This window comes from Cibotium barometz, chromosome 22, assembly GCF_041138505.1.
Source record: "Cibotium barometz isolate CiBa-2024 chromosome 22, ASM4113850v1, whole genome shotgun sequence".
NCBI lineage: Eukaryota > Viridiplantae > Streptophyta > Polypodiopsida > Cyatheales > Cibotiaceae > Cibotium > Cibotium barometz.
Genome location: NC_141067.1, coordinates 11,458,614 through 11,513,613, shown reverse-complemented (window position 1 = coordinate 11,513,613; position 55,000 = coordinate 11,458,614). Strand labels below are relative to the sequence as shown.

Sequence of the window (55,000 nt, the reverse complement as noted above, 5' to 3'; positions counted from 1 at the left end):
ATAGCTTTGAATGCTATCACCCGCAGGCTACAAGCCCAAAACCAACATGTTCTTGAGCAAAGACATGTGGCCTTGGTAGCAGAATCTAAAAAGAAGAAGATAAATAGGAGAAAAAAGTCAGTTAAAATTAGAAAAATGAAGGAAACCAAAAAGACAAATCTTGGGATGCCTCAAGAGTTAGTCTTCATTAGGGACCTAGATGAGGACTAGGACTCCTTGGACACAAGGTCTGAATAGGGTAGGGAAATACCCTCCAAAACCAAGACCACGAGGAAGGAGAACCCACAGGAACATGTGATTCCTGAAACTAGATCACACATAAAAAAACTTGGCTCTTATCCTGACCCTCAGAAGGAGATTGAGCAACTCCAAGCATTTGGTGATTTAGTTTTGCCAAAAGACAAGAGGAGCTTGAACCCAAGAAAGTGAGTGTCTTAGATATTGTACACCCTAATACCGTAACACCTACTATTGAGATTCGTAAACCTCTAGATGTGCCAAGTGTCATCATGGAAGAAACTGAGGCCTCCACCTCTCATAGTTTGATCCCTGATTAGTTCAAGGGACAACTATCATATGGAAACCCTAAGCCCATCTCAAAAATGGATTTTCCAGTCTCACCGGCACCTATTTATGGGAAGAAGGTCATGAATGCACCACTAAATATCCCCAAATTGTTAGGCTTTATGGCCTCACAAACTAGCACAAATATAATCGCCCAATTGAGTGGAGATCCTAAATTGTTTGAAGCGATGAGAGCTCTCCTTAATGGGGAGCTCAATGTGATTTACCACCATTTGCTAACATGCATAAGGCGTGTCCCCAATATACAATGGAGACACCTCGAGTTGTACCCAAATCAATAGTCCCAGTGGAAGAAGAAAAATGCCAAATCTATAGTTAAAATTCCACTTAACAAATTGGGACAACACTTTGAAGGTGATATGTCTAGCGCACTACTACCAGTCACCGCCAAGGGCATTATAGTAATGGGAGTCCTAGATGGTGGTGTGGGAGTGAGTATAATCACCAAGAAATGCTAGGAAAAGATGGCCAAGCCACATCTAGAAGTCTCAGATATCAACGTCAAGATGGCTAACGGGGCTGTCGCTAAACCTAATGGGATGCTATGAGATTTAAAGATCAAGGTTCTCAAACATCGGGTTAAACATACCTTTATTATTATGGACTTTTCCAAACAACAAGAATCATATGAAATGATCTTAGGATGCATGTTTATGAGAGAAGCAAAGATGGTACATGACTAGTTGAAGAACCATGTCTACCTCCAATTCGATGATTCCATCATCAGGGTTGATCTAGCCGCGTACATCCTATGGGTAGTGGAGGACTTTTTGAAAACCGTTTAGACACCACAACTTATTCATCCCCATTACAATACTGCTATACTAGTAGAGAAGAGACTGATGTAAGGAAGGATCCAACCCATAAGGACGCTGACAAATAAGCTATTAAGCCCGAGGATGATCTAAATTGGATACATATGATGGCCACAATCAATAGCTAGGGAACTAGAGGATCTACATCAGTTACACCAGATGGTCCCCCTAACGTTGTGCCCCCTACGAATGATCCATACCAAGGAAAGGTCCCAAGCCTAAAAGGAGGCAAGGGAAAGATGAGCCAAACTTTAACAACGTCAAGAAAAAAACCTTTTAGACTTGCTACACAAGCCTTTGTTTTGGAGAGCTTGTAGGAGACACAGAGGAGCACATAGCATCTTTACGAACATCCATTCAATTTCCTATTCCTTATGGTAAAGTGCTTTATAATGCGTTACTTGGATCACAATCTAATTTCCTTCAATGCGTGGAACCAGATACCTAGTTTAAGGTATCCATGGTAGGAATACCAAGGTTCTTGGACTACTGCAAATAGAGACATAGTATGATGGCAATAAGTACCTAGTGGCAAGACTTTCTAGTTATGACTGCAAGAACATTACCCAAACCAGTAATACTTGGTCGCACATGGATGAAAGTTGTAGGATGTATGATTGACTGGTTGACAAGATGTGTCTCTATGATGGGTGAAACTATAGCTGAAAAACCTACTCATAAACCCCTGCCACCTCTCACTATTATCGAGGGACGCAATAAGGAGGAAGCTTCAACATCCACAAAACCTATGGAAACACCCTCCACTATTCAAAAAACTCTTGATTCTTTTACGTCCGCACAACAAACACCTGCATATCAAAAGAACGAGCAGATACCATGAGCTATAAAGTGGCAACCCAAATCTGCCTTGAAATGGGTTCCCAAGATGTCTCGATCAATACCACCTCAACTGACCAAGCAAGGAGGACCTTAACATAAGAATTGATGCAAGAAGTCCGAGTTACAAGTTACTCCAAAATGGATACCCAAATGCTTATTGAAAGCTCAAGGCTACTAGGAGGGTAACCATTGTATTTGGATACCAAAACATAAATGTATATCACTAATCTCATTGCTTCCACTTACAAATTCCCAATTCTTCTCAGTGATGGGATAAAAGCTTCAATAGCTCGAATGCCATCAAAGGAAAAGTTATTATTGGGTGAGGTTGGGATAGGTGGGACAAAACCGTTCAGGTTTCCATTTAAGAAGTGACAAATAGAGTATAACTGTTCTCCATTGTTGTGGTGTGATTGAAATTCTCTATCAAAACAACTTAACACTCTAAGAGATGTGAATCATTATGGTTTCTATGAATAAGCAATATAAAATTCTTGAACATAATTCGTGAGAAACTTAACATCATAACAATGAAAGATAAATTGATTATGGATACAAGATATTAGATACTAACCTTGAGTGTTTAATCTCTCTCTCTCTCTCTCCCTCTCTCTCTCTCTCTCTATCTCATAAAATAATTAAACCATATAAGGAAAACAATAAGAGAATTAATACTCCCTGTAGACGTTTGCCTGTCAGCCTCCTGTCTTAACTCCTTGTATATAAGTACAGGCCTATAACTTGCAGCCATTGTATCTCTCTGGTTTTTTGTTAAAATATAGTCGAGTTGGTACTTCAAATTACGGGAAGGCCTGGTCTACAACTTAGCGTGGGCCGTTTCGCTAAATTCAACCGCTAAATTCAACCGTATGCAAAAACTAACCTACTTTTTGGGGATCTTTATCATAAATTTATTTTCTTTATATTTCTCTAATTGTTTAGAGATATTCATGTACTCTCGTCTCTAACTATAATTTTTATTGAATAAATATAATTAAATTCTTAAGAAAGTTCACTCACATAACATTCCTCCCGATTAAATTGTCCTCAGTTGCGTAGCTTACAAAACATGGCCTAGAAATTTGACAAAAGAAAAGTCCAACAAACTAGTAGGGTTGTACACATGGTACATTTAGATCATACATTACCAATAAAATGTGTTTGGCAAGTCCTACCAAAACCATCAATAACAAAGTATGCATGTTGTTAAATATATTTATTTTTTTCCTCAAAAAAATAATAAGAGTTGATAAGAAGCATACCCGTCATACCAAAAGCCCGATATTGTTGTTAAGATATTAACCATCTTGATCCATTGTCTTATATTCATGCCATATTCACCCTGGCTAAGCAACACATGCTCACACGCTCTCCATCTATAATGTTGTCCACCATCACACAATGTTAGCAGCTCACAACTACTAACACTGACAGTAATCATGAGTACTAACCCGTACTCAAGTCCAGTTTTCTCTAAGCCATGGGTATCCCCACAATGACCCAAAAGGGTGATCAAACACATCAGATCAGTGCCTCTTTCCCGAGAAAACAAGTGTCGTCTACTGTGTGGCTTTGAAAACCCTTCTCGTCTAAAATTACTCACACCATATCACCACCATCATGTCCTAGCCAATCCGGCTTACGAGCACAAAGCCCGTCATTGTCCATTCAAACACAATACAAGTTAGCAACACATGCTAAAAGTCCACGATAGCACATAAGTAATAAATCCAATACTTAGTTCTAGCTATCCCTAATTTCATATGTACTACACATGGAATATTCGAAATCACCCAAGTGCCATGCTACGAGCATAGTGGTAATTAGGCATCCCGAATTAACCACAGAAAGATGGACGGACAAACCGTGACATCTCTCCTGTGCCCGGGATAACAACTCTCCTCATTTGCATCATATCAACTGGCCCGTGTTTGAAAGTAAGATTAGGTGAGGTTGGGATAGGTGGGACAAATCCGTTCAGGTATCCATTTAAGAATTGACAAATAGAGTATAACTGTTCTCCATTGTTGTGGTGTGATCAAAATTATCTGTCAAAACAACTTAACACTCCAAGAGATGTGAATCGTTATGGTTTCTATGAATAAGCAATATAAAAAATTCTTGAATATAATTCGTGAGAAACTTAACATCATAATAATGAAAGATAAATTGATTATGGATAAAAGATAATAGATACTAACCTTGAGTGTTGAAAAATTATCTAAGAGGATGTGAGATTATAAATAAATAATAGATAGAAATGATTTTTCAATACATTGAAAGTTTAAATACAAATATAAATATGAATGACTACTAGCAACAATTCTAACAATCTTAATTAATAAAATAAAAACTTGAATTTAACTATTTAATAATAACTCTCTTATGAATGAAAAATAACAAAGTTTAAGACATAAAAGAAAGATAGGTCAAATTAAGCCGAACAAAATAAACTTGTACAAAATGTAAGGCATAATGTCAATGAGGTTTGTATAAATACCTTTATAAGATATTTATAGCAAGAATCTCTCAAATTTGAGGAAAGCAATCCTTAGGTTTGAAATGGCTCAAATCAACAAGTCTAAATATATGTGCTTACCTTAATGTCAAAGGAGATAATGATGAAAAGTTTATTTCCTATTTAAAGTTGAAATAAACTTGAATAATAAATATGAAACTTGGTAATCATAAGATTGAGTTAAGAGTAGGAAGGTAGCACCTTACATAGATTCGATTGCAACAACATTTGATGTTCTGCAAAATAGCAAAAGCACTATAGTCCAATTATTAATAGGTTAGTCTATAACCCACATCTTTGATTTTCGTTCTCTTAGCGTGTGAAAAGATCTTGTACTTGGCCCGTAGCTCTGATACCACTATTATAGGACCTTTTCTCCAAGTACAAGATTTTAACAAATTTTACAACTTACTTTAAATAAGTTAAACACAAGTTAATACATCAACCTTAGAAGAAGAATTAAACCAAAAAATACATCAACCAAAAAAAAAGGTTGATGTATTAACTACAAGTTAATACATCAACCTTAGAAGAAGAATTAAACCAAACAAAATTTTTGAATACAAGACAAAAGCATTGGGTCCCATCTGCCCCCCCACATGTAAGACCCGCAGTCTCACATATGAGTATTCCAATCTCTCTCTCTCTCTCTCTCTCTCTCTCTCTCTCTCTCTCTCTCTCTCTCTCTCTCTCTCTCTCTCAATAATTAAACCATATAAGGAAAACAATAAGAGATTTAATACTCCATGTAGACGTTTGCCTGTCTCTGCCTGTCTTCATTCCTTGTATACAATTACAGACCTATAACTTACAGCCATTGTATCTCTCTATGTTTTCGTCAGAATATAGTTGAGTTGGTACTTCAAATTACGGGAATAGTCCTGGTCTATAACTTAGCGTGAATCGTTTTGCCAAATTCAACCGTATGTAAAAACTGACCTAATTTTGGGTATCTTTATAATAAATATGCTATTTTTATCATAAATTTATTTTCTTTATATTTCTCTAATTGTTTAGAGATTTTCATGTACTCTCATCTCTAACTATAATTTTTATTGAATAAATATAATTAAATTCTCAAGAAAGTTCACTCACATAATAGTCCTCCCGGTCAGTTGCGTAGCTTGCAAAACCTAGCCTAGAAATTTGACAAAAGAAGAGTTCAACAAACTAGCAAAGTTGTACACATGGTACATTCGATCATACATTATCAATAAAATGTGTTTGGCAAGTCCTACCAAAACCATCAATAACAAAGTATGCATGTTGTGAAATATATTTAGTTTTTTCTTCAAAAAAATAATAACAGTTGATAAGAAGCATACCTGTCATACCAAAAGCCCGATATTGTTGTTAAGATATCAACCATCTTGATCCATGATCTTATATTCATGCCATATTCACCCTGGTTACCAATGAGCAACACATGCTCACACTCTCTCCAACTATACTAGTTGTCCACCATCACACAATGTTAGCAGCTCACAACTACTAACACGGAGACTGGAATCATGAGTACTAAGCTGTACTCAAATCCAGTTTTCTCTAAGCCATGGGGATCCCCACAATGACCCCATAGGGTGATCAAACACATCAGATCAGTGCCTCTTTCTCCCGAGAAAACAACTGTCGTCCAAAGTGTGGTTGAGAAAACCCTTCTCGTCGGAAATTACTCACACCATATCACCACCATCATGTCCCAGCCATTCCGGCTTACGAGCACAAAGCCCGTCAATCTCACCGACCTACACAAGGTTGTCCATTCAAACACACTATTCAAACACACTATAAGTTAGCAACACATGCTAAAAGTCCACGACAGCACATAAGTAATAAATCCAATACTTAGTTCCAGCTATCCCTAATTTCATATATCCTACACATGGAATATTCGAAATCACCCAAGTGCCACGCTACGAACATAGTGGTAATTAGGCTTCCCCAATTAACCACAGAAAGATGGACGAACAAAGCGTGACATCCCTCCTGCACCCAAGATAGCAACTGTCCTCAGCTACATCATATCAACTGGCCCGTGTTTGAAAGTAAGATTGGGTGAGGTTGGGATAGGTGGGACAAAACCGTTCAAGTATCCATTTAAGAATTGACAAATAGAGTATAACGGTTCTCCATTGTTGTGGTGTGATTGAAATTATCTGTCAAAACAACTTAACACTCCAAGAGATGTGAATCGTTATGGTTTCTATGAATAAGCAATATAAAATTCTTGAACATAATTCGTTAGAAACTTAACATCATATCAATTAAATATAAATTGATTATGGATACAAGATAATAGATACTAACCTTGAGTGTTGAAAAATTATCTGTTGAGAGGATGTGAGATTATAAATAAATAATAGATAGAAATGACTTTTCAATACATTTAAAGTTTAAATACAAATATAAATATGAATGATTAGCAACATCTCTTACAATCTTGATTAATAAAATAAAAACTAGAATTTAACTATTTAATAATAACTCACTCTTATGAATGAAAAATAACAAAGTTCAAGACATAAAAGAAAGATAGGTCAAATTAAGCCGAACAAAATCAACTTGTACAAAATGTAAGGCATAATTTCAACGAGGCTTGTATAAATACCTTTATAAGATATTTATAGCAAGAACCTCTCAAATTTGAGGAAAGCAATCCTTAGGTTTGAAATGGCTCAAAGCAACACGTCTAAATATATGTGCTTACCTTAATTTCAAAGGAGATAATGATGAAAAGATTAATTCCTATTTGAAGTTGAAGTAAACTTGAATAATAAATATGAAACTTGGCAATCATAAGATTGAGTTAAGAGTAGGAAGGTAGCACCTTACATAGATTCGATTGCAACAATGATGTTCTGCAAAATAGCAAAAGCACTATAGTCCAATTATTAATAGGTTAGTCTATAACCCACATCTTTGATTTTCTTTCTCTAAGCATGTGAAAAGATCTTGTACTTGGCCTGTAGCTCTGATACCACTATTATCGGACCTTTTCTCCAAGTACAAGATTTCAACAAATTTTACAACTTACTTTAAATAAGTTAACTACAAGTTAATACATCAACCTTAGAAGAAGAATTAAACAAAAAAATATTTATGAACATAAGACAAAAGCATTAGGTCCAATCTGCCCCACCATATGTAAGACCTGCAGTCTCACATATGAGTATTTCAATGATTTATTGAGGTATAAAGTAATTTGATACAATTATACATCTTCTCATCAGAGGAGAAAAGAGAAGATAGAAAGAAAAGAGAGCTTCATCCAAGGAACGTGCAATTCTTACAAACCATGTTTAATCTCTCTCTCTCTCTCTCTCTCTCTCTCTCTCTCTCTCTCATGAAGTAATTAAACCATATAAGAAAAACAAAAAGAGAATTAATACTCCCTGTAGACGTTTGCCTGTCTCAGCCTGTCTTGACTCCTTGTATACAAGTACAGGCCTATAACTTGCAGCCATTGTATCTCTCTTGGTTTTTGTTAGAATATAGTTGATTTGGTACTTCAAATTATGGGAATAAGCCTGGTCTACAACTTAACGTGGGCCGTTTTGCTAAATTCAACCGTATGCAAAAATTGACCTAATTTTTGGGGATCTTTATCATAAATATGCTATTTTTATCATAAATTTAATTTCTTTATATTTCTCTAATTGTTTAGAGATTTTCATGTACTCTCTAATTTTTATTGAATAAATATAATTAAATTCTCAAGAAAGTTCACTCACATAACAGTCCTCCCGAGATTAAGAAAGCAACTGTCCTCAGTTGCGTAGCTTGCAAAACCTCGCCTAGAAATTTGACAAAATAAGAGTCTAACAAACTAGCAGGGTTGTACACATGGTACATTAGATCATACAATACCAATAAAATGTGTTTGGCAAGTCCTACTAAAACCAACAATAACAAAGTATGCATGTTGTGAAATATATTTAGTTTTTTCTTCAAAAAAATAATAACAATTGATAAGAAGCATACCCGCCATACCAAAAGCCCGATATTGTTGTTAAGATATCAACCATCTCGATCCATTGTCTTATATTCATGCCATATTCACCCTGGCTACCAAAATCAACAACACATGCTCACACTCTCTCCAACTATACTAGTTGTCCACCATCACACAATGTTAGCAGCTCACAACTACTAACACCGACTGTAATCATGAGTACTAACCCGTTCTCTCAAGTCCAGTTTTCTCTAAGCCATGGGTATCCCGACAATGATCCCAGAGGATGATAAAACACATCAGATCAGTGCCTCTTTCTTGAGAAAACAACTGTCGTCCAGCGTGTGGCTAAGAAAACCCTTCTCATCGAAAATTACTCACACCATATCACCACCATCATGTCCCAACCATTCCGGCTTACAAGCACAAGGCCCGTCAATCTCACCGACCTACACAAGGTTGTCCATTCAAACACACTACAAGTAGCAACACATGCTAAAAGTCCACGACAGCACATAAGAATTATATGTCCTACACATGGAATAATTAGAATCACCCAAGTGCCATGCTACGAACATAGTGGTAATTAGGCGTCTCGAATTAACCATAGAAAGATGGACGGACAAACCGTCACATCCCTTCTGCGCCTGGGATAGCAATTGTCCTCAGTTGCATCATATCAACTGGCCCTCGTTTGAAAGTAAGATTGGGTGAGGTTGGGATAGGTGGGACAAAACCGTTCAGGTATCCATTTAAGAATTGACAAATAGAGTATAACTGTTCTCCATTGTTGTGGTGTGATCGAAATTATCTGTCAAAACAACTTAACACTCCAAGAGATGTGAATCGTTATGGTTTCTATGAATAAGCAATATAAAATTCTTGAACATAATTCGTCAGAAACTTAACATCATATCAATTAAAGATAAATTGATTATAGATACAAGATAATAGATACTAACCTTGAGTGTTGAAAAGTTATCTGAGAGGATGTGAGATTATAAATAAATAATAGATAGAAATGACTTTTCAATACATTGAAAGTTTAAATACAAATATAAATATGAATGTCTAGCAACAATTCTAACAATCTTGATTAATAAAATAAAAACTTGAATTAAACAATTTAATAATAACTCACTCTTATGAATGAAAAATAACAAAGTTCAAGACATACAAGAAAGATAGGTCAAATTAAGCCGAACAAAATGAACTTGTACAAAATGTAAGGCATAATTTCAACGAGGCTTGTATAAATACCTTCATAAGATATAAAGAATCTCTCAAATTTGAGGAAAGCAATCCTTAGGTTTGAAATGGCTCAAAGCAACAGGTCTAAATATATGTGCTTACCTTAATGCCAAAGGAGATAATGATGAAAAAATTAATTCCTATTTGAAGTTGAAATAGACTTGAATGATAAATATGAAACTTGGCAATCATAAGATTGAGTTAAGAGTAGGAAGGTAGCACCTTACATAGATTCGATTGCAACAATGATGTTCTGCAAAATAGCAAAAGCACTATAGTCCAATTATTAATAGGACCTTAGTCTATAATCCACATCTTTGATTTTGTTTCTCTAAGCATGTGAAAAGATCTTGAACTTGGCCCGTAGCTCTGATACCACTATTATAGGACCTTTTCTCCAAGTACATCAACCTTAGAAGAAGAATTAAACGAAAAAATATTTACGTACACAAGACAAAAGCATTGGGTCCAATCTGCCCCCCCATATGTAAGACCCGCAGTCTCACATATGTGTATTTCAATGATTTATTAAGGTATGAAGTAATTTGATACAATCATACATCTTCATCAGAGGAGAAAAGAGAAGATAGAAAGAAAAGAGAGCTTCATCCAAGGAACCTGCAATTATTACAAGCCATGCTTAATCTCTCTCTCTCTCTCTCTCTCTCATAAAATAATTAAACCATATAAGGAAAACAATAAGAGAATTAATACTCCCTGTAGACGTTTTTCTGTCTTAGCCTGTCTTAACTCCCTGTATACAAGTACAGGCCTATAACTTGCAGCCATTGTATCTCTCTGGTTTTTTGTCAGAATATAGTTGAGTTAGTACTTCAAATTACGAGAATAGGCATGGTCTACAACTTTGCATGGGCCGTTTCGCTAAATTTAACCATATGCAAAAATTGACATAATTTTTGGGGATCTTTATCATAAATATGTTATTTTTATCATAAATTTATTTTCTTTATATTTCTCTAATTGTTTAGAGATATTCATGTACTCTCATCTCCAACTATAATTTTTATTGAATAAATATAATTAAATTCTCAAGAAAGTTCACTCACATAACAGTCCTCCCGGTTAAGAAAGCAACTGTTCTCAGTTGTGTAGCTTGCAAAACATGGCCTAGAAATTTGCAAGCTACGCAACTGTCCTCAGTTACGTAGCTTGCAAAACATGGCCTAGAAATTTGCAAGCTACGCAACTGTCCTCAGTTGCGTAGCTTGCAAACATGGCCTAGAAATTTGACAAAAGAAAAGTCCAACAAACTAGTAGGGTTATACACATGGTACATTACATCATACATTACCAATAAAATGTGTTTAGCAAGTCCTACCAAAACCATCAATAACAAAGTATGCATGTTGTTAAATATATTTATTTTTTTCTTCAAAAAAATAATAAGAGTTGATAAGAAGCATACCCATCATACCAAAAGCCCGATATTGTTGTTAAGATATCAACCATCTTGATCCATTGTCTTATATTCATGCCATATTCACCATGGCTACTAATGAGCAACACATGCTCACACGCTCTCCATCTATACTAGTTGTCCACCATCACACAATGTTAGCAGCTCACAACTACTAACACTGACAGTAATCATGAGTACTAACCCGTACTCAAGTCCAGTTTTCTCTAAGCCATGGGTATCCCCACAATGACTCCAGAGGGTGATCAAACACATTAGATCAGTGCCTCTTTCCCGAGAAAACAACTGTCGTCTAGTGTGTGGCTTTGAAAACCCTTCTCGTCTAAAATTACTCACACCATATCACCACCATCATGTCCCAGCCAATCCGGCTTACGAGCACAAAGCTCGTCATTGTCCATTCAAACACACTAGAAGTTAGCAACACATGCTAAAAGTCCACGATAGCACATAAGTAATAAATCCAATACTTAGTTCTAGCTATCCCTAATTTCATATGTACTACACATGGAATATTCGGAATCACCCAAGTGCTATGCTACGAACATAGTGGTAATTAGGTGTCCTGAATTAACCACAGAAAGATGGACGGACAAACCGTCACATCTCTCCTGCGCCCGGGATAACAACTCTCCTGAGTTGCATCATATCAACTGGCCCGTCTTTGAAAGTAAGATTAGGTGAGGTTGGGATAGGTGGGACAAAACCATTCAGGTATCCATTTAAGAATTGACAAATAGAGTATAACTGTTCTCCATAGTTGTGGTGTGATCGAAATTATCTATCAAAACAACTTAACACTCCAAGAGATGTGAATCGTTATGGTTTCTATGAATAAGAAATATAAAAAATTCTTGAATATAATTCGTGAGAAACTTAATATCATAACAATGAAAGATAAATTGATTATGGATAAAAGATAATAGATACTAACCTTGAGTGTTGAAAAGTTATCTGAGAGGATGTAAGATTAAAAATAAATAATAGATAATAAATATGAAACTTGGCAATCATAAGATTGAGTTAAGAGTAGGAAGGTAGCACCTTACATAGATTCAATTGCAACAATGATGTTCTGCAAAATAGCAAAAGCACTATAGTCCAACTATTAATAGGTTAGTCTATAACCCACATCTTTGATTTTGTTTCTCTAAGCATGTGAAAAGATCTTGTACTTAGCCTATAGCTCTGATACCACTATTATAGGACCTTTTCTCTAAGTACAAGATTTCAACAAATTTTACAACTTACTTTAAATAAGTTAACTACAAGTTAATACATCAACCTTAGAAGTAGAATTAAACGAAAAAAATATTTATGAATACAAGATAAAAGCATTGGGTCGAATCTGCCCCCCACGTGTAAGACCCGAAGTCTCACATATAAGTATTTCAATGATTTATTAAGGTATGAAGTAATTTGATACAATCATACATCTTCTCATCAGAGGAGAAAAGAGAAGATAGAAAGAAAAGAGAGCTTCATCCAAGGAACCTGTAATTCTACGAGCCATGTTTAATCTCTCTCTCTCTCTCTCTCTCTCTCTCATGAAATAATTAAACCATATAAGGAAAACAATAAGAGAATTAATACCCCCTGTAGATGTTTGCCTATCTCAGCCTGTCTTGACTCTGTGTATACAAGTACAGACCTATAAATTGCAGCCATTGTATCTCTCTGGGTTTTCGTCAGAATATAGTTGAGTTGGTACTTAAAATTACAGGAATAGGCCTCGTCTATAACTTTGCGTGGGCCGTTTTGCCAAATTCAACCGTATGTAAAAATTGACCTAATTTTTGGGGATCTTTATAATAATAAATATGCTATTTTTATCATAAATTTATTAATAGCTCTCACAACTACAAACACCGACTGTAATCATGAGTACTAACCCGTACTCAAGTCCACTTTTCTCTAAGCCATGGGTATCCCCACAAAGACCCCATAGGGTGATCAAACACATTAGATCAGTGCCTCTTCCCGAGAAAACAACTGTCGTCCAGTGTGTGGCTGAGAAAACCCTTCTCGTCAAAAATTACTCACACCATATCACCACCATCATGTCCCAGCCATTCCGGCTTACGAGCACAAAGCCCGTCAATCTCACCGACCTACACAAGGTTGTCCATTCAAACACACTACAAGTTAGCAACACATGCTAAAAGTCCACGACAGCACATAAGTAATAAATCCAATACTTAGTTCCAGCTATCCCTAATTTCATATGTCCTACACATGGAATATTCGGAATCACCTAAGTGCCACGCTATGAACATAGTGGTAATTAGGCGTCCCCAATTAACCAGAGAAAGATGGACGAACAAACCGTGACATCCCTTGTGCACCTGAGATATCAACTGTTCTCAGTTCTCAGTTCTTAGTTGCATCATATCAATTGGCCCGTGTTTGAAAGTAAGATTGGGTGAGATTTGGATAGGTGGGACAAAACCGTTCAAGTATTCATTTATCAACTGGCCCGTGTTTGAAAGTAAGATTGGGTGAGGTTTGGATAGGTGGGACAAATAGAGTATAACGGTTCTCCATTGTTGTGGTGTAATTGAAATCATCTGTCAAAACAACTTAACACTCCAAGAGATGTGAATCGTTATGGTTTCAATGAATAAGCAATATAAAATTCTTGAACATAATTTGTTAAAAACATAACATCATATCAATACAAGATAAATTGATTATGGATACAAGATAATAGATACTAACCTTGAGTGTTGAAAAATTATCTGAGAGGATGTGAGATTATAAATAAATAATAGATAGAAATGACTTTTCAATGCATTGAAAGTTTAAATACAAATATAAATATGAATGACTAGCAACAATTCTAACAATCTTTGTTAATAAAATAAAAACTTGAATTTAACTATTTAATAATAACTCACTCTTATGAATGAAAAATAACAAAGTTCAAGACATAAAAGAAAGATAGGTCAAATTAAGCCGAACAAAATGAACTTGTATAAAATGTAAGGCATAATTTAAATGAGGCTTGTATAAATACCTTTATAAGATATTTATAGCAAGAACCTCTCAAATTTGAGGAAAGCAATCCTTAGGTTTGAAATGGCTCAAAGCAACAGGTCTAAATATATGTGCTTACCTTAATGTCAAAGGAGATAATGATGAAAAGATTAATTCCTATTTGAAGTTGAAATAAACTTGAATAATAAATATGAAACTTGGCAATCATAAGATTGAGTTAAGAGAGTAGGAAGGTAGCACCTTACATAGATTCGATTGCAACAATGATGTTCTGCAAAATAGCAAAAGCACTATAGTCCAATTATTAATAGGTTAGTCTATAACCCACATCTTTGATTTTCTTTCTCCAAGCATGTGAAAAGATCTTGTACTTGGCCTGTAGCTCTGATACCACTATTATAGGACCTTTTCTCCAAGTACAAGATTTCAACAAATTTTACAACTTACTTTAAATAAGTTAACTACAAGTTAATACATCAACCTTAGAAGAAGAATAAATTAAAAAAATATTTATGAATACAAAACAAAAGCATTCGGTCCAATCTGCCCCCCCATATGTAAGACCCGCAGTCTCACATATGAGTATTTCAATGATTTACTAAGGTATGAAGTAATTTGATACAATTATACATCTTCTCATCAGATGAGAAAAGAGAAGATAGAAAGAAAAGAGAGCTTCATCCAAGGAACCTGCAATTCTTACAAACCATGTTTAATCTCTCTCTCTCTCTCTCTCTCTCTCTCTCTCTCTCTCTCTCTCTCTCATAAAATAATTAAACCATATAAGGAAAACAATAAGAGAATTAATACTCCCTGTAGACGTTTGCGTGTCTCAGCCTGTCTTGACTCCTTGTATACAAGTACAGGCCTATAACTTGCAGCCATTGTATCTCTCTGGTTTTTCGTCAGAATATAGTCGATTTGGTACTTCAAATTACGGGAATAAGCGTGGTCTACAACTTAGCGTGGGCCGTTTCGCTAAATTTAACCGTATGCAAAAACTGACCTAATTTTTGGGGATCTTTATCATAAATATGCTATTTTATCATAAATTTATTTTCTTTATATTTCTCTAATTGTTTAGAGATATTTATGTACTCTCTCATCTCTAACTATAATTTTTATTGAATAAATATAATTAAATTCTCAAGAAAGTTCACTCACATAACAGTCCTCTCGATTAAGAAAGTTCACTCACATAACATTCCTCTCGATTAAGAAAGTAATTGTCCTCAGTTGCATAGCTTGCAAAACATGGCCTAGAAATTTGACAAAAGAAGAGTCCAACAAACTAGCAGGGTTGTACACATGGTACATTAGATCATACATTACCAATAAAATGTGTTTGGCAAGGTTGAATTGTTTACGTAAGGTTTTGGTCTTCAATTTTTACAAAGTCTATGTTCTATTAATTTTGGTGTTTGAGTTTGAGTAATTCTTCTCCAAGGTGTCATAAGATCCTGACACAAATCAACATATCTTGAACGTGGGCTTCGCTTTTAGAGCTCCTTCATGTTACACCACATTTACTAGGTGTGTGTGCTTAATGTCACTACATGGAGAAATGACCACAGGCAAAGAGCATGCATACAATCATTCTCACTTTTTCTGAGGTCCTAAACCTTTATGAATAAGGACTTCAAAGCTTTGTAAAGACTTTACCCTTTAATATGAAGAAGCTTACAATTGTGTTTTTTTTCTCTTTGAGCTTATACATCCCTCCCCCTCCCCCCCCACAAACGAGAGAGAGATCACAAAAAGCAATGTGTAACCAAAAGAAAATCAGCCACCCATTCTCCGTTGTCGACAAAGCACATTGTGAGGAAAGAATCAACATTTTTGTTGGTTAAACGCAACTTTAAACAACCCCTCACCTCAATGAGTCTTACATGTGTACAATAAATGTTGTAATGCTATCCTTGATTTTGAATTGCTTATATAAGCATAAAAGCACCCCTAGTATTATGATAGGTCCTTACACACACACACACACACACACACACACACACACACACACACACACACACACACACACACACACACACACACAAAATAATTCCTTTTGGAGGATAAATGGTCGATCAAGGTTGCTTACATAAATTGGCCTGCATGTTTGTCGGGGGGCCCATTGAGGTCACATCTCAAAGATCGATGGGGCCCATCGAGGCCACCTCTCTAATGACATAGAGGCCACCTCTCTAATGACATAGATGAGTAATCTTGCCCGTCCAACTCCCCACTCGGATATCATGTTTGGGGGCCATCGCGGTAGTCTCTCAAAGATAGATGTGGCCCATCGAGGTCGCATGTCAAAGATAGATGGGGCCCATTGAGGCCACCACTCTAAAGACATAGACGAGTAATCTTGCCCGTCCAACTCCCCACCCGGATATCGTGTTTGGGGGCCATCGAGGTAGTCTCTCATCGAGGAGTTGGATGGCAATCTTGACTGTCCAACTCCACAGGTGTGAAAGTTTTATTCACCCTTTTGAAAGGTTCACTCTTTTAAGGGTTGATCCACCCTTCGAAAGGTTCACTCTTTTTTATATCCTCAAACAATAAATGTGAAAAGAAGCTTACCCACTTGCTTTCTCTTGCTTGTTGCCCTCTTTTCTGTGGTGACTCTCTCGTAAGGATCCAAAACACAATGAGCTCTCAGCAAGACACAACCTCTGAAATCGAGCAGTGCGACTCGGAGTCCTCCGAAGGTATCACTTTTAACCTGTTTTTTCCATTAGTTTGCTCTGCAAAAAATGCCCCTTTGATTATTTCGGAGCTTTTAATCGTCTTATTTTTTTTGCCCGTAGCTGTGATTGGCTGTAAATAACTCTAAATCACTGCTTATTTCTTAGAATTGTTATTTGCTAAGCTGAATTGGGTTGTAAACATTATTTATTTTTAAAAATTTTAACTGTTTATATAGTTAAAAGGGCTACAAACAATTTTTTTTTGGGGAGAAAATGTTGACAAATACCCATTTTTCAACTGATTGCACGTGAAGCTGAAATGGTCTGCTAAAATTTTGCTCTGGATTAATTGCTGGAATGGGTAATTTGGGCTGATTAAGTTGCTAATCACAGTTTAGCTGGTGCTTTTCAGTCAATGATGACAATTCAATCAAGGTGGAGGGATCTGTTTTCAAAAGTGCTGCAGCTGATAGGGATGAAACATTACCTCCCAAAGTTACCTCTGAAGTGGAGACTCTTGAAAATGGGGTGACAAAGCAGATCATTAAGGAGGGTCATGGAAACTCCCCTTTGAAGAGTTCTACTTGCTTCAGTAAGATTACTATTTTTCTCTTTCGTTATACATTACATGCATAAGATGCTGATGCTCACTACACCCTAAACAAAAAGGGAAATCTGAAGTGCAGGTGCACTTCAAAACACGTGCGCACACACACCACCATATATATTTCTCATTTATGACGTACGGGCAATGGGATTCGAACCTGAGACACCATGCTAGGTTACTGAACACCCTATCCAACAGAGATAATGATCACTATACCCTTTAGTTACTGTCCGTTTAATTAATTATATTTGTGTTAATAAGCTCACTAATTACTGCTTCTATCTCAAGATAATTGCACTCTAGATAGCCATCAAACATATGGGAATGAGCCTAATCCTCACCTGTACTAAGTATCCCACAATTGAGAGTACATCAGCATTTCTAGTCATGGTTTTTTAGGAGATTATGATTGGTGCAGCTTTTGATCCCGTTTGCATTAGTCTAACATCACCAACATTTCCAGTCTAGTTATGTCTTTTGGGGACAAAATGATTGGTGCAGCATACCCCTGCTCAAGTTCATGTCCCATGGTGAAAGCGTTGATCCAAATGTGTAGCCACTACCTGACCTTCACAGAGTGCTCTCAATTGTCCTTGGCCAATCTCCAAAGTAGTTTTTGAGCATCCGAGCTGCCCAAGCATGGCTTCTTGTCAGAAAGAGGGCCTTAGAAGCATGAGCTAGCAAGAACTTGGGTACACAATACTGAGGGCTGAGCTTTGATTTTAAACAAGTTTACAGGTTGCCAGTGCATTAGGATATGCTCAATTTTGGGCAAAATTTGTACAATGCACACATGGTTGAGAACCATGGCATGGGCAGTAGTGGCACCCCTTATATTATTGGCTGCATGCTAGCCATACTGCCACATTTAAGCTTTTTTCTTTTTTTGTTCATGTAAAACTTTCTAGTAGATAGACAAGTGCAACAACCATCTTCAAGACTTGAGGGAGTTCTCTTCTTGACTGGCAGCTTGAGTTTGCCTTCTTGATAGGCAGCAGCCTGGCAGTAGGTGATAAAAATTAAATCGTGATGCCTAGTGACAGTAAGGTGGCCATCAGCGGGCATAACTGCTGGATTGCTGGGTGGTCTAAAATACAACAACATTGTGTCTCCTTAAGGGGCCTAGAATCATGGGCAGGTGCCTGAAAGGAAAGATGCTCGTGGTCATGCCTTGTGCCTTGAGGTGGGTGGTGTATGAAGGGATGTGTGCTTTATCTTGACTCTTCACCTTTTCATTAAGGGTGGGTAGTGCTTGTGGTCATGCCCTGTGCCTTGTAATGGGTGGCAAGCGAAGAGATGTGAGCCGTATGTTGACTCTGCACCTATGTAAGAAGGGTAGATGGCTTTGGGTGTCTTTCTTTATTTTTCCTTGAAGAACACACAGCTGACTTTGAGCGAGGGGATAGTCTCTTATTCATGTTCTTCAGTGCCCCCCCCTTTTCTTGTGGTCCCCAAAACCACCATCATTATTGCATGGTTTGAGATTGTAAAGCCTTTAAGTTCAGCTTAAGCTTATATTTTTTTTGTAAACCTTGACAGTACATTATAGAGCTTGGACAGAGATGACTATGCACAAATTTGAGGACACCTTCCAAGAGCAGCGACCAATGGAGTTGGTATTGGGGCAGGGTAAGGCTTATGCTTTTTTTTTTTCCATGTCTCTTGTTCTGATATTAGTAGCTGTTACATGCCCCATATATATGGGATTCTCCCAAGGGCAATTGTGTAATCAAGGAATCTAGAGGATCTAAGGCCAGTGCATGAGGTGGCCAATGTGAAAAGCAAATGTGAAGGAGACACCAAATGCATACTTGCATGTGTGCTTGCATTCGTTTCTCTGCAATAGGCTATGTTTTTTTCCGGGAAGCAATAGGCTATGTTTAAAAGTAGAAGCATCATCAAATTGTGCTTATCTTGTATTTCTTACACCAGAGAAGGTGGTACATAAAGGACTTGCCATAAGTGTTGCAAGCATGAAAGCAGGAGAAAGTGCTCTCTTTCATGTGGGTTGGCAGCTGGGTTATGGCGAAGAAGGGAATTTTTCTTTCCCTAATGTGCCCCCAAAAGCTGACCTTATCTACGAAATTGATCTTATTGGCTTTGAGGATGCAAAAGAAGTAAGTTTATTTTGTAAGTAAATTTGCAAATTGAGGCAGTTATTTACCTTGTTGACGATTGCTAATCTTGAGTTGTGAACTGGGTGCAGGGCAAGCCTCGTTCACAAATGACTGTTGAGGAGCGTATTGAAGCGGCAGATAGGAGAAAAGTAGAAGGCAACCAGCTGTTCAAAGTTGACAAGATTGAGGAAGCTATTCAGCAATATGAAATGGTAAACTTCTTTTTGTCCGTCCAATGTCCCCGTTCCTCCCTAAAAAGCAGAGAAAAACAAGCCCAACTGTCAATAGCCCCAAGAATAATCCAGCCCCAACCCTCTGCACACAGACTCTACAGAATGAAGATCAACCTAGACTTCATCAAATTTCTTCACACCCACCTCCCCTTTTGGGTTATGCCACAATATGATCTTCCTCCCTTCAAAGTGAAAGGGGAACAGCCTGCACAAAAAGAAGAAAACCTCCACATGAGAACTGATATCTTCCATTTACAACAGCAGTAATGTTAAAATCTTTCCAGCAAAGTACAAAAATTCCTAGTGGACCAGTCATTGACTTTAGCTACCATTTGTAAATTATAATTTCAATAAGGTAAGATCAGCTCCCTGAGATTGAGAACCCTCAAAACAGATGTCATTCCTCGAGCACCAAACTTCCCAAAGGCATGTGAACCTCACCACCCCAAAGATTTCATTACACTCACTGGCACGGCTTATGTCTTTGCCCAACACCCAGTGTGTCTAAGAGATCTTTTGCTCAAGTGTCTCAAGAATCTATGTATTCAGTTGAGTCCAAAAGGGTCAATGGCAGGGCATCCCCAAAAGAAATGCCAGGCATCCTCAAGTTTGGATCTGCACCTCATATGCTTTCCAGAGTCCATATTCCTATGCAGAACCTTGGTGCCCAAGGGGAGACTTCCCATAAGAATCAGAAAAACTTTTATCCTCAGTGGGACTTTCGTGTCTCAGATTCATGCATCTGGCACTCCACACTTCTTGGGGCCATTTGAGGTTCATAATTTGTTTAGGTGTTGTAACTTCCGGTGTCCGGTGGACTATTGCCTTTGACACACTTGTTGATACCATCAATGCATATTAAAACATTTAAACATGGCCATAGCCTCAACATGCCACTTAATCCACAAAACTGTAAAAGAGAGATGTGCACAGCTGACACCGCATAGAGGCCGGAATGGGCTGACCCCCCATTTGCTCAATTCTAGACGTAGTGACACAAATGGAATTTCGATCTAAGTCGGGCCAAAAATAGAGATTTTAGGAGTGTGATCCTTTGTATTCTAGGATAATCCCCTATTCCCAAAGCTTGTACTTTCCAAGCATTTAGTCTTCCTGGAGTCCACCAAACCCCTTTCATATTGGGAATGTCCATGCTGGTGACAGGTGTTCTTCAATCTCTTGTTTCCATGAGTAAAGAATATGTGTTCACAGTTTTAGCTTTGACCAGAGGCTAGGCCCCCTTCCACACCCAATCCTTGTACCAACTCTCTCTCTTTTGTTAGTATTGACCAGCAGCCGATCAACTTTTTCCAAGACCAATGACAATGGCTCTAGATCTCTTCTTTGAATGTTAAACATGAGTTTAAGCTATTCTACCTCCCTCCATACCAGAAGGGGGCCGTCCCAGAGGTCTTCCATGTGCACTAGTGCTTGCTGTTAAGACTTTTAGCACCCTTGACACCCAAGAAGGCTAGAGGAGGGGAGCAAATCATAACCACCATATATGAAAGCTAAAAAGTGATTTGCCAGTAACCCTATAATCACCTCTCCATTCAATCAAATGGTAGCTCTCTTTTTTGTTAGACATCATCCCCTTCTTGTTGCCTTCCTATTTGGTGTCCTATTTCAGCCTCTAGGGCTGACCATGTTAGCTTGAGGGGCTGGTCACCCCTCACATATATTTTACCCATATTTATTCCCCATTTTATGGTCTTGGGTATTCTCCGAGTCGTGGAGGTTCTTAATCACCAGTCGGCTGCCTTCATATGGGCATATATATAGCTAGCATGCCTCCCTCATTCCTCACTGCTTGCTTAGCATTGTTTGCTGCAGTCCCTCACATACAAGGTTTTCTCTCCTCTTGCACGGGACATGTATTCCTTTTGGTGATGATATTGAGAGCAGGTTCTCACCTGTGTTTCCTCTCTCACTCTCTCTCCTGTGTTTCCACTTTCCCTTCTTCCGCTGCACATTCTATCATTTTCAAGAGTTCACACAAGAGGGGGTATTTTTGCATTTGATAGGAGCCAGAGAGAAGATCTTGTCAACTCAAGTTAGCCCTTGCCAAAATACCCATACATTCCACTTGCCCAGAACTTAGCCAATTCCTTTATCATAAAAGCCCAAGGGTGCTCCATAGCCACAATTTGGGAAACAATCGTAGCTTTGGCATGTCTCTTTAGATTCAGTATGCCCAGACCCCCATACTCCTAAAAGTTGCATACCTTGTCCCAAGATAGCCAATGAGAAGGTTTTCTTGTGGCATCCACATTCCTCCACAGAAAGGCTCTCATGTGTTCTCGTGGGCGGTCCATAGGTGACTTGTCCATGGACAAGGCTCAACATGAATATGCTGGGTGTCCGGCCTTAGGGCCTTGCACATGTTGGCGATGTGTGTCCACGTGGCATCCAAGTGCTGTGATGCACGTGACAGCTAGGCCAGAAGTCCAAGATTGAGATGCACTCCCCTTGAATTGAATCCAATAAATGACTTATATAGTCCCTTCTATAAACTAGCAGCTATATTCAGCATTGCCTCTAATTCACACCAGACCTCCTATAAACTAGTAGCTAGGCCAGAAGTCCAAGATTGGGATGCACTCCCCTTGAATTGAATCCAGTAATTGACTTATATAGTCCCTTCTATAAACTAGTAGCTAGACCAGAAGTCCAAGATTGGGATGCACTCCCCTTGAGTTGAATCCAATAATTGACTTATATAGTCCCTTGTATAAACTAGCAGCTATATTTAGCATTGCCTCTAATTCACACCAGACCTCCCCTTTAAAGTTTAGATGCCCTACCTTGCGTCTACGTTAACCTAACCAAGGGTTAGACATGCTAAGCCTAGGGCTTTGGAATGTGACATACTTCTACTCTTAAAAACCATTGATGTCCTTAGCAATGAATCCGGGGAAACAACTCTTTAGATTTCGCACACTTTCCCATGTAGCCTCGACCTCAGACCCTCCCTTTCACTTTATCATATACTCGTAATAAACAATATTCGTGGACCCTCTAGTATGTTGATCTAGACCCTAAGTTCCAAAGGAACATATTTGGTTTGGGTATCTCCTCCATTGGAAGAATTTCATCACCCTCACTCAAATATTCTCTCAAACTACTATCGTGAATCATTTGAAGAATCTTGAGTGTAACACGCGGAAGCTATGGGGGTCTTCTTTCAGCCCTAAACACTCTTGGAAACCATCTGATGCAAAACGCAGATATAGAGAGAGAGTAGAGAGAGAGAGAAGTGCTGGAAATTCAGTATATTGATATGGTACAAAAAGGTACTTATACTACAGCCATAGGCTGCCTTGTACAAAAGGTGGTAACACACCAAAATCCTGTCCTAATCTAGGACCCTAATGATCCACTCCCTAGTGGAATGAATGACTCCATCTATGAGCACTTGATTCCTTTTATATGTCCCTTGGACAAATGGTAGACTGGCCGACTGCTGGTCGGCCAGTCCTAAATGCATTTAATGCTCCTTTTAACGCTGCCGACTGGTCTTTTCCTTGTTCATGATGCGCATGCTGCTGCCCCTGTCCTCTGGTTCGGCTGACCACGTCCATGAGCAGCCGACAGCCTTGTGTGCAGCCAGCACCACCTGCCCTGCAGAGCCGACAGCCGACAGCCATCTGATCCACGCCTGTCTCCAGTCTACACTGCCAAAGGTGCTCTGTGCTCTATCATCGTGGTTCTACTCTTTATCTGGCTGCCTCTTCTAGATTTCGCCCTGAAAATGTCCATGACATGACATCCCCCTCTGCTAAACTTGATGACGGGATTCCAACCTGCTCTTGGATGACTGTCATCATCCCAATCTTTTCCCGAAGTCCCTCTGTCATCATGCATCCCTGGCAACCCTTTTTCTCTGAAAACCCGGCCTGTTCTCCAAACCACTGTGTCTCTGACGAAGATCTATGTATCTGTTTTCCTCTAGTCCACAATCCGTTCCTGCCCTGACTCTGAACACCGTCTTGGTCTTCATTCCTGAGAAATGAGTCTGGCACTCTCACATCACCCTTTGGAGGATAAACCTCCCTTAGGACCGTTCGGCGTTGCCCGAGAAACTATCTGGCTCACAGGACTGCCATCCCCTTTGGCACTGTGGAACAACCAACTAACCTCCTGGGAGTTCTTCCCGATTTGTGTTTTGCTTGGGCTTTGAATCCGTGTACTTTCCTGTACCTTGGACTTGTACACCATCATATGGGACTGAATCAGTGTCTAGCTTTGCTAAGCCTGATGCTCTGATACCAATGTAACACGTGGAAGCTCTGGGGGTCTTCTTTCAGCCCTAAACACTCTTGGAAACCATCTGATGCAAAATGCAGATATAGAGAGAGAGTAGAGAGAGAGAGAGAAGTGCTGGAAATTCAGTATATTGATATGGTACAAAAAGGTACTTCTACTACAGCCATAGGCTGCCTTGTACAAAAGGTGGTAACACACCAAAATCCTGTCCTAATCTAGGACCCTAATGATCCACTCCCTAGTGGAATGAATGACTCCATCTATGAGCACTTGATTCCTTTTATACGTCCCTTGGACAAATGGTAGACTGGCCGACTGTGCTGGTCGGCCAGTCCTAAATGCATTTAATGCTCCTTTTAACGCTGCCGACTGGTCTTTTCCTTGTTCATGATGTGCATGCTGCTGCCCCTGTCCTCTGGTTCGGCCGACCACGTCCATGAGCAGCCGACAGCCTTGTGTGCAGCCAGCACCACCTGTCCTGCAGCCGACAGCCATCTGATCCACGCCTGTCTCTAGTCTACACTGCCAAAGGTGCTCTGTGCTCTGTCATCCTGGTTCTACTCTTTACCTGGCTGCCTCTTCTGGATTTAGCCCTGAAAATGTCCATGGCATCTATGATGCACATGACATTGAGTTCCAGAGGCAGTGCTTGCCGATTGGATACATGACTTATCTTCTTTGTGATGAAATAAAGACCACAACACCTAGAAGACAACTTGTAATGTTGTATTGGTTGTTAGGTCTTTAGTTCTTTGGCCATATACCTTCTTGTGCAACTTCGGAGTTCTCCTTTGGTTAGCGTCATAGTAACATAAAAACCCGTTTTGCCCTCTTGAAACAGCACGAAACATTTCTGGCACGAAACGTTTCGAAACAAAACGAAACCTGCCCATCGAAACGGTGTTTCGCCCAAATGTAAAGTGAGGTAAAAAAAAAGGGCGGAAGGTTTTTTTTTTTGCAAATGTGATTTTTGCTGTCGTTTCCATTTTTGTTTGCTGCCCATTTGCGACTTCACGCATTCGATGCTTCTTCTCGGCCGCAACCTGTTGCTCCACCTCTTCTCCTCGTCCACTCCTCCTCTTCGCTCCTTCACTTCTCCTCCACGCCTCCTCTTCCTCTTCCCTTTTCCTCTTTCTCTCTCCTCGACGGTTCTCCTCTTCTCTCCTTCTCTTTCTCTCCTTTTCTTGTCTTCCAAGTTTCTCTCCTTTTCTTCTCACCTCCTTCCCTTCTCTTCTCACCTCCCTCTTCCCTTCCAACTTGTTTCTTTCCTCCTCTCTTCCTCTCCTTTTCTTGCCCAAATTTTGAAAATACCAAAAAACCGACTCCCAAAATCATGAATTTCATACCCACTAGTCCCAAAAAATGTATCTTTTTCTTTTTGTTGGCTATGTTATAAATTTGGTATGTGTATATAAGAAGTGTCATTTCGAAACCTTTGCGTTTCGTCCAAAACAGACGAAACGAAACCTTCAAAACGACGAAACGGACGAAACGTTTCATGTTACTATGGGTAGTGTAAAACTGGGCTTGATCCATAGAATTTTTAATGCTTTGCAATCTTAAGCATATCTTGCATGTCTCGCAAGAAATTCACGGCTGATTGCAAGTGAAGTTTTAGCTCCTCTTAGTCCTATGGCTATGGGTGACTTGGGTTGATAACCTTACCGAAGCATAAATGGGTTGAAACTAGCAGCCAAATGCTTTCCACTGTTGTATGCAAATTCTATCTGGAGGTATCGTTCCCACTTAGACTATCTTCTAGAGACATGCCCTTAGCATATCCTCCATGGTTTGATTAGTGCGGTTTGTCGTACCATATGTACTAGAATGATCGAACGACGGCATGGTTAATTGTGTGTCCAATTTGATAAACTCTACTTGCCAAAATTGTGGAGTGATTTTTGGTGGATCTCGATGATTGACAATCTCTTGAGGCAAAACATCGAGCTTGTACAAGTGCTCAACAAAGAGTTGAGCCCACTGTTCACCACGTCAAAGTCACGCAGCAACAGCGCGCACACCAACCTAGGGCACTGAGCAACGTTGGTGGCTGGGCCCTTGCCGTTGCTTCCCCAAAAACCCGGCCAGAGGAGATATCTATGACAGTGCCACCACACCCTATATATGGCTCTTCGACTTCCCATGCTCTTGCATATGGGATAATCCACCACTTCTTCTAGTCATGCGATAACCCAAGAGTAGCTACGAGAATTGCCACCTCCAACACCCTCCTTCAATTCGAGCATCTCGATCAAATAGAGGTTAGAACCGCCCAAGACCACACAGGCCGAGCTCTGATACCATGTCAAAGTCACGCAGTAGCAACGTGCACACCACCCTAGGCACTTAGCAACGTCGGTGGTTGGGCTCCCATCTCCTTGCTGTTGCTCCCCCCAAAAACCCGGCCGGAGGAGATATCTATGACAAAGTGCCACCACCCGAGAGTAGTTACGAGAATTGCCACCTCCAACACACCACACCGACTTGGTATAAACCTGGCTATCTTGGTCAGTTGGTCTATCATGACCCACATTGAGATCCTACTAGTCCATTGTTATCCAACCAGAAAATCAATTGAGATATTGTGCCTTTTATTTTTAGAGATTTCAAGTGGATGCAACATGCGGTATGCCATCACCCCTAAGCCTTTTTGTTTATTGAACTAACACGAGGTACGTTTTTGCACACAATCCTCGAGAATGGAGTAGTCGCCTAACCAAGGCTTCATGCCGAGGTGCTGTGCACTAGATGCTTCATGGTACTCATACAAGATTTTGTTTTGGATGTCCATGTCATTGGGGACACACAACTTGCCGTGCATTAAACAATAATGTACCTCGAATGGAATACTAAGTCAATACCTTTTTGCTTTGCCTATGGACAGTCCCAAAGGCAATGCCTTTATGGCTTCTGTGGAGACCCAACCTGAATGCACCGTCTGAAATGTTTTGCAACAATCATTCAAGTGCCGACTGCAAGACTGCAGTGGGCTAGAAGCTAATAAAGTTGCACAATGTGGAAGCAAAACATAGGAGAGAGGGAGAGGGCAGAGAAAGAAGAAAGAAAGAAAGTTGTATTAATGTCTTCAAAAGGCCGAAATGACCTATGAGACCAAAATGTTACATCATGTCCATGGAATACATCATCATGGTATTGAAAGTAAAACTAAAAGAAACATCCGTGAAAAAACGAAGAGCCTCAAGCTCTCACATCAGCCAAGAATATCTTGTGTAGTGCTACAACATGGTACCCATTGTAGTGAGGCTGATAGGGTGGGAGAACGTCTTGCGGTGGTGGGACATGATGGCTCATGATCCTCCTAAGGTGATGTGTGCGTAGGTGGTGGCCACTGTTGGGGGCGTTGGGCTCTCCATAGCTCGGTGGCTTTGTCTAATGTCACTCCTGCCGGCCGAGCTCTTGCATCAGCCTAGAGGTCGGGGGGAGTGGGTGGATGTGCTCTTGGGGCTCTAGTTTGGAAGAAGTCAATGAGAGCTCTCGATGCTGGTCCTCGAGTGGGTGTAGCTGATTTGGGCCGCAGTAGGGGTTCCTTGTGTTTGCGGAGCTCCAAAAGAAAGAGCCCCAGGCATCTTTGGTCTGCAAAATCCATGATCCTAGAGAGTGGTCCAAATCCCTCTCGGAAGAGAGAGTGGAACCTCCTCCTGATCTGATAGTATACTGGGCATCAGCATATATAATGAGCCTCCGTCTCAGCCTTTGTATGGCAAAGCTGGCATGCCGTGTCCTCTGGTGCAGCTGCACTCGGCCCATATCTAGCTGTCTCCGCTCTCAACTGTGAAAGAGTGCAGAGAGCGGAAGCAAGATGAGCACTAGAGGGTGGTGATCTGAGAAGTGCAAGAGAGAAAGAGATATGAAGCTACTAAGCTGAATATACTGCAATGTAAGCAATCTCGAGCAAGAGACAGAATAGTCTCATAAGTGAAGGATTCAAAAGGTGAGAGTGTGTCAACACATGAACCACACCTCCAACAACCAATGAATGGAAAAGGGGAGAGGCCAATCCACCTATATGTAGGTCATATGGGACTGGCCGACTGGAGCAACAAGACCTGGCCGACTGGACAAAGGGAGCTAGCCAACTGAAAATGCATCACCCTACGTGGAAAAAATACTAGGAAAATGGGAAAAAATAAGGAGAAAATAAGGGTGGCCAGCCCACAACCAAGGGCCATATAAGTGGGCACAATACATGAGCAGAATATGGGATGAATATGCTAACACCCCCTCTCAGCACCAGATGATGAACAAACTCCGAGAAGCCGAAGATGAGGAGCTAGAGACACCGGCTTGGTGAACAAAATCTACTACATTCTCTATTGAGGACAATACTCCCAACGCAAATCTCCAACAAGAACCCGTTCATGAACATAGTGATACTGAATCTCAATGTGTTTCGTATGAGTATGAAACATTGGGTTCTTGGCGATAGTGATGCAACTCTGATTGTCACACCAAAGAATAGTAGATCCGGTAGAAGGAAAGCCAAGTTCTCCCAATAATCTCCGCAACCAAATCGCCTCACAAGCAGCATACAAACTGCATGATACTCCGCCTCTGTAGAGGAAAGTGCCACAGTAGGCTGCTTTTTATTGCTCCATGAAATGGCTCCCGACCCAAGTGAAAAAACACAACTAGTGGTTGAACGCGAGTGTCCGGATCTCTAGCCCAATCTGAATCAGACCATCCAAGAAGAGTGTACCCTTGGCCATAGAAGATGCCAAAGTCCAAAGTACCACATAAGTACCGAAGAACCTTGAGAGCACATTGCCAATGCTGCTAATGGGGTTTGGATGTGAAAGAACTCAATGAGCTGACTACGAAACAAATGTCCAATCGGGAGTAGGTCAACCATACCAAACATCTTCTATGGCCAAGGGTGCACTCTTCTTGGATGGTCTGATTCAGATTGGGCTGGAGATCCGGATACTTTGATCCGGGAGTTGGAGGTGTAACAAAAGCAAGGGGAGGAGGTGGAGGAAGAAGAAGCTCACCACCCCCTCAGAAGATGCAGGAGCCTCGTCGAACACCGCGCCACGGTTCACAACAATTTTGCTGGCCTGCTGATCATTCAGACGATATGCCTTGGACAATGGCAAAAATACAATGAATCCCAAGTGCTAAGGCCTTGCCTTTGACATCAACATCTTGGTCTGCCCAATGTTCACTTTGTGAGGTCGTGATCCTCACAAAAAGCCTGTAATGCATCCAAGTGCGTATGTAGCCCCTCTGGTGAATCAGAGATAAGGACAATGTCATCTGCATACAATAAGATTGTCACATGCACTTTGCACTGTAGTGCATGGTGACAAATTGGCTTATCATCACCAGTGCAAAAAATCAAATTTAATAAGAATAACACTTTTGTAGTAAAAAAATTCCTTTATGCATCTTTCTATGCATAGAAATCAATTTTAATAAGAATAACACTTTTGTAATTTAAAAAAATCCTTTATGCATCTTTCTATGCATAGAAATCAATTTTAATAAGAATAACACTTTTGTAATAAAAAAATTTCTTCATGCATCTTTCTATGCATAAAATCAAATTTAATAAGAATGACACTTTTATAATAAAAAATTTTCCTTTATGCATCTTTCTATGCCGACCCATTGTAATCCTCAGTCCAGGATAAGTCAGGCACGAGCTACGTAGGTCATTCTCAGCCATAGCAAGTCACTCAGTCAGTCTAAGTCACTCGAAGAGACGCATTCATGCATATACAGTCAATAGAAACCTTAGGGTTTGCATTAGAAAGCATCCTGCATATTGCACATCATTCATGCATAGCATCTAGACCATTGCAGGAACCCCAGATATCATCCAGTATTTATCAAGATATTTAATAGGATTTTTCTGGTATTTTTCCCATCATTTTCAGCATTTTTCACATCATTTATGCATTTATGTTGGACATGAGCAGTCGGCCAGCTCAATAGCCAGCCGACTGGCTCCTTGTGTCCATATAAATAGAGTCCTTGCATAATCATTCACTCATTCAATCATATTCAGCAATCAGCATTCACGCGCGTCAGTCTTTAGCCTTGCATTCACTTCAGCCCTATGCGTTTTGGAGAAGCATGTCATCCCACAGCTAGAGAAGCATCAATGCTTGTGCATTCAGCCCTCCATCAGCAAATGCAGCAGTTCTCAGCATTCAGCCATCAGTAAACCTTGCGTTTTCTGCATCCAGACAGTTTTCAACATTCATCTTATCATCGTTTTGCTCCAGCCACTTGGTGAAGGTAAAACGCAGCATTCATATTCATTTACAGCAATCATACTCAGTCTAGAACAGTCCCAAACAGCCCCTCTCTCAGCCTCAGCTTTGCATCCCTCCTCATTCCATTGGGAAGAGTGCATAGCCTCGAGATTGGACATCTTTGGTGTTTCTAACAGCAGTATACAGTTCAGCCCAACTCTTGGTCTTCAGAGGTCTTGCATTTGGCTTATCGTGAGTCACACCGTCGGTCTCTTCAAAGATAATAAAGCAAATACTATCTCGGTAACGGGATAGGGGGCCCTTCAATGGGTAATTCGGGACCCCATACGGTGTACAGTTCTCATCTCTCTCTCTCATCTCTCTTAAAAGTTTGAAGTCTTAAAGTGGATTGCTAAACTCTCGAAACTTAGGATATAGAAGACGGTGTGAGCATTTGTGTGACAGGATCCTCCAATACGAATACTTCCGCTGCATGTTACATTGGTATCATATTCAACTTGTCCACACACACCGTATCCTAGCGTGAGGGCATCCTTGGATGGTCAGATTGCGTTCCGACACGACCACCACTGACTTCAGCATCATGTCTACAGAGGAGAGTATCCATCAGCCGGATGAAGTCTCCCCCGAAGGAGACCTTGCTCTTCCGACTACAGCAGACACCATAGCTCTTTTTAGAGCTCAGAACCAGCTGCTCATGGAGTGTCTCCAGCTCTTGGAGGCAGTAGCAACACGTCCTCCTCCGCCTCCAGCAGTCCCCGACGACATCTCCCTCTTCTTTCAGATGGAACAACAAAGAAGAGAAGACGAGGCCCGAAGGAGAGAAGAAAAAGCAGAAGCAGAATTAAGAAAACAACAAGAAAAAGCAGAAAGACTGGACTATGAAATGAAATGAAATGTTATATTAACGTCTTCAAAAGGCCATAATGACCTATGAGACCAAAAGTTACATCATGGTGGATCTGATACAATGTCTGGATAAAAAAACCCAGAAAATGAAAAATAAAGATGATACTACTGGCACCTAGAAAATGAAACTGGAAATGGAAGGTAAACAGAAACCCTTATAGGGTGTGAATATAATGAGGGGGGGGGGGGGGTTTGCTATGGAGGTGAGTGGAATATAGTGAGGGGATACAATATCATGTGGGACGGAGGGGTACACTATGAGAAAGCCCAACGCAGGATCAATGAAGATCGGCGTCAAGCTAAACTTGCCGCTCGGGAGCACCAACGAGAGCTCGATCGAGAAAAGGGAAAAGGAGGCCATTCATCTTAGATACCAGCACCTCTCTTCAGCTTCCCCCGCCTCAGGTGCCACCAGCTAGCAATCCGCAGCATCAACTACCGTCATTCGTAGTCAACCAAATTTCAGTAAGTATGATGGTAAATGTGATCATTTAGGAGTTAATCAGTTCATTCATCAATTTATTGCTCATTTTCCATTAGCTAGGATCACAAATCCTCAGGATAGAGTCCACGTAGTGGCTCCCCATCTCACTGGTGAGGCAGTCACTTGGTGGCAGCATTGGTCTAATCTTCATACAGACCAGACCACAGGTGTCACAACTTTTAGCTGGGATACATTTGTCCATGACCTGAAGACCAGGTTCCTTCCGCGGCCCGCCCTAGTACATGACCGGTCTGGCAGATGAGTTCTATGGACTAATTTAGAACGGATCCCCGGTGCTTTAGTTTTTCGGCAAGGTTATTACTTTAGCACAGCAGTTAGGGCTATCTGCGCAGGCCAAGATGGATCAATTCATTCGTGGATTAGATCCTAACATCCGGTTCACAGTTCGTAACTTTGAACCCAGCACATATGACCGGGCTTTGACTCTCGCTCAGAATGAAGAGATGAAGATGAACGGAGGCAAGCCTAAGCAGTCATCACGGTCCAGTACCAAACCCCAACCGGGGAAGGGTAATTCGTCTTCTAAAGACACTAAGACAGACAACAATCCTAGCTCTAGTTCAGGGAGTAAGGAATCCAAGCCTAAGAAAACCCCTGAGGAAAAGGCTAAAGCAGACATCACTGGAGGCTATCTTCCTCTAGAGGAGCAAAGACAGTATCAATTAGAAAACCGATGTTTTTTCTATCACATCATAGGGCATGGTAAGAAGGATTGCCACAAATGGCAAGCGGAACAAGCCGCTAAAGCCCCTTCTGCCACAGTTGCCACAGCCTCCCCAGCTCCTCCAGCCCCGCTTGCTACCACCAATGCAGTTCAAATCTTACCTTCTATGCATCCCATGCCATCCGTGGTACTTGATGCTAAGAAGGAGGGTGAGGCGACAACCACACAGAAAAGCCTGATCCAAGCTTATGGCTCTGCCAAGGGCTGCCAGTTCATAATCCTTTTTGACACAGGTAGTTCTAAGGACGCCATCTCTCCCCAGTTGGCTACCAACATTAGCTGTACCTTAGTGCCCTATCATTTGGAGGTAGACGGGTTTACACCTGGTCTCCGCACCCACATATCTCAACGGGCACAACAGTTTTCTTTTCAGGTTCAAAAGGCCTCATTCCAACGAGATTTCATTCTCTCTCCTCTTTTGGGATGTGACATGATCTTAGGAATCCAGTGGTTTCGTCAGTATGAACCTATTCCCAATTGGGGGCAGGACACGTTTATTATCTCTAAAGGTTTTCCTGAGCCTGTCATGATTCGGGGGGATAGGAGCATTCTTGGCATTCCTATGATTTCTCATCTCCAGGCCCGACGAGCTATCCGCAAGGGAGCGGAAGGAGCATTGATTTATGCTCTGACAGCTTCTATCTCATCGATAACCGCTGTCTCATCTTCTTCAGTCCCTCAGTTGGCAGATCTCCTTTCTCATTCAGACATTTTTAAGGATGATCTCCCACCCAATATCCCACCCTCTCGTCCTGTGGATTAGCATATCGATTTGGTCCCTAGGGCAGAACCTCCTAGCAAGTTTCCCTCGTCTTTCCAAGACTTTCAAGAGCAAGCTAGAACAGTAGTTAGTACTCAAACATTTGAAACCTGTTCCTTATGGACGCATTTTCACAGTCATCACAGACCACCAAGCACTTAAGTGGCTCCTGACGATGCCAAGTGCCCAGTGCAGTGATCAGCACACTCGACAAGGTCAGCTCTTCCATCAGGTTGGAGGAATGATCAAGTACATCCGTGGTCAGCATAATCCAATAGCAGATGTTCTTAGTAGAAAGACCAGCATCCAGACCATTTAGGAGTCTTACCATTCTCAACATCTCTGGAAAAGACTTAAAAAGCATAGAAGATCAGTATGTCGATTCCGCAAAGTTTGGTACTCAACCCAATTTGGCCCTCAGTTTTGAGCCTGGCCATTATTCAGATCATAGACAGGCAAGTAAGTTTAGACAAGATATCCACTTCAAGAAAGGGGATAGGGTCTATCTGCGCATCTTGAAACAAAGATTGAAACAAGTGGACAAACGTTGTCCCAAGCTTTCATTCCGTAGTTTTGGGCCTTTCCCAATAGTTAAGAAGTTAAGTGATGTCTCCATGAAGTTAAAGTTGCCTACCAGTTGGACGATGCATGATGTTCTCCAAGTTTCTTGGTTAAAACCATATGTTGGACCAGAAGTGTTTGACAGATGTGGTAGACGAAGCAGAAGTCATCGAGCTCGAGCAGATCCTTCTTCATCGTTGGAAGCATGGTTCCGGTCGACGGATACGTCAGTTTATACGAAATTCCAAATCGAGGTACCCACGAAGCCGTATGGCTAGACGAGGAGTTCTTTCAAGAGTACCCCCAGTTGTTGGTGGACTACTTGGAAGCCATGAACGTGCCGCTAAGCTAAGCAAGAGGGAATTTCACATGCACTCTGCACAGTAGTGTGTATGGTGATAAACTGGCTCATCATCATCAGTGCAACATTGTATCAGTATTAGTACCTTTCAGGATGATATTTATCGTACGCCATGATCCATTGTAATCCTCAGTCCAGGATAAGTCAGGCACGAGCTATGTAGGTCATTCTCAGCCATAGCAAGTCAGTCAGTCCGTCTAAGTCACTTAAAGAGAGGCATTCATGCATATATAGGCAGTAGAAACCTTAGGGTTTGCATTAGAAAGCATCCTGCATATTGCACATCATTCATGCATAGCATCTAGACCATTGCAGGAACCCCAGATATCATCCAGTATTTATCAAGATATTTAATAGGATTTTTCTGGTATTTTTCCCATCATTTTCAGCATTTTTCACATCATTTATGCATTTATGTTGGACATGAGCAGTCGGCCAGCTCAATAGCCAGCCGACTGGCTCCTTGTGTCCATATAAATAGAGTCCTTGCATAATCATTCACTCATTCAATCATATTCAGCAATCAGCATTCAAGCGCGTCAGTCTTCAGCCTTGCATTCACTTCAGCCCTATGCGTTTTGGAGAAGCGTGTCATCCTACAGCTAGAGAAGCATCAATGCTTGTGCATTCAGCCCTCCATCAGCAAATGCAGCAGTTCTCAGCATTCAGCCATCAGTAAACCTTGCGTTTTCTGCATCCATACAGTTTTCAACATTCATCTTATCATCGTTTTGCTCCAGCCACTTGGTGAAGGTAAAACGCAGCATTCATATTCATTTACAGCATTCATACTCAGTCTAGAACAGTCCCAAAGAGCCTCTCTCTCAGCCTCAGCTTTGCATCCCTCCCTCATTCCATTGGAAAGAGTGCATAGGCTCGAGATTGGACATCTTTGGTGTTTCTAACAGCAGTATACAGTTCAGCCCAACTCTTGGTCTTCAGAGGTCTTGCGTTTGGCTTATCGTCAGTCACACCGTCAGTCTCTTCAAAGATAATAAAGCAAATACTATCTCGGTAATAGGATAGGGGGCCCTGCAGTGGGTAATTCGGGACCCCATACAGTGTACATTTCTCATCTCTCTCTCTCATATCCCTTAAAAGTTTGAAGTCTTACTCGCGAAACTCAGGATACAGAAGACAGTGTGAGCATTTGTGTGATAGGATCCTCCAATACGAATACTTCTGCTGCAGGTATTTGAAGGCCAATGAAGAATTATAACCAAGAAATTCACACTCATTAAAATGAGGTTGGACACATTTGTTGAAGTGTGGGGCCCTTCATAGAGCTGGTCGCCCTCTTCTATGAAGCATATGAGCCATTAGAAGAACTTGTGGAGATTAGAGAAGAAGTGACTATTCACTCTCTACTTTCAAGGCTGTCCACACTTTGCTCATGCATGTGCATGCTTATTTACATGCATGTAACATGCAAAGCATGCAGAGCTACCTACATGCATGCATGCAACATGCAAAGTTACTTACATGCATGCTACATGCAAAGCTACCTACATGCATTATCTCATGCATGCTACATGCAAAGTTACTTACATGGATGCAACATTCAAAGCTACCTTCATGCATGCATGTCACATGCAAGCCTCTGCCTACCTAGATGCGTGCTACATGCAAGCCCATGCAACCACGCAAGTTCATGCAAGCCCATGCAACCATATAAGCAATGCAAGCTCATGCAACCTCACCTTCTTGCATGTAATCTCATCCACTAGCATGTAAAGCTATCTACCCCACCCAAGTCTATAAAAGAGCACCTATCAGCCAAGAGAAATTCATTCATTCCATCTTTCCTTACGCCTACTTGATGCCTAGAGTTGGGCGCCCCATTTCAGCACTCTCGTGGCGCTTCCTTTTTTTTTCCCCCCCGAGAAAAAGATTCTTCAATTAGTTAATGAAAAACAGCCACAAAGGGCTAAGTACAACCACAACGGGCTAGATACAAACTCGCCTCATATAAGGCGTGATCATAAGGGAAAGAGAAGCTTCTCCTCTGGCTGACCGCTATGTGAGGAGAAGGCTATCTCATATAGGGGGAGGGGTGGGGGGGGGGGGGGGGGGGACAACCACACAGGTGGTCTATGATGCCAGATGGGATCACCGCCTCTATCTGTGAGGAAATGGCTAGACCTCCAAAGTCTCAAGAAGGCTTCCTGCCGCTTCCGCATGCGGTCAGAACCTTCCTGAAGCTTTCCCCACTGACCTCGGAGGGTGTGAATAATATCGAGCCATATGCTCCTTATGGTCTCAGCCGGCGGAGTCTGTGTACCTTCGATGGCCTCGCTGCATCTAGCACGCCAAATGTGCCAAGCTGCGATGCTACTGCAAATCTCCCATCTCTGGCATGAGCTTGGCCGCCAGTCACTTGTAGGAGGGGCTGTGACTGGTGCTAATGTTATGACACTCCAGCCTCTGTGGCCCAAGCGACAGTGCCCAAGTGATGATCTGGGTTGATGCCCTGTCCATAACAAAGATGCGGAAAATTTGTTGCTAGATGTGTTGAGCCTTCGGGCAATCCCGAAGGCAATGTCGCCAGCCATGTACCGACCGCTAAACTCATGTGTGCCATCAACCAGAGAAAGAGTGTGATCTTTCTAGGCCAAAAGTTGTCCCACAGCCTACTCTAGAAATCTGAAAGGAAGCGTTGTGATAGGCCGTCTGATTGCCAAGGCGTTGCTGCTGGTGTGCCATCTATCTTAGGCATTTGGATCCTACAGCCTAGCCACGTTGTATATGCAAGTCTCCTCCTGATCCGCAGGATCATGCCAAGTCCACTCTCCCGGGTCCCTGTGACATGAGAGAGGTTATGACCGTCGTAAACACAACCTTAGTCTAGATAAACTGCACTTAATGATGTTTAAGAGACAAACAAATATGTGTCAATGCAATGCAGCTATATTAGATGAATGAATGATGTTACAATGAGATCCAACTGGATCTGTAATGCTGAATATGCTGCCTATATGCTGAATATGCGGGCTGAACTGCTGTCCACTCTTTCCCTTGTCTCCTGGGAAGGAAACACTGAAGGGAGGCTTGGGAACAGATGCTGAATGCTGATGGAATAATGAAACGCAGACCTGATGGCTGAATCTGGACTGTATGCTGCTGCGTTTTGCTGAAGATGATGCTGATGGAGATGCGTTACACTTCTCAGCCTTCCGGGAGCAGAAACACTGAGGGACTGAGTGCTGAATGGGTGATGCGTTAATCTATATGCTGCTGCTGATGATATGCTGAACTGGTTACTGCTTATGCTGATGATGATGGGCTGAAAACGCATGATGAACAGATGAGGATGCGTTTCCCTTTATAGGTGGGTACTGATGCTGGTCGGCCAGTATTGCTACAGTCGGCCAGCTGCTATATGTCCACGACTGCATAAATAATGCCAATCATAGCATAAATGCTAGTCGGCTGTCTCATAAATGCCTGTAAAAATGCCTATAAATGCCAATAAAATATCTGATGGTTCTTGATGATGTCTATGATGCTAATATGATGCCATGTCACTGAACACCTGACTGGTGTGCACGTGACATTCCCCGCTGCTAAACTGTTGCTGGGTGATAAACCTGGCAACCTTCGACTCTTCTGCGATCCTTCTCCTCCGAACCCCTGCCCCGTTCTGTCTTCTGCTGGGACTGAGGCCGTCTGCAGGAGTGAAATCCTGTGAGCCAAGACGCTATGTACTGCGGGAACTGGGCAAATACCTGAGTCACCCCTGACCTGTTCCTGGAAACCTTTCACCTACCATTTCCGTCGTACCTGAAGCTTTGAACCTCCTGAGGCGATGTTGGAGCAAACTTCCGTCTTCTGTGGAAGAGAAACTCCCTGCTGCTGCCAGTTGAAGTCCAAAGTTATGTCCTCCTTTGATGATGGATGTCCTTCTTCCCTGAGAGTTCATGGGTAACATGTATGCAGGACTGACTGCTAAGATGACTGCTATGATGACTGTTATGATGACTGTTATGCAAGCCATGTGCAACCCTATATGCTGTGCAAGAATGCAGATGGATGGGTTACTGATGCAGACCTAAGGGAAAATCCCTAAGGGTGGCTTGCAAAATTTTGAGAACTGGGTTTAACTGTGCGGAAGCGATAAAAATGATGACTGACTGAATGACTGATGGAATGAACATGCTCTAAGGCTGGTTACCCTGTAACGCTCTGATACCAATGTGACATGAGAGAGGTTATGACCGTCGTAAACACAACCTTAGTCTAGATAAACTGCACTTAATGATGTTTAAGAGAAACAAATATGTGTCAATGCAATGCAGCTATATTAGATGAATGAATGATGTTACAATGAGATCCAACTGGATCTGTAATGCTGAATATGCTGCCTATATGCTGAATATGCGGGCTGAACTGCTGTCCACTCTTTCCCTTGTCTCCTGGGAAGGAAACACTGAAGGGAGGCTTGGGAACAGATGCTGAATGCTGATGGAATAATGAAACGCAGACCTGATGGCTGCATCTGGACTGTATGCTGCTGCGTTTTGCTGAAGATGATGCTGATGGAGATGCGTTACACTTCTTAGCCTTCCGGGAGCAGAAACGCTGAGGGACTGAGTGCTGAATGGGTGATGCGTTAATCTATATGCTGCTGCTGATGATATGCTGAACTGGTTACTGCTTATGCTGATGATGATGGGCTGAAAACGCATGATGAACAGATGAGGATGCGTTTCCCTTTATAGGTGGGTACTGATGCTGGTCGGCCAGTATTGCTACAGTCGGCCAGCTGCTATACGTCCACGACTGCATAAATAATGCCAATCATAGCATAAATGCTAGTCGGCTGTCTCATAAATGCCTGTAAAAATGCCTATAAATGCCAATAAAATATCTGATGGTTCTTGATGATGTCTATGATGCTAATATGATGCCATGTCACTGAACACCTGACTGGTGTGCACGTGACAGTCCCATTGTAGTCGCGTGAGAGGTCAGCACTTCAAAATCCATAGCCGCCATAGTCTCTCCTTGGTCACCTTGGCCTGTGCTAGATCTTTGTGCCATGCCCGTGCCCGAAAACCGATCAGCCTCACTCTCTGCAAGGTGCAGCCTCTGAAATCCTCCAAGGGAAGCTCTGATCTCTCTAGTCTGCCCTGAGATCCAATAGAGAAAGTGAGTAGACCACTGTCCTCATCTCCTCCGTGGACTACCACAAGGATATCGTGTCTGGTAAACTCTCCTAACCACATTGGGGGGGTCGAGTCTGGAATAGGCATCAGCCACTCTTGAGGATAGCTGAGTCAATGTCAATGTTGAGCCTATCTCGACCCCGGATCCCTGTCAGGGGTTCTAGACCAAAGGCTACCGGAACCGCTCCTCTGAGGCAACTGGAACTATTTGTCTGAGGGCTGGCCTGAGATGATCCCAAGCCCGAAGTAGACTGGCTGCAAATCTGTCCTCCAAAATTGGGCTAAAACCACGGGCTCTCATCTTTGTGAAGATCCATCGGGTACTTTGCGGCCACGGGCCCCCCAGGCTCAGAGTGCGGGCTGAAATCTGGGCCAATAAGAAATCCTTCCAGGGCTCACTACCAGGAAGGAGTCCTTTGACAATCAACTTGCCCAGCAGGGCACAACTTTTAATAGCTGGATCGATGAGGCCAAGCCCCCCTGTGCTACGTGGCTAAATGATCACTTGCCATGCCACCTTGGCCTTGGCTGGCCTCCCATCACTACCGGCCCCTATGAAGTTCCGGATCAATCGACCAATGCATGCCCGAGAAAAGGCCCAACACGAAGTGATGTACCACATGGTGGCTAGCAATACCTGGTTTGCCACCACCACTCTTCCTGCTTGGGAAAGCCTCTCCGAGCTCCAATATAAAAGCTTCTTCTGGATACTCAAAAGAAGCGGGGTGAGTTGCTACTCGGGAGAGATATCAATGCCAACCTGGCAGCCAAGATATCGAACTGGAGTGCCCCTCCAGATCCACTGAAAATCCTCAACTGGTCGCCAAGTCGGGGCGGGTGGTGAGCCTATCCAAAAACTACATGAGTTGTGCCAGTTGATCTGTGCTCCTGAAGCGTAGCAGAAAACCTCGATCGCCTCCGTAAATCTCTGAAGATTCCCCACCTCTCCTGCAAGGAAAGCTATTGTGTCATCTGTAAACTCCGAGTCCAGGAGCTCCTCTTGTGTGTGGAGGGGAAGCCGCAATCCCTGAAGCCCGGTCTCCTGGGCGGAGAGAAAACTACTCATGGCCTTAGTGACGAATAGGAAGAGGTAAGGTGCCAAAGGACAGCCCTGTCTAACTGAACGGGAGACGGGGAATCTGTCGCCATGGCCTCCCTAAATGAGAACCTGGCTGCGTGAGGCTGAATACAGTCCTGAGACTCCACGACTCCACTCCATGGGGAATCCCATCGAGCTCATAGTGTCCTCCAGAAAGCTCCAATCCACCCTATCATAAGCTTTCTCAAAGTCTAAGAGTAGCACAATGAGGTCCTGCTCGTATCCTGGCCGAAGCTATCGCCTCCTAGAAGGTGAAGATGTTGTCCAGAATGCTCCGATCCTTAACAAAGCCGGTCTGAGTGTCGTGGACGTAGTAGCAACGGAACGGGAACAGGAATGGGAACGGAACGAAAGCACCACTAGGGGAACGGGAACGGGAACGAGGGGGAATGGAAACAGGGAACGACCTAGATAATTCCTAGAAATGACAATAAATCTTAACATACAATGCTCATTTATATAACCAAATCAAAGACACACTAAAGTCTAGTGCACCACAATTTGCATGGCTAGATACTAACACTGAACAGATCTCACAAGTCAAAATAAATTAGGCCACATCATACATGACATAAGTGACAAAAAGCACAAAATGTGGCCCACATGGCACAGCCTAGATAAAAGAAACAATCCAAGTCCAAAGTCCAAGCCTCAAGGTGACATGCAAATAGTAAGGAGATATCATGCATGGCTACTGCCAGTGATGCCATCAAGGAGACTATCAGCTATGTCATCCAAGAAAGCCATATCATCGAGACCAACATCTGCAGCATCCAAATCTTCAATCCCATCTTGACCAGGATGTGCAAGTCCATGTGTCTCCTCATCATCCGAGGACTCCTCATCAAGCAATATAAACTTCTCTGGTTTGGGAGAAGCCATATCACCAAGCAAGCGCAAATTAGCACTTACAAAAATCAAGTCATTGACTTGTTTTGTCCCAAATTTGTTCCTCTTCTTGGATGCAACATGGCCGAACACACTCCATAGTTGCTCAATCGGAGAGGAGCTTGCACCTTGAGACAAGATCCTTACTGCCAATGATTGAAGCTGTGGTGTACGAGCTCCATAATCCTCCCACCATAAAGCAGCCCCTATCTTAAACCTATCTCTTTGTGCATCAGCCGATCCAAACCTTCCCAACTTGCTGCGATAAACGCTAGTCAATGGGTCAGACGCTGGATTGAAGCCGTGTTGCCACCGTGCAAAGAAGGCCTGCGCCGTACGCAATGCAAGGGGACTCAGCTGCATGACCCGGTCTGACACCGTTGGCGAGTCAAATTCCACCTGGTAGTATCCGTGCTCCAGAGTGTGAATATCGGTGATCTTCGCAGGTTCGCCAATGAGGCTGGCTTGAAAGAGATCCCTGAGCTGTCCGCGCGTAGGGCGGCTACCGATAATTTTGCAGACCAGTGTGGAGGCCTCAAGAGAGGCAACTGTCGCGGCAAGAACCTGAAAATTCGCTTCGGAGAAAGAAATGCAAGCAACGGCGGCTTCGGTTGGGGATGACGGAGCGGCTGCCATGGAGTCCTCCTGAGGGAATAGACCAGAAGGAAGCCGAAACTTGCCGAAAACAGAGGTGGCTTCCTTTTTGTGATCTAGTTGTGCTTGATTGTTTACCAACTAGGCTTGCAAAATACTGTTGCATAAAGACACTATTTTTTTTGGCTCGCTGAAGCTCCCGCCCCTCCCTGCTCGCGCTACCTGCACTCCTGCGCCCCCCCGCCTACATGCTTGCTCGCCCCCTCGCGCCCCCCTCTTTCCTCGCGCCCCCCCTTGCCCCCCCCCCCGCCTACCCTCGCTACTGCGCCCCCTCCCTCGCTGTTCTGCCCGCCGCCCCTCCTCTCCTTCGCGCCCCCCTTCTTTTCGCGCCCGCCACCCCTCTTGCGCGCAGCTCCCGCCCCCCCCCCCCCCCCAGGGCTACTCCTTCGCCGCCTTGCCCCCCCTCCCTTTTCTTGCTGATTTCCGCCCCCAGGGGGGTTTTCCCTTTTTTCTCTGGCCTTCGTCTTCCGCCTCTCTGTGTGCAGCTTGGTTCTTGCAGGATCTCCGCTTTCGCCTCGCCTTCGCCATAGCTTCAGACTCTGATGGAGGCTCCTCCCGCCCCGTGCCTCAGAGGGACTCCCCCGCAGCCCCCTCGCCCGCCCCTGAGGACACCCCCATCAGGCTTTCTCTTTCGCCAGAAGAGGACGCGAGCCTCACCGCAGAGGTGGAACGCCTCCAGGCTCATTCCACCATCTGCCGTATAGTCGGCACTCGCCCCAGCAGAGGGGAGATCCGGGATCTTCTCCAGGCCCGCCTTCTTGCAGATGTGGGCAAGATCTTGGACGTACAGCTACTGGGCCGTGGACATTACCAGATTGAGTTCGAGACCGCCCAGAGCGTGGCCAAGGTGTGGGGGTAAAGGCATTATGCCCACCCTTATAGTGTATACAAGCCCATAAGTTATAGTACATAGTACACTAAGTACTTTTAATGTACTAAGTGCACTATGTGTACTAGTGCAAATATACATGTGTGATAGGGGAGTCACACACTCATACATTGAGTTGACTGATCCCCACAATTCTCTCTCTCTCTCTCCCTTCTTCTCTGTGTATGTCTCCCACATGAAAACCTAACCCTAATTCTCCCATTCAACTGGTATCAGAGCCACGGTTGTGTCCGTGTGTGTGCGGGTGTGCGGAGTCGTCTTCATCGCGAAGAAGAAGCTCGGCTATGGAGCCTTGAGCTTGGCACGAGCAGAGGAGAGCTTGCTGTCGTGTTGGGCGCTGCAAGACAGTGAAAGTCGACTGTAGAAGAGCTGCAGCGCTGGAAGTCGCCTGTGTGCAGTGTTGGCCACTAGGCGAAGGCAGCAAGGCGTTGGTCGCTAGACGGCTGGCCACTAGGCGAAGGCAGCAAGGCGTTGGTCGCTAGACGGCTGGCTACTAGGCGGCGAAGAGCTTTCAAGCGTTGGGCGCTAGACGGCTGGCTACTAGGTGAAGGCGAGCGGCGCTCAGCAGCGCGTGAACACGTAAGAGCCGGCAGAGCTGTGAAGCGCTTGAAAGCGCATGAGCTGGAAATCGTGCGCGTGTGTGCGCTTACAGGTTTGACTCCAACGCGGCCGGCGCAAAAGTCATTGCCGTCGACCATCAGCAGGGAGGAGTAGTCGGGACAGTCGTGGGGCAGCGTCAACAGCCGTGAGACGCCAACTCGATAGCACAACTAGCTGGGACAGCCGTGGGGCAGCGTCAATAGCCGTGAGCACTGGTCGGATGCCGTGTACGCCAGCTTACGCCTTCTCTGCAATCGGCATCTACTTGGGCATCTACATCACAGGAAGTAGCTTGATTGGAGCAGCCATCAAAGCTCTCCAAGGATCACCTCCAAGAATCAGACTGCAGCAGCATCAGCACGACCCCCTCCTCTTTCCTGCAATCAGAAATTGCAAAGGTATTTGCTTCAATTTTTTTTTGGGATTTGCAATTGAGCAGGTACAATTATCAATTGAGCAGGTACAGGTGCCAAATTGCTCAAATTTTGAACAAAATTGGCAAAATTGGGTGACATTGGTCACATTCAGGATCAATTTGCAGGAAATTGGATGTCAAAATTTGGGGCTTTTGATGTAATTGTGCATTCATACATGCTGTATGATGTGAGAAATCGCACATTCGGGCAAAATTGTAGCAAATTGCAGTGCAGATCAAAGGGCTTTTGTGCCGATTGGGTTGATTTGCATGCAAGCACTCGCATTTGATGCTTCGGGCAATGTGTTGATGCCTGTCAAGCACTCAATGTGCCTGTAAATCAAGGGGCTTTTATGTACTGGATGTATATGTGGCCAGGGGGAAGCACTGTAAACACTCTGGATGCCTTCATGTGCTTTAATGTACCATGTATGATCAGAAATTGATCTTAAATCAAGGGGCTTTTCAAGATTTTATGCTTGTTGAGCTTGGCAAAGCAGCAGGCAAGACTTTTATGCCTTGAATCCTCAGAAATCCACTTGCAGTCAAGGGGCTTTTGCCCAATTTCTGTTCGGGACTGTTGTATGCAGTGGTGTAGACTGTAAAAGTCTGATTTTCACTCATTTGGACAGCCAGGAGAGCATTTATTGTTGCTGTACTTGCTGGTACAGATTTGGTACAACTTTGTGCAAGTTTTGGCATGGCTGCACATTGATTTGAGTGAGGAAAAGGCTCAATTTCAGCTGCTGTACTTGCCGGTACAGATTTGGTATCCAGCCCTTCCTGGGGGAGTTGATTCATGCTACCCAGACAGGATTCGTCAAGGAGCGTAGTATCCTTGATAACATTTTCACCTTCTGGGAGGTGACGGCCCGAGCTAGATTTCTTGGTGAGGACTTGGTCGTGATGCTTCTCGATTTTGAGAAGACATACGATAGAGTCGATTGGGGTTTCTTAGAGGGCACTATGCTTCGCCTGGGCTTTGAGCCAGGTTGGATTAGAGGGGTGGCGGCTCTGTATTCCACAGCTCGCAGCCAGGTGTTGATTGCAGGAGGACGGGGGCCGAGTTTTGAGCCGACTAGATCAGTCCGTCAGGGGTGTCCCCTCGCCCCTTTTCTTTTTCTCTTCTTTGCGGAGGCTATGAGCATGTATTTGACGGCAGAGGAGGTTGGTTTGAGAGGACTCCAGCTCCCAATTCGGGGGAAGGACCCGCTCGATGCTGAGTTTGCAGACGACACGGGCTTATTTTTGCATGGCCAGGAGGCCAATCTTCTTCGGGCAGAGCAGTCGCTCTAGGTTTTTAGTGCAGCTTCAGGAGCATTGATCAATTGGCGCAAGACAGTGGCCTTTTGGATCAGTAGCGCTCCCACTTCGGCATGGAGCCCGGACCCCGGCTTTAGATGGATTCCTCCTGGCACAGCAGTGCGGTATTTGGGATGCCAGATTGGACTAGATTTGTCACCTGAGTAGCAGATTGCCCCGCTTCTTCTGAGCATTCGGAAGAAGCTTTTGTATTGGAGTACAGCTTGACTATCCTTGGCCGGGAGGGTGGTGGTGGCAAATCAGGTGCTGTTAGCGACCATGTGGTACATTACGTCTTGCTGGATCTTCTCGAGCTCTTGCATCAGCCAGGTACAGAGACTGATCAGGAACTTTCTTTGGTCTGGGCGGGACGGTCAGCCAGCTCGGGCAAAGGTTGCATGGGCAGTTATTACACTTCCGCTGGCACAGGGAGGCTTGGGCATTTTAGATCCAGTCGATCAGAGTAGAGCCTTATTGGGGAAGCTTATTGTTCGGGGGCTGCTTCCAGGCGCTGAGCCTTGGAAAGAGGTTCTCTTGCAGCGGCTGCAAGCTCGGGCTCCCCCAGCAGGGGGCACTTGGGCACCAGAGATTCGATGGATCTTCATAGAGATGAGGAGGACAGGCCTCAGTAGAGGATGGGAGGATAGATTTGCTTTGAGCATCCTGAGAGCTTGGGAGCTGCTGAGACCGGGGCTCTCTCAGCGACCTCCTTGTGTTGAGGAGCGGGCCAAACAGCTGCTCATCTGGAGCCCAGCGGTTCGCACAGAGCAGGGTCATATGCTGGGTTCTCGGCCTCGTCTAGCCTGGGGACCTTTGGCGGCAGGCCCAGTACGTAGCTTTGGAGACTGGCAGGCATTCTGCAGTCTACCAGAGGAGATCCAGGTGGAGAGGCTGAGTCACTTCAGAGGGGGGTTGATTATGAGGGATGACATTCAGGAGGCACTCACAGAGGAGTGGTTCACGCCTATCGAGCTAGTGGCCCCACGGTGGATGGGAGCCTTTACACAGTTGGAGATCCTGATTGCTGTCAGAGCTTGCACTGAGGATGGCAGATGCCTCTACTATGAGATTCAGGATGAGGGCAGACTTCAGAGAGTGGAGGTGGAGTCGCCTTTGGTTGCAGAGTGCACCTTTCAGAGGATACGGGTAGTGGCCGCCGCTTCTCGGAAGTGGCATATTGACCCAGACCCTGCAGATGTGCTCCCGGATTGGCGCATATGGGCATATGCAGCGCGCCCCTTGGCCCGGCTACAGTGGGACCCTGGTGAGTACGAGTGGCACACCTTTTTTCAGTATACTATTCGGTTGGGACGGCATATTTTGACGGCGAGGAGGATGGTCTCTCCAGCTGCAGCGGGGCACTGGCGGCTACAGGGACTCTCACAGGAGTTTCTGGAGGATTTTTGGGCCCGGCTCTGGGCTAGTCGACAGGCCCGCAGGATCTCGACTTTCCAGTGGTGGCTGGTCGCCCACAGGGGCTCAGCAGTTGGCACCTGGCTTGTCTACAGCGGTCTTCCGGCAGCCTGCGTCCGATGCGGCCACCCTATGGAGACACAGAGACATTGCCTTTGGGACTGCCCTCAGGCGCAGCTGATTTGGCTGCGGATGCTGCGTATTTTGGCCCCCCTCTCTCCAGAGGGTCTGTATACGTGGGGTGCCGCTGCTTGGTCGACTTCGTCAGGGCCTGCTATGGGCTATGAGACGGAGCAGGACAGCCAGGCCATCAGATTCATTAGGGGCCAGCCTCGCCTTGTTCCTTCACCGGATTTCTTGTCCGCCAGCTGGACACAGGAGAGGGATCTACGATGGGAGCTCCTCAGCAGCATCACCATCTGGTTCACCTGGAAGGCCCGGTGTTTCAGGGCCTTTGAGGGGAGACTGGAGCCACCAGCAGAGACTGTTCGGGGGATCTGGCAGGAGTTGATCCACACCTTGCGGGGACAGTACGACCGCATTCGGGGTGACTCGGTCGGGGTGACTCGGATGAGGCGATCTTGCGGCGCCAGGCCTTTCACACCACCTAGCGCAGCGGCCCCTTCTATACCCTTCACACGGGGTCCCCCCGCTGGCACTACAGGCCACCTGTTTGGCTTTTCCCCCCTCCTATTGTATGATATAGCCATTCAGTTCTTTGTACTGATACTTGTACTTTTCAGCACCTAGGGAGAGTCTCCCTGGCTGCCCTGCTGTTTTCTCTGCTCTGTTTTTTCTTGTGAGCAAGAGAGGATTTTTTGTAGCCCTACGGGCGTTTTTTATAACTAATGAAAGGATCTTTTCTCGGGAAAAAAAATACTGTTGCATAAATGAGTCATGCTGCAGCATCATCATCTGCATTATCAACAAAGCATGATGAACTGGGGAGAACTTTCGTTTGGCAAATTGGTCTGCTTCGTCAAAGACGTGTGATTTGGGGTTATAGACCTCAAACTGGCAGGTTACTCGCAATTTACATGCACACTTGCGCTATTCAATATGTGGCTTACTGCGCTACCTGTTTTGGGCACTTTTCTCCACACTCTGACATCCTATCTGTCCCTTTTAATATGGGTCAATTTGGTTACTGAATCCTAATTTTAAGTAGCTCTAGCATGACTTTTTCTGGAGCACATGCAAGTGACAGATTGTATAGAAAATGAGTTGCTTGTATCCAAGAGGTCAAGAGGGCTTTCCATAGCATGCATAATTTTTAAAATCCTTTTCAACTCTTTTTGTGCCCTCAGTTTATAGTAACATGCCTTATTAACATCTTGCTTCTTCTTTTCTTTTTTTTTTTGGGACCAGGCATTGGCATACATGAATGATGAGTTTATGTTTCAACTATTTGGAAAATACAAGGATATGGCTGATGCAGTAAAGCATCCTTGCCATTTGAACATGGCTGCTTGTATGTTGAGGCTGAACCGTTATGACGAAGCCATCGCACAATGTAGTGTGGTATGTGTGACTTTGCCAAAGCTCACACCCGTGGTTTGTTTTTTATGCTTTTGACTATACATGTGAAGTTATTCACCAAGGGGTGCCTTGTCACTCTAGGAAGAAGTTGGTGGACCAGCTGTATTAAATGTCATGCACTTTGAATATTTAAGTCAGATCTGCACTTTAAGATGTCTTTTTGTGGAGTCTGGCTCAGCTGCTGCTCGAAATTTCCTCAGGTTTTACAGGAGGATGGAAATAATGTCAAAGCTTTATTCAGAAGAGGCAAGGCACGTGCTGCTCTTGGTCGAACAGATGAAGCGAGAGAGGATTTTAAGAAAGTTCAGAAGCTAGCGCCCGAAGACAAGGCTGTTGTTAAGGAGTTACGACTGCTTGCAGAGCAGGACAAGCAACTGTATGCAAAGCAAAGGGAGCTGTACAAGGGATTATTTGGATCTCCTGCACCTTCGGCAAGCCAACGAAAGCTGCATTGGTATCAGATTCTGTGGAGCTGGGTTGCTACAAGAGTTAGCTTTTTCTTTGGGTCTAGGAGCAAGAAGGATGACTAGCTTATTGAGGGAAAGGGAGCTTGCAGCTGGTAGGGCAAGGTGGCACATCACTAGGGTTTCTCAAGCAAAAACTTGATTTTAGTCAAAAGAGCTGAAAAGCTTATGACAATTGCTAGGTTAAATTGCTAATGTGGCGAGTTGGATAGAAGCACTACATGGGTTTTAGTGCGGACGTATGGGTTGAGTTAAGGTTTTGAGTCCGAAAAACGGACAACCTGTTGAGTTGTAGCATGTGATGATTTTGGATATTTGTTGCTACTGTGTCTGAGGTTGTGCTCTTCATGATGGAGGTGATGACATTTTTGAGATCAATAATGCTCCTTTCCACCTAAGCCTAAGAAGTTAGGCATCAACAGCAAGGCCAAGGAGGTGCAGGCTGTAGTGATGGTTTTGGGCATTTGTTGCTACTATGTGTGATGTGCTGCTTTATTCCAATCTAGTGAGCAACAACTCAGCAAGTGGCCCTCTCTCATTATCAATCAATCAATCAATCCTGTTTGGAGTTTTACCCTAAACCCATTAAGTTGAGCTTAAAGCTAAAGGTTGTAACCATTGAATTAACCTTCAAACCTTAGTTCAAGCATTCACTAATGACGCGTGATGAAGCATTGCTAGTAAAAGGTACAAATGAAAAGTACAACTTGAGGAGAGGCCTTGTCTGCCATTGCACTCATCTTTTCTATTTTGCATCTTGATGGATGCAAGTAGGAGAGCGCCACTAGTAGGCAATCCCATTAAAAATGCAATGCTTATCAAGTCAAGCCTTGCAAAGCTTTTTGAAGTATATGAACTTAAATGAACAATGAAATTAGAGAGCATCCTTTGCCAAAACAAAAAGCAGCAGCAAAAAAATAAGGCTAGCACTTATCTTTGAAAAAATAGCACACGATTGATATGGCTCACTCTTTTGTGGCTTTTAGAGACTTTTGTTAAAGACACCTTGAATAAATTTTTAGGCATGTTGCAAACACAATATAAACATTTTCTTTTATGTATTTAATGGATTCTTATCTACCTTTTATCGATTGGAAAAACATGTTTTTGTAAGTTTTTCCTCAAATTCAAGGTTGTTACCCAAATTTTATGTATTTTTTTAAATACTTTTTTTTAAAAAAAATCATAAATTTGTTTGTTAGACATGTTTTTTTTTTCCAAGACTTTTACCGTATGTGTCTAGATGCATGCTAACCAATACACTCAAATAGGTTTTAAGGAATTTTGAGTTGACTTGCCTTTTTATTTCTCTAAGATTTGTAAATCCAACTTGTGTCTTTTTTCTTTTTTCTTTTTTGGTTCAAACTACTTTAATGATGACTCAATTACAAGACTAGTGCTAAAGCATTGGCTCTTTGTCACAAAGGGGAAGAACTTAGCTTTGTGCTTTGCCTTCAGAGGATACAATTTGTAATTTTTGCTAGAAATGAGATGAATAATAAGTGTGTGTGAGTTATGTGTTGTTCTCAAGCTTGAAATATAAGGCAATTGTAATCCATGATCGAAATTTGGATTTGGGTCCTGTTATAGGGGTCTTGAAGTTCCCATGCCCATGATAGTTTGTCCCAAGGGAAGTGTGGTACTTATAGCCACCAAAGAATGTGTGGGGTCTAGGTATAGAAATTAGGGATGATGAATGCCTTCAGTATATAAAATAGGGACATTAATCTTCGCATTCAAACTACTTATAGCTAGAGGAGTAGTAGGGCCTTTGCATTCCTTTTAACGTTAAATTCAAACATTTATTCACAATGAAGTCAAGTAGCACAAGCATACAAGCAATGAAGCAAAACAAACTTGTGATATGGTGAAACTTACATATTACCAAGATTAAAAAGAAGAAGTGATCAAAGCATATATAGTGAGGAAAATATATTAAAGCACACAAACCAAATCATGACTAAAATTGACTAAGTACTTTGGCTCGAAGCTTGTGAGTGATGATGAGCCCAAGGCCATGGTTGGTGCTTGCCACCATCTAAGATAACCAAGAAAGAATACTATCTCTAATACATGAGAAATGCTTACATACGCAAACATCCAAGAAAGAGTACCATGTTTCTAACAAAGGTGATACACAAGCTTATGTTTTTGTGAGTTCTTAGAGAGCATGCGTACATACACAAATAAACACTAAAGGTAACCAACAAAGAGTACCATGTTTTTAACAAAGGTAATGCAACATTTAGCTTACTAGTAGGGTGTTTTGATGCTAAGTATTTAACTAAGTGGTGGTGGCTAGTCTCTAGTCTCTTCTGTATCTTGTGTTAGGAAATACTAAAACATTTACATCTTATAACTTACACATGAATTTGATGCATGTACGAAAATGTGGAAAGTTGTCATTTGCACTTTGTAATGGTCTTTATGTTTTGAAGGTTTACAAGCAAAATCCAATTAATTCAATTACATAATCCAATAACTCACCATGGGCTATGGAACTTGCTTAAAAATAGGTGAAGGAAATACATGGATATTATGAAAAAAGAGTACAAAGCACATAACTAAAAGTTAAAGACTAGCTTCAAGAGAGCTATAGACAATACACCAGAGCACAAGGAATTAAATTACTCTATTTTATTGCGAAAAAAATGTAGAAAACACATATCTAAGAGCTTACAACTAGCACACCCAATGAGTTACATGGACATGTTGCATATTTGGAATGTGAGCTATATGGGTTTGACATTTAGATAGTTTCAAAGGTAGCATACTCATTATTATTGTGTCTACATAACAAAGCATCTTTTAATTCCCTTGTCGCAACAACACTTCATGCTAGAATGGCTTACTATTTGAAAATGATAGGAGTGATTGAAAGTCATGTAGCAATAAGGTACCACCCTTAATTACCTCTTTTAATTACTTAATAATTATATATAGATGTCCAGGTTTGAACCTTCAGCCTTCTTGTCAGCATGTCAAGGCGATACCAATCGGGCTATCCCTCCTAAGATGCACTGAAGGTGTGCTCCAAATAAAAATTGCCTTTGATAGTAAATTAAAGTCCTCTAAGTGAATTTCACAATTATGCACATGCCTTCAAGGAGAAGTGGCCTTTAGTGCCCACATTGAAAGGCTTATGCGAGATTATAACTAGTGGCTACTAACTACCCAATTTCAACTAGATACCTAGTTCATTATTCAATTATAGGTTTCTCAATATGTGATCCATTCAAGGTGGCCACTCCTAGCTCATTTTATTACTTAAATATGAACTTCTTCTGATCAAGGAATTTCTTGTATTGCTTCATAGTTAAAGATGAAGATTGTTTGTATTGCTTCATATTTAATCACCAATTTGTCATGATATCATCTTCCCATGTACATTCATAATTCAAATTTCAATTTTAATATCTATTTAATCTCTCATGAAGAATGGAGGTCACAGCAAATCACTTCAAATCATTTATTACAAGTAGATTGCAATAACCTTTGAATTATTGCTTCATCTTGATCATCAAAGTTTTGATATCATAAATATTATGTCAATAGTTTCTTGGACATTAGGTTTTGAATGCCAAAAAAGTCTGTCTTTACCTCAAGGGATCATTTAATTCCTTTTTGAATTGTAAATGATGTGCATTTTTGAAGCTTGAGTGACAACCTTTCACTATTAAAGAAAAATCTTACATGTTAAAGAAAAAACTTGGAAGCATACATTTAAGACATTTGTTTGATAAATATATTAAGTGTGTGGGATGAGTGAGCAAATTTATAAGGACAAACAAGGAGTTTAAGTGCTACTTTAAGAGATCAAAAAATGGAATTCTCTAGTAGATACTTTCCTAACACTTAAAGCAAAAATGTGAATATATTTGGGTGCACATGCATCTTTTAAAATTGAAGAATGCAATTATATATGTAATATCATGTACTTACCCTACCATTTGGAAATGGAAGAGGTGAAATATTCTATTTTGTATCAAGTTTCTTCCATAAATATAAGAATGATTTACTATTGAAGCTTTTTTTTTTTAAAGAATCCACATTTTCAATTGATATGTAATACTTAATAATTATTAATATTTACAATGCTTCATTGGAAGTGTTGGAGGCTATAAACTTTGAAAATATTTTTATCATTGTAGCATTATTTGAAATAGTAATTTAAATAGTGAATGAAAATCCTAGCTTAAAAGGAAAATTATTTGAAACAGTAATTTAATCATTTTAATCAGTGAATGAAAATCCTAGTTTTAAAGGAAAATTTCAAAGAAAAGATTTCCATCTCTATGTTTGGACCTTGTGTGTGTGTGTGTGTGTGTGTGTGTGTGTGTGTGTGTGTGTGTGTGTGTGTGTGTGTGTGTGTGTGTGTTTTAAATGGGGGGGGGGTGAAGGGGGGAACATGCCATCAAATTGAGGTTTAAATTGATTAAATTGAGTAAAATTTAAGGTGTAGATATTATTAAGTGAAGGGTCACATATGAAATTATCTTCTGTTATATGTTCAAAGTCATTTTCTCTCATTTTAAGAGCTTCAATTTTCTATATATGTGAGTTTGCAAGGTTACATAGAGCTTACATGAACAAAGAAAGGGAATTGTGAGTTCATTGGGCTCTACGGGTGTAGATCTCTACAACTTCTATGCATGAAGTTTTGAGGATTTTTACCACGAGAAAAAGTTTATGTTTTTGTGAAAAATCCCATTAAAAAAGATGTTATTAAAAATTCATGGAAAAATATGTACAATGGAAAATCCATGGGAAAATATGCATTATAGAAAATTCTCAAATTAAAACCCATGGAAAAAGATGCACAACAAGAAATCTACAAGAAAAGATACACCATAAAAAATTCTAGGGAGGATGCACCATGAAAGATTCATGAGAAAGAAACACCCATGAAAACTATAGAAAACCTAAACAAATGAGAAAGTTCAAAAAAAAAAGAGATTGCATTTGCAAGGAACAAAAAATATCAAAATATAAATAGGAATTTCATTCTTGCTATATTCATGGGCAAGGATGGATTATGTAGGAGTTTCAATGAAAAACATACATTCACCTTAATAGTTTTGCAAATGTCACCTTAATAGTTTTCTCTCAAGTTTTGCAATTGTGAGCAGATATTATGATCAGACATAATACTAATCACACTTACTTATACATGGTTAAGAGATATTGCTAGCATAATCTTAATGAATTCAAATAAGAAAAAAAGTGTAACTAAGTTGGTAACGGATCTAGGTCCCAACGTAAGGATGTAAGTTTGATCCTTGCTTGCTATGGCAAGTGGACACTCTAGCATATGTAAAATTCAACGAACAAAAGAAAAAGTGTGGCAATAGACTCTATAAAAACCATATGTAAAATAACTATATTATTAAACCACTCTTAAAATCGGTCAAAGTGCTTATAAAAACACTTCAACATATATTTAATGCTGTTTCACCTCCATTTTAAAAATCTATACACGCATTTGCTACCTTGCGTGGATAGCTTCATAATTCTGAGTTTAATCTTCTGTGTTTTGCACCTATCAACAACCTAGTTCAGCCACCTTCTTGTAGGTCCCCCCCAATGGTATGGTTCCCTTGTGGAGTACTTAAAGAAAATGAGAAAAAAACACGAGCTTTATGTGCATGATGGCACTTCATCTCCTCAATGGCATATAGCCTCTCCTATTCTATTCTAGCCTTTCTTAGACCATATAGAATGACCCATCATTATACCACAATTCCCATAGCAATTTTATTCTCTCTCTCTCTCTCTCTCTCTTCTTTTCCTTTTTTGTAATAGAAGATATATTACCAAAAATTACTTTACAAATGGCCAAAATTCAATAGAATGGCTCGATTGGGACTAGTGAGAATTATGGATGCTTTGTTGCCACGTAGATGCAGCTTATAGTCTTTCCAAAAATTTCATCAATATTTTTGGGTTCCATGTGGATATGTACACTTATAGGAAAAGGTGAGCGTAGGAATCACACCGTTTGGTGATATTCCTCTCAACAACCTTGGTTAGATTGGGAATTTAGAAAGCCTCAGGACATTGTCCACAACGTACAACAAATCAAGTGTACTATATAATGGTGGAAGATAAGTGTTGGATTACTGAGAATGATAATAGGGTATGGAACATGAGGAAAAGTAGGGCCTAGGTTGGAAGGAAGAAATCTTATAGGGTTGGTGGTCTAAGAAT

General features: G+C 42.1%; 1 protein-coding gene across 1 annotated transcript; it reads left to right on the top strand.

Moving 5' to 3' along the window:
* The first annotated feature begins 16,935 nt into the window (after positions 1–16,935).
* TWD1 (FKBP-type peptidyl-prolyl cis-trans isomerase family protein) lies at positions 16,936–49,374 on the top strand. The gene is made up of 7 exons (XM_086816412.1): positions 16,936–17,104; positions 17,496–17,675; positions 19,230–19,319; positions 19,623–19,807; positions 19,897–20,019; positions 48,159–48,311; positions 48,530–49,374. Exons 1-7 carry the CDS (start codon positions 17,044–17,046, stop codon positions 48,857–48,859), a joined length of 1,122 nt encoding a protein of 373 aa, XP_086672538.1. The 5' UTR covers positions 16,936–17,043; the 3' UTR covers positions 48,860–49,374.
* The last annotated feature ends 5,626 nt before the right edge of the window (positions 49,375–55,000 follow it).

Bases quoted from the DNA above. Each gene is read 5' to 3' on its own strand.
- TWD1 (XM_086816412.1), top strand. From the start codon at position 17,044: ATGAGCTCTCAGCAAGACACAACCTCTGAAATCGAGCAGTGCGACTCG. The intron at 17,676-19,229 runs GTAAGATTACTA...AAACCTTGACAG, and splicing joins GAAGAGTTCTACTTGCTTCA to TACATTATAGAGCTTGGACA. The intron at 19,808-19,896 runs GTAAGTTTATTT...AACTGGGTGCAG, and splicing joins GCTTTGAGGATGCAAAAGAA to GGCAAGCCTCGTTCACAAAT.